The sequence below is a fragment of the Bidens hawaiensis genome, unplaced genomic scaffold (assembly GCF_021521415.1).
Source record: "Bidens hawaiensis isolate Kalapana, Puna unplaced genomic scaffold, B.hawaiensis_p1.1 tig00056244_1, whole genome shotgun sequence".
NCBI classification, from domain to species: Eukaryota; Viridiplantae; Streptophyta; class Magnoliopsida; order Asterales; family Asteraceae; genus Bidens; species Bidens hawaiensis.
Window position 1 is genome coordinate 3,818 of NW_027500146.1, and position 72,089 is coordinate 75,906.

General features: G+C 37.5%; 4 protein-coding genes, 1 non-coding gene and 2 pseudogenes across 6 annotated transcripts; 6 read left to right on the forward strand and 1 right to left on the reverse strand.

The window, feature by feature from the left end:
* Positions 1-664: 664 nt before the first annotated feature.
* LOC143601428 (short-chain dehydrogenase reductase 3b-like) lies at positions 665-1,531 on the forward strand. Its single transcript, XM_077078839.1, has one exon. The coding sequence runs from the start codon at positions 701-703 to the stop codon at positions 1,481-1,483; it is 783 nt and encodes a 260-aa protein (XP_076934954.1). The 5' UTR covers positions 665-700; the 3' UTR covers positions 1,484-1,531.
* Positions 1,532-18,628: 17,097 nt separating this feature from the next.
* On the forward strand, positions 18,629-19,762 carry LOC143601429 (uncharacterized). 2 transcript variants are annotated; one of them, XM_077078841.1, is made up of 7 exons: positions 18,629-18,768; positions 18,852-18,941; positions 19,032-19,097; positions 19,192-19,283; positions 19,358-19,405; positions 19,493-19,588; positions 19,717-19,762. In XM_077078841.1, exons 1-7 carry the CDS (start codon positions 18,676-18,678, stop codon positions 19,742-19,744), a joined length of 513 nt encoding a protein of 170 aa, XP_076934956.1. In that variant the 5' UTR covers positions 18,629-18,675; the 3' UTR covers positions 19,745-19,762. The 2 variants fall into 2 exon arrangements, with proteins under 2 accessions (XP_076934956.1, XP_076934955.1); XM_077078840.1 differs by lacking the exon at positions 19,717-19,762 and having other exon boundaries at positions 19,493-19,641.
* A 504-nt stretch (positions 19,763-20,266) lies between these two features.
* Positions 20,267-22,272, reverse strand: LOC143601432 (pectinesterase pseudogene; annotated as a pseudogene).
* Positions 22,273-44,905: 22,633 nt separating this feature from the next.
* LOC143601433 (cyclin-dependent kinase F-4 pseudogene) lies at positions 44,906-45,932 on the forward strand (annotated as a pseudogene).
* Positions 45,933-50,343: 4,411 nt separating this feature from the next.
* On the forward strand, positions 50,344-62,298 carry LOC143601430 (tRNA:m(4)X modification enzyme TRM13-like). The gene is made up of 10 exons (XM_077078842.1): positions 50,344-50,414; positions 50,509-50,574; positions 50,682-50,862; positions 59,920-60,041; positions 60,940-61,180; positions 61,268-61,325; positions 61,400-61,486; positions 61,585-61,692; positions 61,776-61,890; positions 61,982-62,298. The coding sequence occupies exons 1-10, from the start codon at positions 50,344-50,346 to the stop codon at positions 62,175-62,177; spliced, it is 1,245 nt and encodes a 414-aa protein (XP_076934957.1). The 3' UTR covers positions 62,178-62,298.
* Positions 62,299-62,415: 117 nt separating this feature from the next.
* Positions 62,416-62,488, forward strand: TRNAF-GAA (transfer RNA phenylalanine (anticodon GAA)). The gene has a single exon. It is a non-coding gene; the product is annotated as a tRNA-Phe (tRNA).
* Positions 62,489-68,576: 6,088 nt separating this feature from the next.
* Positions 68,577-69,991, forward strand: LOC143601431 (protein CAJ1-like). The gene is made up of 5 exons (XM_077078843.1): positions 68,577-68,712; positions 68,774-68,866; positions 68,951-68,981; positions 69,537-69,687; positions 69,791-69,991. The coding sequence occupies exons 1-5, from the start codon at positions 68,647-68,649 to the stop codon at positions 69,843-69,845; spliced, it is 396 nt and encodes a 131-aa protein (XP_076934958.1). The 5' UTR covers positions 68,577-68,646; the 3' UTR covers positions 69,846-69,991.
* The last annotated feature ends 2,098 nt before the right edge of the window (positions 69,992-72,089 follow it).

The window sequence follows — 72,089 nt, forward strand, 5'->3', positions numbered from 1 at the left end:
ATGTTTTTTTTATATTTTTAGTTATGTATATTTTTTGTATTTCTTTTTAATTGTAATGCATTTTTATTTCATTATTTCAATAAATTGGTTTTTATTTGATTAGTTTAATTATAAAAAGAAAATAATAAAAAAAGACATTGTGGGCCCAACTTGTAGCCCCTATACCATTACACCCCAAAAACAAATTTTCACTCCATGCTGACTGGGCGCCACGTGTCACAATTCGCCCCCAATTGTAGCCCCTCCACTACACATGGCCTTATGGTCAAAACTGTGATCATGATATTGTTTCGATCAATGATTTTCAAAGTTTGACTTTTTGGTGAAAACTGTTTTGTGTGAGTGTTTTGTAAATGACGGTTTGATGATGTGAAATCAGACAGATCGTGGTGGTGTAGCTAAGCATCATAGGCTTCATATGGTACATGCAATGGCGAAGGTTAGTTGGAGCTGGGGCCTTTTTTTTTTCAGCTGTGTAAAATTACTTGTTTTCATCTGAAACTTTTTATAGTAAATTTAGCCGGTTTCGGCCGAAAATTAAAGTCTGGCCACCTTCGTTTATGAAATTTTGTATACACTATGAGTCCGGACCCCGGTATCTGAGTCCAAGCTTCGCCAATGGATACATATACATGCATTAACATTTACATATCTTTTGTAATGATTGCTAATCATCTTATGGTACATATATGATATATGCATGTATAGATTGGAGGGTAAAGTGGCCCTCATCACGGGCGGCGCGAGCGGCATCGGCGAAGCCGCCGCGAGGCTATTCCTGGAGCACGGGGCCCGCGTCGTCATCGCCGACGTCCAAGACGACTTAGCTCACCAACTCATCACCTCCATAGACTCCAACAACATCTCCTACTGCCGGTGTGACGTAAGAGACGAGAAACAAGTAGAAGCCGCCGTGAGCCACGCCGTCACCAAATACGGCTCACTCGACATCCTCTTCAGCAACGCCGGAGTCATGGGCCCCATGTCCACATTACTAGACATGGACCTAGACGCATTTGACAACACCATGTCGATCAACGCGCGTGGGGTGGCTGCAACAATCAAACACTCGGCTCGTGTTATGGTAGCCAAAGGTATCCGCGGCTCCATAATATGTACTGCCAGCGTGGCGGCTTCGATTGGAGGAGCCGGTCCTCACGCCTACACGGCTTCTAAACACGCTATGATCGGTTTGATGAGATCGGCTTGCAATGAGCTGGGGGTTTATGGGATTAGAGTGAACTGCATTTCGCCGTTTGGTGTGGCGACGCCGCTTAGCTGCGCCGCGTATAATTTGGAGCCGAGCCAGGTGGAGGCAAATTGTTGTGAGACTGGGAATTTAAAGGGGGTGGTGTTGAAGGCGAAACATGTGGCCGAGGTGGCGTTGTTTTTGGCTTCGGATGAATCAGTTTACGTGAGTGGACAGAACTTGGGTGTTGACGGAGGGTTTACGGTAGTCAGCCATAGCTACTCCGTTAAATAAAGTCTTCGTAATTTAATTTACTTTGAGACACGTGATCTACCTCTGTCAGGTAGGCTATAACCGGATGCCTATGATGACGTACACCAAGTTTTATTTTATTTTATTTTATTTTATTTTATTTTTATTCCGTGGATTAGGGGATATTTTGATTTTTGGAAGATTGCAATTTTCAAGTTGTGGGATTTTAATGTTATATTAAATTGTTAATTTATAAAATTTTGAACGTGTGATGAAGTAGTGGGGAGCAGCATGTGGGGTGATGCTTGATTTAAGGTTTTTGCCGGCTTACAAGTACAAAAAAATGCAAGTGCTAATGAGTAGTGAGTTACTATTATCTTTGTGCAAAGTTTAAACTAGCTAAACCTCAAAGCTAACTAAAGTAAAGTAGAATAAAACATTAAAACCCATACAAGTGTACGAGATCAATTCAAAACTAAGTACTTATCTAGACACGTAATCAAAAATCGATCGATCCATTGCTAACAAAAACAAATTCCCCGTCTTGTTAGATATATGTAACTTCTTGTAGAAGCTAACGGGTCTTGATATTGTTAAACCTAAACAAACAACCGGTGTAGCTAGACCTAGAATAACAAGATGTTCTGTATTGGTCTTGAGGAACGCGTAAAACAAACAACCTTGTGTTTTAACAACAACCAACAAAAACCGAGGTAAGAAAACATTTCTAATTAAATGGAATGACTACATGTTAAGTTAATTAGAACATATAATAATAAAAGCATAATTGTCAACTGACTTAGAAATTATTTCTTAGCTACATATGCAAGTTCAAAAATATGTAAATCCAAATTAAATGTAAGTAACAAATTGTGAATTATTATTTTAAGTTGTAAGAACAATTTGTCTGATTTTCCATGTTGAACATGTGAAACTGTGAATAGTCGTAAACATTGGCATCTGATTGCGTGTGACTCTAATTATATGTGTTTAATTAGCTTCAAGTTAATTTGTCATACAAATATCACAATGCACCCCTAACAGTGGCGGACCCAGGATTTTTTCCTAACGGGGTCCTCTATTTTCGTTGTACGGATTTTTCACAACCAAACATAAGAATTTTCAGGCCGGTTTCCGCCCACGTCGGATCGAAGAACATAATAAAAAGTATTATAATTACTCATTGGAAAACAGTCAATGGACCTCTACTCACTCACAAGTCCTTAAACCACTAAGGACTAAATTATCATAATCTACCGCCAATATCTCGTTTTGAAAAAACATGACCTTGTGGTAGACACGAACCTCTTTCGTTCCGGAATCGTTCTTCGTTTATGAATATAGAACCTAGAAGCGTAGCTCTGTTTTTTTTCTCTAGAGTCGATCTAACTCAACGACCTTTGTTTTTGTTTTTTTATAAAAAAATCTGTGTACTTTTTTCACAACTTGTGATCTTGAACACATAATAGATGTTCGTTATTTTCAAAAATATCCGTAGCTAAACCCAGAAACTGGCCTTCAAAACAATCATTGGGAACACAATGTAAGCTTTGAAATCGTTCTAAAAGACTTTGAAGTAATCGATTGGAATAGAACTTGAATAAACAGATTCAAAAAATCTACCATGAAGCAAATAAGTAGAAAAGAAAATAATTAGAAAGACTTCGGTGATGTAATTGATTGGGTAATTTCTTTTAACCAGAGAAAATCACAAAGCAAGTCAATTATTATTTATTAGGATAGGTTCTTGGGTCAATGAACACTACTAAATGCTAATGTAGAAAAACAATAGGTAAATGGGAGTGATCGAAGCACATAAGCAGGAAAGAATCTTTAAGGGCAACTGTGGCCTTTAACAGATGTAAATTTCATTTGCCAAAATTTAAGGTCAGAAAGTGTTGAACCTGGGACCTTTCGTATAAAAACCAATGGTTTTACCACTCCAACAAACTTTATTTTAACACTATGGGTTCCATCTTTTTGTTCTTATGGGATCCTTAAAAAATTTAATACACCGTCTCTTAAAAATTTTTAAAAAACGTTGGTGTCCCGGGACCCGACCCGTACAATGTGGGTCCGCCCCTGACCCCTAATTAGCTTAATTTTGGTTAGGGAGCATCCAATGATCTCTAATATATTAGATATGGAAAAGGCCAAAAACAACACCGTGAATTGGCACTTTTAATTGGTTCCACACATTTGTTACTAGTATAGTAGTATATCAACACCCAAATAAACTGGTGTTATGAGCCTCGTTACGAATAAATCTAACACGCTAGAACACTCTTGATGATCCTTTACCCAAACACCATCTAAGGTCCCTTGAGCCATAAGACGTGAGTGTAGCCCAACCTTTTGGTCTCATGTAGCCTAGCTAACTTTAGCTAACTTGATATAGCACATCATATATTCATATGTCAATGATGTAAAATACCTCCCACCTATAAAATTCTCGGTTGTATATCTATTGACACATCATAAGAACTTACTTATGGAAAAGTCAACGGGGTTAGTGAGGCCTGATTTAATTGCAAGTGAGGCGTTGGTGTGTATTTGGGGGGGGGGAGGACAAAATTATCCTTCACGTGAGAGGCACACTGATGAGCTTAACAACCAAACTTAACGTGGTTAGTGGGGCCTGGTTTAAATGCAAGTAAAATGAAACCATATGAACGAAAATCGCAAATTTGAAACTATTGAACTAAAACCGTAGATTTGGACAAACTATAAGGACGAAAACCGCAGTTAACTCTATTAAAAATTAATCTTACCACATATTTGATATGAAAATCATATAAAATAAGGATATACAAAAAAATAATATTTATTTTTTAAAAAATATATTATTTATAATTAAGAAATAATTTTATAGTAAAAATAAGCAGGTCATAGTATTCAACAAACCCAGATAGCTTTTAAACGTGTTATAAAAAAACATCTCATTTATATGTGAAATTATTTTATCATCAAACTTTAAATATATTATTAATTTTATTACAATAAATAAAATTAAAATAAATATTAAAAACAATATGGTTGAAGATTGGGAGATGCAGGTGGATCACGTGGAGGTGGAGAAAACCATAAATGTGGTCGATGGTAATTCCAGTATAGTTAGATTGGATGAGGAGGTGGAGAAAACCATAAAAGTGGGGGTTAAATTAGAATGTGGTGAAAGAAACTATAAGAGATGACGGAGTTGACAAGGTAAATCAATGAATTTCTTATCGTTTAACATTAAAGGTTTAGGGGCGTTGGCGAAGGCAGGTTGGATCAGAGATATAAAAAATTAAAGAAGGTATTTCCTTTCTAGCTATTCAGGAAACCCTTGCGAATGAGCTGAAAAGCAATCAGGTGGCTAGTTTGTGGGATAGTTCGAGATGGATTATGTGGGGGCGTTAGGCAGATCAGGGGGTCTCCTTTGCTTAGGCTGAGGGGTGTGGGGCTTCAACGGGGGCGCGAAAGCCCCTCCGCTCGCGCCCCCAGGCGCGAGCACCACACCACCGGGGCGCGAGAGGGGCGCGAGCACGAAAAACAAAGCAGGCGCAAGCCTGTTAGCGGGACCAAGTTGGCGTAAAGGGACATTGGGAAGGGAGAAAGAGCCGTTGGACATGATAAATGAGCCGTTGGGCTCTTATTTAATAAAAAAAAAGTTTTTTCTTCCTATATATAACCCATTTCACATAAAACAATTACCACAACTTCAAAAAAAACCCAAAATCAACCCATCTTCCAAACTTTTTTTTAAAAACATGGCTGGAAATTGATACCCAAACCTAGATTCAGATTATATTGACGACGATTTATGGTCGTCACCGCACCAACCGATGTTTTATTCGGAGCCGCAACAATCATCCGGCTTTCAACCATCCAACATACAACCGTCTCCTAACTTTGTTGGACTTCCTTACTAGAGACTTCAGTAACCTAAATCCGGTCGATCAAATGCTAATGGAAAAGCAAAAGGAACGTATCCGAAAGAGGTTGATCGAAGAAGACCAAGCCGAAGAATAAGAATAATGTTTTTTTTAGTACTTTTATTTTTATTTTATTTTTAGATATTAATGTGTTTTTTCATTAATGTGTGTTTTTTTTAATAATTTATGAGTTTTTTTAATAATACGTTTTTTGAATATATTTATAAAAAAATATAAAAAAAAAATCCGCTGGAGCCCCTGCTGGAGCCCCTCCACACCAGGGCCAGGGGCTCCAACGGGGGCTCCAACACTCCTCTTATCCAGTTTCTCTCTCTGCCACACGTCATAATATTATTGGCTGGAGCACCCACTGGAGCCCCCATTAGAGCCCCCCACACCCCTTAGCCTTATGGGACCCTTCTGTGTTCAAGGTGCAGGAGTCCATAAAAGACAGGAATTTTCTACTTCTCAAAGGAAGTGTAGCTGGAAGTACGGAGCCTCTCTACATTATGAACGTGTACGCCCCTCAGGGGACGAGAGAGAAAAGGATCTTGTGGAACCGAATTGCAGTCCTAAAAGACAAGTACGCAGGAATGTGGTTATTATTAGGAGACTTTAATGTGGTCAGATTCCAAGAGGAAAGGAGAAATTCCAATTTTAATCCGGTTCGTGCTAGAGACTTTAATTCTTTTATTTTTTAAAATGATTTGGAGAATATGCTATGAAAGGGGGGAAGTTCACTTTTTCGGTGGGTAACAAGATGAGTAAGATTGATAGATTCTTGGTCAGTCCGGGCGTGGTAAATCTTTGGCCAGATGCGTGTCTGAGAGTGCTGCCCAAATTTTTATCGGATCACAGACCGCTCATGCTTATTACTAAGGAAGTTAACTTTGGGTATCGACCTTTTTGATTTTTTAATTCTTGGTTGGATCGTTATGATTTTGAGGGTGTCATTCGGGCGTCTTGTGTTAAATGTCAGAGTACTGGTCCAGCGGATTTGGCGTTGATGAAAAAATTCAAGTTGATCAGGGATGATATCAAAAAGTGGTGGGAAAAAACAAAAGCTAAAGAAGGTGAAAAGAAAAAAATTGTGAAAGCGGAGCTTGATAAGTTGGAGATGGAGTTGGAAACGAGGGATTTATCAGAAGAAGAAGATTGGGTCAGACTGGAAATCTTGAACGAGCTAACAAAGATTGCAAACTTCAGAGTTAAAGACATTAAACAAAAGTCGAGAGCGCGGTGGGCTTTATTTGGAGATGAGAACTCGGCTTTTTTTCACAACTTTGTTAATAATAGAAAAAGAAAAAATTCAATCCCAGGTATGGAGATTAATGGCGAGTGGTGCGTTAAACCAAAAGTCTTAAAAAAAGAGGTTTATGGCTTCTTTAAAGATAGATTCAAAGAGGATTTGGAGTTTAGACCTAAACTGAATTGCCACAATCTCAAAAAGCTTTCGATTGAGGATACCGAGATGCTTATAGAAAGATTCACTAAAGAGGAAATAAAAGATGCGGTGTTCAGCTGTAACAGTGACAGAGCTCCTGGCCCGGATAGGTTCAATTTCAAATTCATTAAAAAATTTTGGGACTTGTTTGAGGAAGACTTTTACAAATTAATGGAGGAGTTTTTTGTTACTGGGAAACTCAACAGAGGTGTTGGCACTTCCTTCATCACCCTTATTCCTAAATGTAGAGACCCGGTGAATCTCAATGAGTATCGTCCTATCAATTTAGTCGGGATGATTAGTAAAGTGGTTTCAAAGGTGTTAGCTAATCGAATTAAAAAGGTTTTGGGCTCGGTTATTTCTGAATCTCAGTCGGCCTTTCTAAAAGGGAAGGCAATTCTAGATGGGCCGCTTATTGTTAACGAGCTCATATGTTGGGCTAATAAGTCGAAACATAAAGCCTTTTTCTTGAAGATAGATTTTGAGAAAGCCTACGATAATGTTAACTGGAAGTTTTTACTTTCGGTGATGGAGCAAATGGGCTTTCCGGAAAGGTGGTGTAGATGGATCTTGGGCATTCTCAATTCGGCGTGGTCGTCGGTTATAGTTAACGGATCCCCTACTTTTGAGTTTCAATGTTTTAAAGGAATGAGACAAGGAGACCCAATCTCCCCGTTTTTATTCTTGATCGTGATGGAGGCGCTGTCAAGTATGATAAATAAAGCGGTGGAGGATGGGATCATTGTTGGTTTCAGGACTCCAAATCGCGGTCCTCTTGTGTCCCATTTGCTTTATGCCGATGATGCAATGATAGTTGGGGAATGGTCAAAGGTTAATGTGGAAAATGTTGCGAGACTTCTGAGGTGTTTTAATATATGTTATGGTTTAAAAATAAACATGAAGAAATCTGTTATGTTTTGTTGCAATGTATCAGATGGGGATGTTAGCATGATGTCAGGGGTTATAGGATGTATGAGTGGAAAAATGCCATTTTTACACCTTGGTATTTTAGTGGGAGCGAACATGAACAAAATAAACAATTGGAATGGGATTGTTGAAGTTTTTGAAAAAAGATTGGCTACTTGGAAAGCTAATTCCTTGTCTATAGGTGGTAGGGTGGTGTTGATTAAATCGGTTCTCGAAAGTTTACCGGTTTACTATTTTTCCTTATTTAAAGTTCCGGGTAAAGTGGTGGAGAATTTAGAAAGGATTATGAAAAGGTTCTTATGGGGTGGTTCGAACAATACAAACAAGATAAATTGGGTGGCTTGGGAGCGGGTGACAACTACGAAAGAAGAAGGTGGGCTCGGTATCTCGCGTCTAAGGGACATAAATAATTCCTTATTGGCAAAATGGTGTTAGAGGTTTAAAACTGAAGGTGACATCCTTTGTAAACAAATCATATTGGCAGTCCATTCACATGATTCAGGATGGGAAACGATACCATTTAGAAGCAGCTATGCAAGTGTTTGGAAGAATATAGCAAAAGTGGTGAACAATCTAAGGTTTGAAGGAAGTAAAATGGGAGATTTAATAAAAGGAACTTTAGGAGATGGAAAAAGGCTTTGTTTTTGGACAGATATATGGGTTGGAAATTCTAGCTTAAAGGATGTTTTCCCCAACCTTTATAAACTGGAGAAGAACAAATTCTGCAAGGTGAGTGATCGGTTTTGGCGGAACGGGTGGACCTTCAGCTGGGCTTGGGAGTGGTCAAGAAATCCTAACTCAGAGCAAGAAAGAAAGGAATGGAAGAAATGCTTTCAACTATTGTGTGCTGCAAATTGGAAGGGGGGTGTAGATGGTTGGCGATGGATGGGAAATAAGAGGAGGTTTTTTCAGTGAGTTCGGTCAAGAAGTTGTTAAACAAAAATAAAGTTTATAGCCTCAATTACATCATGAGATGGAGTAAGTGGGTTCCGGCTAAGTGCAATATACATGCTTGGAGAGCAGAGATGGATAGAATTTCGACGAAGACGGCGCTCAAAAGAAGAAACATTTCAGTGGTAGATGACTGATGCCCTCTATGCGATTCGGGACGCGAGTCGGCTGATCATATCACTACGGGCTGTATTGTGGCAGCGGTGGTGTGGGATCATATAAGTCGTTGGTGCAAAGTTCCTCTTATATTCGGGTTCACGGTTAGAGATTTGTTAGACCTTCATAAGTCTATTGATTTGGGCAAATTTGAGAAGGAAGTTTTTCAAGGGATCGTTATTATTACTTGTTGGAATATTTGGAAGGCGAGAAATGAAAAGGTCTTTGAAGGCAAACATGTAAAAATCGAAGAGATTGTAGGGGAAACAAAGTCGAAGGGTTTTCTTTGGTATAAGCATAGAACAAAAAATAGACATATAGATTGGACGAATTGGTGTAAGTTCTCGTTAATGTAATTTTCCTTGTTGTTGGTAACTTCCTCCGAGTGTGGAGGAAGTGGTTTTCGGTGTTTTTTTGGTTGTTTATAAAAGTTTACCATTCGAAAAAAAAAACAAAAAATGAAAACAACTATCGGAATAAATGAGATAAAAACCTATTGTTTCATAAATATTAACCACTTTTTTCAGCCTATTAATAAAGCACACTAATTTCTCGAAATCTTTAAATACTATTAAATCAATACAATGTGGACACATGACCTTCATCTAGGCTGTCCACACGTGCATCCAGTCATCAAGTTACCATTCTCAGAAGGTCTAATATTGTGACACGTGTCCTGGTCTCCAAACACCCAAAATAACAAAACTCGGTTTATTTTTCACAAAAAATATTGTTTACCACCACTGATTCTCTCTCTAATATCCTGATGATTATACGAACCCTAATTCCACCGGTGAGATCTAAAATCAATTCCACCATTGATTTTCGGTGTAACTTCCCGATGAATATACGAATCCTACATCCGTCGTTCAGATCCACCATCGAACCTCTACAGTGTTTACCAACAATACGAGCCCTAATTCCGCAGTTCGGATTCGAACCGATTGGAGACATCAGAATCATTGTAATTGATTCTCCGATGATTATATTCAAGGTAACTATCAATCCTTCAATTTTTTATTGTTTTTTTTCTCCAATTCATAACTACTTCCGGCTAACTTTTTTTCTAGTTTTGTTCTGTAAGTATTTTTTTTCTGTCCATTTTTTTATTGTTTTGTATATTGAATTTTAAGTACTTTATATCCGACCGATTTATGGATATATTTAAGTTAAATTTATAATTGTTTTCTTTGTCCAAGTATTAAAATTTTCCGGCTAACCTGTTCTTATTGTTTTGTTCCTCAAATCTTTATATTTTAATTTCCAGCTAATTTCCGTTCAATTTATTTTTCCGGCCATTTTTTTATTGTTTTTTTATTGAATTTTAATTATTTTACATCCGATCAATTTCAGTATATATTTCTGTTAAATTTATAATGTTTTCTTTGTCCAATTATTGATTTTTTCCAGCTAACCTGTTATTATAGTTTTGTTCGGAAATCTTTATATTTTGATCTTCGGCTATTTCCGTTCAATTTATTTTTCCAGCCAATTTAATTTTAGTTTAAACTAAAAACTGAAACTTTTAATTTTGTTAAGATTATAAATTTATTAAGCTTTCTAAATCATAATTGTGATTTTTTAAAACAAACAAATAATTTTAAAATTGACAATAAAAACAGTAATTAAGTAAAGAATTTATGATTTTTTTTATTATTGTTATTATCTTTAATTCCTAAATTAAGCAATATATTTTTGAATATATTAACTGATTTCATTAACCCTAAATAATGAAATCAAATATTTATTGTATAATAAACATTCTAAATTTACATTTTGAATATATTCAATCGTTTATTTTTGAAAAAAAAAACATATACAATAAACCAGTTTAATTATATTAATAACTGTTTTCAGTTACCTTAAATATTTAAATAATTTTTATTGTATAATATACATTCTAAATATAAATTCTGACTATAATTAATCGGTTATTTTTGGAATAATGAATTACAATAAACCGCTTAAATTATATTCAAACTTTATTTAGAAAGTTTCTAAACATAATACGATTACCAAAATTTATATTCTTTACATCATACTATATAATATCTAACTAATCACATAAGCTTTTATCATACTTTTCATAATTATAATTTCTGCAACAATGTAAGCTTCTACCCTTTTAATAATTGTTTTTATGTTTCAAATAATTTAGTCTAATCTTTTATATTTTAATTTTATTCACAGGACAATGGAAGCTCAAAAATTTACCATGCTAAATGAAATCGATGTTCTCAAAACATCACCATCAACTCTAAAGGTTAGAGTTCTAAGACTTTTGAGCATCAAAGACAACAAAAATGTGAACGAGGATTTTTTGATCGAGATGGTGTTAATGGATGAAGATGTAAGTATATTATTATGAATCTGTATATATGTTACAGATTCTACATTTTTTATATCTTAATTATTGATTGACTTGTAATTGTAATTCTCATATATATTATGTTCTTTGATGACTGGAGAATCGGATCCAAGCCACCGTTTACAAACAGGATATCTTTCGTTTCAAAAGATTCTTGAAGGAAAGCTCTACTCTGACTATTGTTAATCCTAGCGTTGGTCTAAATGGATCGAACTATCGTGTGATTGACTGTTCCAACAAATTGGTGTTCGGACTAAACACACATGTCAATCCATGTCAAGATTTTGGTGGTCGCATGTTTGGTTTCATGATGATTTCATTTGAATCACTAATCAATAAAGATGTTTCTTTGAAATCCACTGTTGGTATAAAAAAATTTTAATTCAAATAAATTGATTTATAATTTTAGCGGTAGATTTCCATTAAATCTGTTAATTAGTTATTTAATTTATTTTTCTTTGTCTTAGATATTATTGGTCACGTGGTTCATGTGTTCAAGAGCAATGCTTCAAACGTCAAGGACAAAAACAAGCGTACAATGGAGATATGTGATTTAAGGTATTACTATTAAACCTAATATTTGGTGACATAATTTTATTAATATACTTTATATTTTACACTGTATTTAAAATTTCTCCCATTTCAGTGGAAATTGTGTATATCTCACATTATGGGATCATTATGCGTCTGAGCTCTCTAAATATGCAATTGAACATTTTGATGAAGACCAGGCCATTATTGTACTGCAGTTTGGTAGGGTTAAGTACTATACCGGTTCTGATGGTAAAGGTAACTATGTCTACTGTTTTGAAGTTTCTTGAGTTTTAGAATGTCACTAACTTAAACTAATGTGTCGTGGAATAATTTTCATTTTTGTTAGAGAAAGTGTATGTGTCGAATTCTTTTGGGTCTAATGTTAGCCGGTTCTTTCTAAATGACTTTTTATTTGAAATAGAAGAATACAAAAACAGGTATTTAGTTATTTAAATTTCATATTATTTTAATGATTCCTAAATTCATTAAATTTAAAATTTTGTAGTTTGTTGGCTTTGCTAAATGGCAATGATATTTCTGTTCTTAAACCGATTCCGGTGAAGATGTTGTCGTTTGTTGATGATGAGTTTTTGAGAGAAACAGATTTTTTTTAACATCGGTGATATTTGTGTCATTATATTTGTAAGTTAATTATTACACTCTTTATGTTATCCTAATTATCTTTCAATCCTAATTGAATATTTAGTAACTGATTTTGTACTTTAATGTAGCTTAAAAGTATCATTATCCTTGGTACAATTAAGGCCATCTGTCCAGATACGGAATGGTATTACATTGGTTGTAATACCTGTAAGTTTATGGAAAATAATGGTGAAGGTGTAAAGGAGTATGAATGCAAAACAGTAAGATGCAATGTTTTTGGTGTTATCCCTACAGCTAGGTATTTATTTAATTCAAATTCAAATGTGTAATTTGTGCATTGTAAAAGTATATGTTTTTCTTGATATTTACCTATTTATAAACTTTTTTAGGTTCAAGATCAAGATAAGGGTGCAGGATTCCACTGGAGTAGTGTCTTTGACTCTGTTTGATAGAGATGCTAAAATGATGACTAACAAAACAGCAAAAGAATTGATTGATTCTCAAAATGAGGTTTGTTTTCGATTCAAATAATTTATTATTTATAAATTGTCATCTATATAAGAGATGGTAAGTTTAACAATCATTAATATTATATTTGTTTCGTTGTCATCTAATTTTATTACAGAATAAGGTTGAAAATGGTGGATTCCCTGCTGAATTGGATTGTCTTTTGGAAAAGATATTCGTTTTTAAGGTCGATGTGGCAGATTTCAACTTCAGAAACAATGTCGAGGACTATGGTATAAACAAGCTTACTGATGACAATAATATTATCACGGAATTACAGAAAAGGCAGAATGGTCGTTTGGTAATAATATAATCTGAATATTATTTTATTACTAAATTTAATTTTATAATTATTTCAACTAACATATGTCGATTTTCCATTTTTGTCTTATCAGCAATCAGATTCTAATTCTGTTACATTGGGAGCATCTATTTCTGAATTCCAGTCATCAGGTTCTGTTTCTATTAAGGTATGGATATTTTGTTTAATATAATAATTCAAACTTATAAATATAGTTAACAGAAAGATGTGTAACATGATTGTGTATTGGCTTTTAATTTTTAATAACAGCTTTCTGATATTGGAGATAATCAAACTCCAAGTTTAAATGTTGATGCTCAGGATGTGGCAACCGATACAAAAGGAATGTCAACGTCTTCTGACGATAAACTTACGAGAAAACTTGTGGAAGTTTTTGAAGTAGACGACGATGCTAGCATGTCGGCCACTAAGTTGAAATCTAAGACTATCGAAGAGATGGGGACCACCAGTGAATCATGCGAAGGTGCAACACTTTTAACTCCTAAAGTGGAGAAGGATTCTAAGTGAACAATTTCATTTTTTTCGGTTTTACAGTTATTTTAAGCCTTTTTGAGAGATTTGGATATTTTATGTTTGGTTTTTCTCTTTTGTTTTTTAACGACTATTCTTGAATGTTGGTTGTTTTGAACAATTTATTCTTCTTTGGTTGTTTGGTTATATTTATGTATTTATTTAATTTTATTAAATTAATGTTTAGTTGTTTTAGGTCTGAGTGTGAAAACAAGTTAAGTGCATATTAGTTTAATTTTATTTTCTTGTATACATTTAATCTAAAACAAATTTATATTTCAAACCTTTTAGTTATATCCTAATATATTATAGTTGATTTTATCTACTCATATGTTTCCTATGCATTATATAACTTATCAATTGACTATATTAAAAAGTAAAAACAAAAATAGGTTTAATGTTCATAAATAGTTTAAAACTTATAGGGTAAATGATGAGTTTCATTGATTGTTGTAAACCGCCATTCTCCATTATCATTAACAAAATTCAGTTTTCAATATCAACATACACAACATAACTTCTTCCATCAATACCTATCTTGTATTCAATCTCCTCAACCATGGGTACAATTGTTAACTGGAAATTTTCATCCGATTTTAATAACTATCACTTTCTTCTTAGCGATCTCTCAATAATCCACAAGGATTCTGTTGAGTCTGTTATGTCTTTTAGCACTCTGTTAAGTACCAAATACATAACATCGGTACTCAAAAACAAGTTCTAACCGATGAATAGAAAGCTCTAATGAATGTTATTCATCAAAATATTCAACAACATGAACTACAACTACTTCCGATGGTTAATTTCAGTGAGTGGTTTTATTATCCCTTGCAAAATAATGTTGTCATAAAGTATGTGAATGGGCAACAAAGTACTCTTCAACCTAAATCAATATTGCAATCCACTGATCTTTATCTTTTAAGAGATTTGGATGAGTTGAAGCTTTCTAATGTGAGGAAACAAAAGGCACATTTGAATTTGGAGATTGAGGTCGGTGAGAAGGTTAAATGGTTGTTAGAGTGTCAAACCTATGAATCAGAATTTGATGATATTGAAAGCTATTTGGATTCTGATTCGTAAGTTTAAGGTAACACACATGAAATATGTTATTTATTTATTTGATTAGTCCAAAGATTCACTTTATTTTTGACTTTGTTTTGTTTGTTTATGTTTATTTGAAATAGGTTTTTTTGGCTCATATTGTGTTCAAGACTCAACTTGGTAAACAAAACTTGCATATGTTTATATATTATTTTTGAATATTCTTTATATGTTTATATTTAGGTTGTGCTACATTAACAAGTGGTCTTATATACTTTAACAAACTTAGGTTGATATTATTAATTATCATACATTCATTGTGATATAAGTTTACATTTATAAGAATGTTTTATAAATAAAGACTTTCCACTGTTTGTTTTCTATTTTTAGGTGGTATGGGCGGATGATTTACATGGAGGAAAATTTTCAAGATAATCGTTCTGAATTCATGTTAATATATAATGTTTTAATGTTTTTGATAAGACATTCAAGTTTGTGTCTCTATTAACTTATTATCTAGACAATGTTATTTACTGCTCCTACTTTTTTATTTGGGCCACCTTAATGTTCATATGGTTATATATTTATGATATTGTATGGTTGTTGATATAGATTTCTTGCTTATCTAATGTCAACCACTGTGTAAACTGGTACTTTATTTACCTATATTTAATGTTACATTTGATTTTTGAAATCTGTATTTATGTATAAACTTAATTTGAGTTAATATATGGTTATTTTGGAAATGTTGTTAATGTAATCCGTTTGTTTGTTTGGTCTATATATAATCTATTAATTTTTAATATGCCATGCAAGTAATCTTTTAAGGTGAAACAAATATGTTTTATAATCGAAACATACTTTAATTTACAATAACCTTTTTATATTTACTTTTTAATTTAAATATTTAAGATATATATCATACTATCTAATTAAATATTATGAACTACAGGCTAACTATACATTATAATTACTAGATAGATTTCATTATTAAGTTTCTTGGAAAAATCAAGCTGTCACTTCTTATATCTATTTTATAATTTTCCATTTTAATCATCTTCTTCTTCTTCTTCTTTAAAAATCCTAACTTTGTCAAGATAACTAAACTCCGATAATGGCTACGATTATGAACTGGAGGTTTTGTAAAGTTTTGGAAAGTATTCAGTAAGTATCAATTTGTATTTAGCGATTTAGTAACGATAGAAAAAGATAATATTGAATTAGTCATGTTGTTCGATAACCAATTGAAACATCAAATACATCAGATTGGTCTTAGGAAGAATTTGCCATGTCAACAAGAAAGAAATCTAATAAATGTTTTATATGATTTCCTTCATGATCTTTATCAAGAGGATTTACCTTATGAACATGTAAGTGAGTGGTTCTTTTACCATTATCAAAACAAGGTTGTTATCTGGTTTGAGAATAGAGAGTATAAGAATTTTAAGTCGAAACAACTACTGTCGTGTGATGATTTGGTGATGTTGAGAGAGCTTGACCTGTTAAAGTTAGCGAATGCAAGAAAAGAACTTGCGCATCTTGAGTTGGAAGCTGAGGTTAGTTCGAAGGTCAAATGGTTAAAAGAATGTTCTAACTATGAGAGTGATTATGAAGATTTTCCAGACAATTTTGAGTCTGATGACGAACATTAAGGTAAAATATAACTCTTTTCATATTGTTCTTAGATTTAATACAAGTAGTAGATGTTAAACACCTCTTTACACTTTCTAATAACTATACTGTATTTTGGAAGTTAAGATTTATCGGTTACATATAACAGCTTTATTAATGTTTATATGTTAGTAATTCTTATACAGGTTGTTTTGTTTGGTTTATAGTGTATATAATCTGCTATTGTTTTTTAACAATTTTCAGGTGTGTTAGGAAAAGTGATTTTGTGTTGGTTGAAGTTATCAAGATGTTGATGATGGTTTAGTAGAAAAGAACATTATTAGTTAATTGTTGTTTTGTTTTGGAAGTTACGGAGTATAATATTAAGACAATGTATATATATTAACCTTTTGTTTATATGGTTATGTGTTTGGTGACAATTTAAATCTATCAACTTTTAATAGCTAAAGATATTATTTTTCTCTGAATTTATGTTTAAGTGTAATCTGTTTAGTGACATGTTATTCCATCTGCGTGTCATGCTAGATATGTTGAAGATATCTAATCATAGAAAATAAATTGCACATCTTGAGTTGGAAAGCGAGGTTTGTTTTAAGGTTAAATGATTAGCCCAATGTGGCAACTATGAAAGTGATTATGATTGTTATCCCGAAAGTTTGTTGTCCGATGATAAAGTAGATGGTAATATATTAATACTTTAGATTATATATTGTTGATAGATTTAATAAAAGAAGTATATTGACAACATCTTTTTAGACTTACTAACAATGATATTTATGAACTTTAGCTTTGTATTTTGTACATAACAACTTTGTAATGCTTAGATGTTATTAATTATTAAACATTTTGTTATGTTAAGTTTATTTTAATGGAATATTGTTTTGTTTTTAAAAATTTTCAGGTGTTTAGGAAATTGGAGGTTGTGTTGGTATAAATTTTGAAGACTTTGACGATGTTTTAATATCAAAGAACATGTTTAGTGTTTTTGTTAATGTCTTTTGGTGGTACGGTTTAATTTAAGTTATTGTAATTTTGAAGTTTGAATCTATAGACAATGTAATTTTGTAATAGTTTTGTAACAAACTATGAACAAATATTATGAAAATTTAACCGTATGTTTAAATTTATTATTTGTAATGACATGTACCCTAGTTAAACTTCACTAAATTTAACCAACCAAACACTAACTTCCAACAATAGTTGACTCTAGAACAAGCCATAACTTAATTTCAGTTTTGTAATTAGTTGTGTACTGATTTTTATAATTGAATTTGCAGGTGGACTTTCTTACTGGTCACGATCTACTTTGCAGTAAGTCAATCTGATCACTGAATTTGAGTTTGTAATGTTTATAATTGGAGTTCTAGATATTAGGTTACTTTTTCGGGTGCAAACGAGCTTGCCAGCTACTTGAGATCAGATGCCAGAGCCTCAATTGAAAATCGTTCAGTTATTGAGCACGAGCTAGAGCTATGTATGGAAAGCTCATTTAGGCTCGTTGAGTGCTAACGAGCCTTGTTTATTATTAAGTTTTACCCTTTTCTTGTGTATTAATTTCACACTGCACAGCTTTGGCTTGTTGCTTTTCTCAAAATTATAAAAATAATTAAAAATGTATGTAAGTTAGTTAATAGATAATTCACAATCCGGGCCCAAGCATGAAAAACTGACTCACGAGTCGAGCTCGAAATCAAACTAGCTTGAGCTCTTGTAAGTCTAAACAAGCCGAGCTCGTTTAAGGTTTTTCTCAAATGTTACAAAATAATAAAATAGGTATATAAATTAATTAATAAATGATAAATGAGCCGAGCCCAAGCTTGAAAAACCGACTCATGAGCCGAGCCTGGGCTTTGGTGAAAAAGAGCTCAAAATGAACTCGTAAGTCAAAACAAGCCGAGCTTGCGCTCAGCTCGGCTCGCTTACACCCCTAGTAAGGTTAGGGATATTGAATTCAAATTTAAGCAGTTAAGAAGATACCTCAATTACAATGCCTGCCTTTAGGAATCAGAAAAAACTTGATTAGCTGATTGGCTTACCAAACAAGATGCCAATTATATAAAAACTTGTTCAAATCAATCTGTTTCAAATTGAAATATTTAGAGTTATATTTTTTATACTGCATCTTTGTGCAAATTATGAATGGGCATGCTGTTTATTTAGCTAATCTATACCAGTTTTTTTGTTATTGCTTATTTTATGTAGCTCGGGACTGTCATATCTGCTCATGGCTGCTGGATGCTCTATAATGATCATTCTCTTTCAATTCCAAATGAAGAGAAAGATAAGTTTTTGAAAAAAGATTCTATCCCGGTTGAAGATTCCATGGCGAAAGATAACGAGGCTTCCATCAAGCTGCAAATGCAATTTAACCAAGAAGCTGGATTTTGGGGAAATCTTATGCCGAATATTTATCAGGTATTCTTCACATCACATTCATTTAACTGAGCGCGGTTCTTATTTGTTAACTGTTGAAGCTGATACTTAGTGTATGACATCAGACTTGTGCAGGTGCGGTTCTGCTTACTGACATTGTATTTTGGTGCTTGTTACTCCCGTTTCAAACTGGTGATAATTTCAAGCTTACCTTGGTCAGTTTTCACTTTTCAATGATGGCTAATTATTGATGTATGTTTCGTTTTATGTTAATATCTGAGATTAATTTCTAATGGTTATGGCAGTTGATTGGTTGCATGCATTTCTTTAATTCTGTTTTTCTCATCATAGATTCTGCTCTCAACAGTTTAGTAAGTAATCGGTTTCGTGAACTTTTTATTTTCATTTCATTCCAATATTATTGTTTTTTCGTTCTGTTATTGCCCATTTCCGTTTCATGTGCAGCATTTTTCTTGGCACGGGTTAACATACTTTGTCTTATGGAGCTCAGTCTATATAGTCTTCCAGTGGATTATGCATGTGTGTTGCTTTTCATGGTGAGTTTCACTTCCCGTGCTAACAAGAGCCCGTTTATGTTTTCGTTTATAAAATAATAATATGGCTATTTCAGGTGGCCTTATCCTTTCCTTGATCTTGCCACTCCATGGGCTCCCGCGTGGTATGCTGCATACTTGCATCTAATGATTTTTATTCTGGATATTGTTTGCTATATTTCATAGCTTAATAGACTTTATACAACCTTTAGGTATTTGGGCATTGCTTTGTTTCACCTTCCGTGTTACGGGCTATATCTTTTGCTTTTCAAAGCTAAGGTGTCGATGTTTCCTCGCGCATTTATAAGGTGGTTGCCCCCTATCCTTTCTTTTAAAGCATAAAGATTATATTTCTGAAACACAAAGAAAAGTTAACTAATTTTCGTATGCCACGTGCGTCATTTGGTTCTTGGATTGATTGATACTTTCATGATAGGGTGGTCGCCAATGAGAAGCGGTTGTAAGCCTTTGGCCTCGAGTCAGCATGGCCGGCCTAAGGGTGTGGCCGGGTAGTCGATGGCCACAGGCCCGACATACCGCTAGGCCCGAAAAAAAAATTAGAATTTTTTTTTATGTATTTTCATAAAAAAAAATATGTATAATCAATGTTTCAACATAATTTCATAACCACTAGCTTGGTCTAGTGACAAAAAGGTATGACATCTAACTAAGATGTTGTGAGTTCTATCTAGTCTTAGTTGAGATATATTTATGTTTATTTTTATACACAACTCAAATCATAACTAAGTAGCAAGTAAACTCACTTAAAATGAAATTGTTTAAACAAAAAAAAAATGTTTCTTTTACTTTAGGCCTAAAAAATTTTCAACTTTGGCCCAAAAATTTTTTCGTCTTTTCAGAGCCGGCCCTGCGAGTCAGTGTAAGCCTTTGGCCTCGAGTCATTTCTATCTATGCATATTATGTTGGTTCCTCTTGTAATTGAAGCATCTTTTTACTTATAAGGAAAGTTAAACTTAAACTAGCTTGTGTATAGGTATAGTGACATTGATTATGTTTATCAGGACGCGATCAATACAGAACGTCTCTTAAAAATTAAACCCCGGAAAATGGTCTTCTTTAAGTAAATAACTTAGGGGTACACCAAACTATTACAAATTACAACACTAACCTTTGACACATATGGATTTGGTTACATTTGTACTTTTTACACTGATGTTACATGCATGGAAGAAGACTAATGAATCATAACCCGAGTCTAGCCGGTACACCGGATTGAGGTAACCAAGTTCCTCCCAATAAGAACGTGCCGGCTGTAAAACCAAGTGCGTCTTTCTCATTTGTGATCGGCTTAAAACCCGACCATTTGACCCTACCTGCCATGTTGGCACCCGGACCCCTGTTTCCATACTCTCTAAACATACTCGACAAGTGATTGTTCTTCCCTTCCGGCGATTCCCATGTAGTCCACCCTTCTGGCTTGATCAAATCTCCGATATCACACATCATTATCACTGACGTCGTTGCTGGTTTCCACGGGCGTCCTAGGTAGGTCGGGAATTGCGCCTTCACCAGAGCCAACTCTGGTGCCGCCATGATCTTGCAATTATGAAGCACCACCCCTCCGGTTTCTTCCATTTTCATCCTTCCGTCGGCTGTCACCATGTTCGCTTGATTCTGTTCGGGTTTTCTAACAAGGATATCCGAGTCCTGGATAAAAGCCCGGCCCGAATATAAAGTCCACAGTTCCTGAGATGAGGCAATTCTTGTAAAACTGTTCGTGTGTGTGGTAGTATAATGTGTCCTGGTAACCCTCGAAACTGCAATCCATCATAACCGTGTGCGGAGACTGTGACCGGAACGCAACTGCTTGATGTCCCGCCGGCCCGATCGTGTTTCTGAACCCTATTCCCTTAGCCATAAATCGTTCTCCGAGAGCAATGACGGTTGCGGTTTGTGACGTTCCTATTTTCGCGATTGCAAAGTTTAACGACCCGGTTATAATAGTCTTATCTCGGCCATCACCATACATATACACATTGTTTTGTTTTTTGTCGATGATGATTTGTCCTTCGTTGTATGTTCCGGCTTTTATATGAATTATGTATCGTCCTTGATGATTTGCAGGGTACGCCGCTAAAGCTTGTTTGATGCTTTTAAACTTTTCGCTACCGTCTTGAGCCGTGATGGCGTTGGGTACGGGGTTTGGCGGGAGAGGTGGCGGTGGTGGAGTTGTAAACAATCCTTGGCCTTTCGCTTTTCCTCCTCCTTTCTTGCCACCACCACCCTTTTTGGCTCCTAGAAGCTTACGGTCAACGCTCGGTACCCACGACGGGAAACCGTAGTTGTTCATCTCATCGAGCTCATACAATAGCCTGCGTTGTCCGGTAGGTGGGAGCGAGATATTTAAATCACCCATATCGACTCCGATATCCTTAAGGATATCAAGCACATTATACACAATCTTTTGTGCATTGAATGTTAGCTCATTAGAAGTTTCCAACCCTTGTTGCATGTCTTTTTTCAGTTTCTCGTCTTGAATCTCTTCCACACATGTCGTCTGGTACGACCGGATGGCGGTCAACCAGACCAAAATAGGGTCAATCTGTTCGGCTAACGAGACCGCGGTCTCGGAGACAACTTTAAGAACCTGTTGGAGCTCATCTGATGCGTACCCAATCATTTTCTCACAAGTCTCCATATCACCATGGGATTCCCTTTTATCATCACCCAAATCTTTCTTATGGGCCTTGGCCTTTTCAAGGGACTTTTGCAACTCATCCGCGGTGGCACGAATGGTGGCCAAGATGTAGTCCTCATGGGTGGCGGAGGAGTTTTTGGCCACCTCTGCCACCGTCTTGTTGCAAGCCTCTTTGTACTCGGTTGGTTTGCATATGCTTTCGGCTGTTTTCGTGCTCGTGCTGATGCTTTCATCAGACTTCTCGCTATTGACGATTAACAGAACGACACCAAGGACGCAACCGACCACCAAGAGTAAGGATATAATGGATATGACGATCTTACTTGCAGCCATGGCGTGTTTGTTTGTTACTTCTCCCTATATCCTTGATTAGAGGGAGAAATGGAAATGTTTGGAGGGTGGATGTATGTATGTATCATGAGTTAACGTTAATCCTATAATTTAGGATTTAAGATACATCGCATGTTTTTTAAGGATTTGTTTTAGCCCATCATGATTTGCTAGTTTTAAGCTAATTATTTTCGGGATAACTAACTATATATATCTATGTCAACTATGATCAAATTTTAAAAATTACTTTTCAAGCCTAAAGTAATTAATGTTGGTGCATAAATGTCAGTAGTTCATAGTCTAGTGTCTGTAATCGAGTCTGTAATGTTATTTATGTTTTTGTACAAGCGAAGTTGTCAACAAGTTCGCCTAGGCGAACTTGTTGGACAAGCGAAGTTATGGACAACTTCGCCTGAACATATCAGGCGAAGTTGTCGTGTATTTATATTGATAGGTTACGGCTGGTTTAGGTTAATCAATCAGTTAGTGAGTTGTTCAGAGAATCGAGTTTGTTCGGTAACGTGTGTTTTGTAACAGTGATATTTACATCACGTGAGTTCGGTTATAACATATAACGTGTTTCGTGTATTCGTGTGTTTGTGTTCTATACTCGTAACGATCTACGCAGGGATTCCGCACCTGAGTAGATCGCGATATCTCGTGCGATCCGTCCAGGGAACCTACAATTGGTATCAGAGCATTTGCTCGATTGTGAGGTTCGGGATATTCACGCGGGTATAGATTTCGTCCCGTTTCGACTATTCGCTGGACGTGTTTTCGTGTTTCTAAGTCAATCTTACCTACTACCACAGTATTCAAGCCTTTGCACCATCAAAAACCTTGTTAAATCCAGATTCCAGATCTTCAAAAACGTCCGTGTTCATCAGGCGAAGTTGCCGTCACTGTACGTAGGGTTTCGGCGAAGATATAAGGTTAAGCGAAGTTATCCACAACTTCGCCTACCTTCTCAAGTTCGCCTGTATCAGCGAAGTTATCTACAACTTCGCCTCATTCCTAAGTTCGCTTACCTTAAGCGAAGTTAAAAATCAGCGAAGTTAATCAGCATAGTTTTCAGCGAAGTTCTTCAGCGAAGTTCTCTACAACTTCGCCTACTTCAAAGCGAAGTTATCCGTAACTTCGCCTACAGTACTTAAAAAAAAAAAAAATGTCGTCGATCAACATCTCTGAGTTAGTGAAGATGGAAGTTGAAGCAGGGTCGGCTACCAAGGCCCCAAGATTGCTGAAGGGAACCGATTTCGTTGCATGGAAGGATCGGTTCATACAGTACGTCAAATACCAGGATGCGAAGATGTAGGTATGCATCCAGGATGTGTATATTCCACCAATTATGGAGTATGAAGGTCGGGACCAAATCAAGAAGTATAGTAAAATGGAAGAAGAAGAGAAGAAGATGTATGAGGCTGAGAGCAAGGCTCATGCTGCTATTACCATGGCTCTTCCACAGGAGATCCTTCATACTTTTAGGAAGTACACTTCAGCAAGGGAGCTTTGGGAAGCCCTTGAGAGCAGATTTGAAGGAAATGTAGGAATCTGGGCTTCAAAAATAAAACTGCTCAAGACCCAGTTCTCAGTCTTCAAGTATTTGAAGAATGAATCATTAGATGATATCATCACTCGATATTATCATCTGATGACTGAACTGAGCAACTATTCCATTTCTTACAGAGAAGAAGAGATAGTTGAGAAGCTTCTGGATGCTCTCCCACCAAAATGGGAGATGTACACTGTGCTGATGAGGGAAGACAAGGACTTTCCCACTTATGATCTCGAAACGACAGTCAACAAGCTCAGGACCTTTGAGCTTAACATGGTAAGAAAGGAGACATCTATGGATCAGGTTCAAGATCCAAGTATGTATGGAGCTAAAGTCAACACTAGCTCAGGCTCAAAGACTGAATCGGCTGCTTACTACTCGAAGGGAGAGTCGGGCCCCAACTCATCACATGAGGGGCATGTGTCAGTTAACACAAATGGGGATGTTTGCTATGTAGCAGCTGGATCTAGTGGTTCTCAACCCCAGGCAAGCAAGAGTAGTTGCTCTTCAAATGCTCCCAGCAACAACTACTCCAAGATGCCTATGAGTGTCAAGTCTGCTGAAGAGCAGTTTGGCCTCTATGCTTCTTTCATTGCTTCCTATGAGAACTATATTCAAGGGAAGATTGTTGATCCAGCTATGTTGGATGAAGATTACGATCAGATCGATGCTGACGATATGGAAGAAATGGATCTACAATGGCAGATGGCCATGATTGTAAGGAGGGTGAAGAGGTTTATGAATAAGACCGGTAGAAAGTTTGTCGGAGGAGGACCAGGGTTCGACAAGTCAAAAGTGAGATGCTACAATTGTCAACAAAACGGTCACTTTGCAAAAGAATGTAGGAATGAGCGTGTAGAACGAAGTCAAGGAAAGTCTACACAGCATAATGAGGGGAGAAAAGATTATAGTGCCATGATTTCCAGAGGAGATGGTGAATATAACTGGAACCTGCTTTCTAAAGAATCTTTCGAGCAGGCAAATTTGGCAAAGGTTGAAACTGAAGAAAGTGAGAGGGCTACCAAAGAAGAAAAAGCTCTTATGGCAGATGACAATGACCAGCTATCCGAGGTATGTTCTAAACCTATATGTTCAAAATGTGAGAACTTGTCTGAGCAACTAGCAACCATAACTGATTAGTATGTTAGGTTGGATGCTGAATTTAAAACCTTAAAGAAGATCATCACTTTATTAAATCAAGAGAAAATAACTATAAAATTAAAATAAAAGCTTGTGAAAAAGATGTTAAAAGTTTAAAAACTAAACTTGCTGAAAAAATTGAAGTGATTGATTTAAGTTATGAGGTTTTGGAAGAAAAGACCAAACTAATTACTGAGAGAGAAAAACAGATTGCTGACCACCAGGTGAAAGTGGTGGAACTGAATCGAAAACTGGAGCAGTTCAGAAATTCTTCTGCTATTCTTGATCACCTTGTTAGTGATCAAGGTTCCTCTACCAAGAGAGGAGGAATAGGTTATCATGAGGTTCCACCACCGTACAATCACAATTACACTTTTAACCCTAGTGTTCAGAAATCTGTTGATTTTGAGGTTGCTCAGACAGTGCCAATTAAAGTAACCATTAAAGAACCAAATGTTAGTAGAGGCGAAACAAGTTCGCCTGTTTCAAGTGTTGAAATTTCTGATCAGAGTCCTGTCTCGTCAGATTCGGATAAGTCATCCGAGTCTGGTAAGGTAAAAGAGGAAGTTGTGTTACCCAAGAGTGGAGAAAAAGATAAAATGAATAAAAAGAGTACTCCACTAAACCCGTACGTCCCACCATATGTGAGACGAACGGCCGGTAATATAGCCTCGACATCTAAAACACCGGTTGATAAAAAAGTTGAGCATAGGTGTTGTTTTAGATGTAATCAATTAGGACATCTTGTTGCAAATTGCCCTCTGAAGCAGCGATTCAGAGGTGTAAGGCCTACTAAAGCTGAGAATAGACCTAATAGTAATTATTATGCTCCTAAAAATGAAAACCACTTAAAATTCAAAAATGTGAATAATTCAGGTTTTCATAGAAACAAATCTCAGTTTTACACTTCTAATAACCAAACCACAAGCTATAATTCTTTCAATTCTCAAAGGTTTGGAAGGCCTTACAATCAATCTTCAATGAGATATCCTAATGGGACTTACAGGAGTTACCGAGATACTAACTTTGGAAAGCCAAAGTTTGGGATGTATAGATCCAAGACCAATTGGTCTTGGGTCCCTAAATTCTAATCTTTTGCTTTGTTGTGCAGGAACAGTTGAACAGGGCTGCCAACAATCTTTGGGTTGTAGATAGCGGCTGTTCCCGGCACATGACGGGTAACAAATATTTGTTACACGATTTGAAACCTGTTCAAGGAGGGAGAGTAAGTTTTGCCGGAGAAAGTGGAGGCAATATTACTGGAAAGGGAACGGTGTCGAACGGAAAGATGACGTTGGAGAATGTCAACTTTGTAGAAGAATTGAAGTACAATCTGCTAAGTGTGTCGCAGATTTGTGATAAGGAGTACACCGTTCATTTTACAAAGAACGAAGCGATTGTGTTGAAACCAGGTTTTCAGATACCTGAGGAGTGGATTTTGATGAAGGCTCCACGTGAAAGAAATACGTACACTATGGATATGAGATCAACTGAAATGGCCACGGCAGATTCATGCCTTATGACAAAAGCGAGTGAAACAGAGTCCGAATTGTGGCATAGGAGAATGGGGCACATTCATCTTCGGAAGATGAACCACATTGTCAAGAATGGGCTTGTGCTGGGCGTTCCCTTGAAAAATTTCAATTTTGAAGATAAATGTATAGCATGCAAGAAGGGAAAGCAGCACAAGAAATCCCATCTCACCAAGAAAGTCAATTCAATTGCCAGTACTCTGGAGTTGCTTCACATGGATCTCTTCGGTCCCGTGTATGCAAAAAGTCTAGGAGGTACTTCATACTGCTTGGTGATCACTGATGACTACTCACAAAACTCGTGGGTATATTTCCTGAAATCAAAAGATGAAACGGCTCAGATGGTGAAGAATTTGATTACCAAAGTTGAGAACGTTATGGATAAAAGGGTTAAGTTCATCAGAAGTGACAATGGAACAGAGTTCAAGAATTTTGAGATGGAGATCTTCTGTCTTCAGAGAGGGATTGAACACCAATACAGCGCTCCTTATACACCGCAACAGAATGGAGTGGCTGAAAGGAAGAACCGAACGTTAATTGAAGGAGCCAGAACTATGCTGGCTGATTCAAAGCTTCCTGTGGTGTTTTGGGCTGTAGCTGTTGCTACAGCCTGTTATGTTCTGAATAGAGTCTTAACTGTTAAAAGACTGGGTAAGACATGTTATGAGCTTATGCATGGAAGAAAGCCCAACTTGAGTGGTCTAGAACCATTCGGGTCCCCTTGTTCGATTTTGAAGACAAATTCTAAATTTGGTGAAGTAGCCGATGAAGGAATCTTAGTCGGTTATGTTGTTGGGACTCCCAACAGACGTGTCTTCAATACATCGACAAGCAAGATTGAGGTGGTGTGTAACACAGATATCACAAGTTACCAACCGCCAAAACCAAGCAACGGACCTGCGGAGTTTTTCGACTATGTTAAACTTTTTAAGTCTTTTAACATACCGGATTTAGATATCTCTGAAGAAGAAGAAAGAGTTGCTACGAAGATGATCCTTGATGAAGAAGAAAATCTATTGCAAAGACAGCTGATTGATAAATGTCAACCTTCCTCATCAAATACTATCGATACCCCTGCTGCCTCAACTGAAGAAGAATTTATCAATCCTTTTCACTCTCAGCATGAAACAACCATTGACGAGCTCTCTTCTAACTTGGAAGACAATTTGCATGTCGGTTCTGTTCCGACCACGAGAATTCATAAAGATCACCCTTTGGAGAATGTGATTGGTGATGTGTCCTCCGGTGTACAAACAAGACGTAGCTTGGATGAGCACACCTTTGTTTACACAAGCATTAAGGAGACATGAATAATCAACGAATGCTTGTACACCTGCTTTATCAGCCAGATTGAACCGAAAAATTATCAAATGGCTTTAAAGGACAGCTCGTGGGTCGAAGCCATGCAAGAAGAGTTGGCTCAGTTCAAGAAAATGGAAGTTTGGGATTTGGTTGAAAAACCAAAGCATGTGCATGTGATTGGCACAAAATGGGTGTTAAGTGCAAGAGAGATGATAAAGAGATTATCATAAGAAACAAGGCGATGTTAGTTGTGAAAGGATTCAATCAACAAGAGGGGATTGATTATAATGAAGTGTTTGCTCCTGTCGCAAGGTTGGAAGCCATTAGATTGTTTTTGGCGTTTGCTGCATATAAAAAGATGAAGGTATTTCAGTTGGACGTGAAGAGTGCTTTTTTGAATGGGAAAGTTGATGAGGTTGTGTATGTTGAGCAACCTCCGGGTTTTCCTGACCCAGATTTTCCAAACCATGTGTACAAGTTAAGCAAGGCATTGTATGGATTACATCAGGCACCTCGTGCCTGGTACTCCACTCTGTCAGACTACTTGCTTGAAAATGGGTTTGAAAGAGGTCAGATAGATAGCACGCTGTTTGTGAAGAGACAAGGAAGCGACTTCCTGCTAGTGCAAGTCTATGTGGATGACATTATTTTTGCTGCATCAAAAGTCTCCATGTGTCAAGATTTTGAGGCCGTCATGAAGAAAATGTTTGAAATGAGTGCTATGGGTGAACTAACTTTCTTTTTAGGATTGCAGGTTGATCAGAAGAAGGATGGGATGTTCATTCATCAGACCAAGTATGTCCATGATGTGCTCAAATGATTCAAGATGGAGGACAGCACTCCATTCGACACTCCTATCTGCGTCAATCACAAATTGGGTGCTGAGTCAGACGGTGATGCAGATGTGGACCCAACTCAGTATCGGGCTATTATAGGTTCTTTAATGTACTTAACTGCTTCTAGGCCTGATATAATGTTTGCTGTTTGTCTTTGTGCTCGTTTTCAGGCAAACCCAAAGGAATCTCACATGAAAGGTGTGAAGAGGATCTTGCGGTATCTCAAGGGCAAACCGAAGCTGGGGTTGTGGTACCCGAAAGGAGGAGACTTGGAGCTAGTCGCCTACACAGACTCTGATTATGGTGGGTGCAATCAGAGACGGAAGTCAACAACAGGAGGATGTCAGTTTCTTGGTGGCAGATTGGTGTCGTGGCAATGCAAGAAACAGACTTCGGTCGCAATTTCAACCTGTGAGGCAGAATACATGGCAGCATCCAACTGCTGCTCCCAGGTTCTTTGGATTCAACAACAGTTGCGCGACTATGGTTTGAATTTCTTACTTACACCTATTTGCATTGATAACACAGCTGCTATCTCAGTAACTAACAATCCCGTGAAACATAGTAAAACTAAACATATTGACATACGTCATCATTTCATACGGGATTGTGCTGAGAAGAAACTGATTGTGCTTGAAAAGGTGGATACGCTTGATAATTTCGCTGATCTTTATACTAAAGCGTTTGATAAAACAAGATTTCAAAACCTTATCGAGCTAAATGGGATGATCAATCCCGAGTAACCATGCTTTTCTTGTAATATTTAAATAAAAAAAAGGGGGTTACTATCGCTTAAAAATATGTCGGTTACATCAGTTTGAAGGACTTGTCTTCGGATATGTTTTGGTCCTCATTTTCTACTTGTAAATTTTGAGGATAGCCATTAACCAGATTACTGATTGTGACCGGGGCGGTTTCTGATGAGTTTTCATTCTTTCGCTTAAAATTAGTCGATCATACTTAGTTATAAGGACACATACTAGTATGTGGTCGGTCCAGCTGATCCATTGGATCTTCGGGAGAGTCGTTTACCTGAAGACTTTGTTTTGGTCGGGGCGTTTAATGTTAAATTTTTGAAAAAAAGGGGAAATGAAATTATTTTTCAAGTCTACTACTTCGTAAGAAGTTCGTTAGCTATGTTTAACAGAAAATTGATCCAACCTTGGAAAATGATAGATATACTAACTTTGTGTGCTTAACTAGTGAAGTTATTAGGCTTAAAAGGCTTTAGGACAGTCATTGTATGTCATGGTAACTTTTTATGGTGCGTAAAAGTAGACGTGATACAAACTAAATCTACTTGATTTTACGTGGAAACTCCTTAAGAGTTTTGCATGTCTTCATGTATATCTTTCCGAATGATAGGCAGAAAAGCGATTACCCGGTCATACACGAGCCCATGGGTGGTCTGATTCCCGTGAAGATAGCGTTTCAAGAAACTGCAGTGATCCAGATTCGGGACTTGCAGTTATTTACTACTCTGAAGTCTATGTAAATTTGTGAGTTAAAAAAAAAAAAAAAAAAATTGTGAGTATTGAAACATTCTAGAGATGAAAGTGTCAAGACTTCTCAATCTTAGAGTAAGAAGAAGAACGGGAACCAGATGAAGAGTACTTACAACTTAATCAGACACTATGGGTCGAGGTCAATTCGGAGTGACTTGGGGAAAGCCAAATACGCTTTGAGGAGAGATAGGAGGCATCAATATTTCTGAGTTGTTGCCCACTTAAATTTTGAGGCATAATTGAATCTAACTCGTATCACAGAAACGATGAAAACCATCTTAAGTATATTACCTGCTTACACCCTGTTTCCTTATGTCATAATACAGCTAAACACGGATCTATGTGACAGTCACATACTTAGTATGATTCCTGTTCGGATCTTTTCTAAAACGTAGCAGTCCCTATCGAGACTGAAATTTGATCCCTTATACTTAAATTGTTTAAAGTTTTCTTTTTCTGTAGTTGTATTTGTTTATAACGGGTTACTTGGACTTGAACGTGTCATTTAGTTCCTAAAGGAAAGTTTTATAACTTAATTGGAAAACTGTTAAACTTATAAGGTTAAATTTTGTAAATATATAGGCGATGTTGTTGAACAGGCGAAGTTGTGGATAACTTCGCCTAGGCGAAGTTATCCGTAACTTCGCCTGTATAACTTCGCCCCTATATAAGGATTTTCAAGAGTCAAACTGTTCATTATTCTCAAACTCAGCGAACTTATATCATCCGTTTACACAGCGAACTTATACTGATCCTACTTGTTATCTTGTTCTTCGATTTCAAACCGATCTAAAGGTTGTTTGGGTTCTTTTATCAAATGTTATATGTTCATTGATGTTAATCTAAGGTTGTTTCGACAACCGGTTAATAACCTCGAACAACCGATCTTTAAACCCGAGTTCAAAACTTGTTTTACGTGTTCATGTACCAACTGGTCGTTTAGTTATCCTGAATATCATGTGTCTTAGCCTCCTCAATCGTCAAAGTTAATCGAAACACCGGTTTCCCGGATTTCGATTAACCTTACTGTCGCCGTTTCAGATTCAGGCGAAGTTAAGGTTTAGGCGAAGTTATCCGTAACTTCGCCTGGAGCTTAAATTCGCCTGAGGCGAAGTTATCCGTAACTTCGCCTGATGCTCAACTTCGCCTGAAACTTAAATTCGCCTGAGGCGATGTTGTGGTGAGGCGAACTTAAAGATGAAGCGAAGTTGTTCCCAACTTCGCCCCAACTTTAACTTCGCCTGGAACCTTTTTAACTTAATAATTTTTAGTCGAACTTAAAGCTGAAGCGAAGTTGTTCCCAACTTCGCCCAAACTTTAACTTCGCCTATACAGTCTTTATCACAACTTCGCTCATGGTAATAAGCGAACTTGTGTTATGCTTTAATGTTTATCTAACTTGGTTCGTTTGTTGCAGAGATGGCTGCTGTTGCCGGTGCTGGAGGTGCTGGAGGAGATGATGGTGATAACCAGAGGCAATTCTTTCCGGGTCACAACATGTTCATCACCTTAGACCCGGAAATGAGCGGTGTTGAAGACTACCGTGAGATCATTTCTTTCCTCATACGCTCGAGGATATTTCACGCAATCACGACGACTCTGCCGATATCCTTACCCAATATCGAGGATTTCTGGCAGACGGTGGAGTATGATTGTCGTGTTGAGCCCCCGGTCATGAGAGCAACAGTCAACAACCAAGAAGTTCAGTTCTCGTCTGAACAGATACGGGTGGCGTTACGCTTTGGAGAGGAGACTCGGAATGACCCTACGGAGTTTGTGGCTCCGTTTCGTGATGGAGCATTTCTAAGAATGGACTATTCTGGTCCATTGGGCGATACCCAGAGACGGAAGGGGTTCCTACTTGATCAGTGGCGCTTCCTCATGCACGTTATGATAGTATGCATGTCTGAGAGGAAGGCGGGCACTGACGGTATGGGTGCGACCATGCAGTCCGCAATGACTGCACTGACCTATAACAAACGTTATAGCTTCAGTCAGATGGTTTTCTACGAGATTGACAGACACTGGAGGGCGATGGCTCGTGAGTGGTTCATAATGTATCCAAGATTCATCCAGATGATCTTGAACCATGTGGCTCCAAATTTGCCACAACGACGCCCGATAAGATACGTGGAGAATGTGAGCAAACGTATCTTTGCTCAATGCCGTACTTCGAGTGCGAGGAGCAAGCCTGAACGTCGTCCAAGGTATACTCCACTCTTTGGGTTCTTAATAAACCCGGGGTATGTTCCTGCTGCTGGGGACGAGTTCAGAGATCCTCAACCACGACAGGCGGGAGCACCTCAAGCTGTACCTGCTGCGCCTGTTGTGCCGGCTGAAGAGGATGTAGACCTTGATGCTGCATTTGGCGGCCAAGGTTTCTTTGACATGGATCGTTTTGATCCACATGAAGAGGTGCAGGTCTCTGCTGCACAGGTGAGTGAAGTGATTGTGACTAGAGCAGCTACGACGGTGGCTGACTCAGATCTTGACGAGGTTATGGATGAGGCGAGAAGGATGATGGTGAGTCGAGAGAGAACGTTGGGGAAGAGAAAGAGGACGGTGGATGATAGTGAGTCAGAGGAAGAAGAGGAGGACATACACAAGTTGTTCAGACGTTCGAGACGTGAAAGGACAGGTGCTGGTATGGGAGCTGGAGAGACTTCACGTGTTATACGTTTTGCTCCATCCGCACTGTCAGGTATGTCAATCGTTCCTACTTCTGTACAGGTTACAAGCGCCGCAGATGTTCCTGTGGTGGCTACATCAGCCGTCGGCATCCCATCCACTACACTACAGACGACGACTCCGGAGATTGTGTCGTTACCACCTCCAACGCTTACTCCTTCAGAGGTGGTGGCACGGTTTGTAGAGTCGACGGTCGTCGCAACTGCAGGGTTGTCGGTCACGATACCACATGCGGTTACGTCCACAACTGCTTCTGAAGTCCCGGTTGCATTCGAAATCCCTGCTGAGTATACTTCAGATACATCTAATATGAGATTTGATTTCGATGCAACCATCTCAGACTCGGAGAGAATAGCTGCACTTGAGCGGGTCGTGGCAGAGCAATCAAGGATCAACTTTATCCAGACCCAGGCTATTCAACGCCTTGTAGCAGAAAATCAACTATAGTCGTCCCTCCTGGTTGAGCATGGGAGGATTATAGATGCTATGAAGGCGTTCTTAGCATCTCAAGGGGAGACAGGCTGTAGAGGCGACGAGTTAAGGACTAAGAAGAGAAACGACAGAGACGATGATCCCAATGCACCGAAAGGTGCAGGTGGTGAGTTGCCAAGAACTACTCAAGCTCTTGGGACTTCCACAGCTCAGGGGGAGTCTTCAGGTGCAGTTGGTGGTGATGAGGTGGTGATGGTTGATGATGAAGATGATGTGATTGATGCGTTGAGAGAGTTAGATGATGACATGCTAGATGATGATGTGTTTGATGATGATGTGCTGCCGTGTGAGGAGATTGAGAAAGATTGGCGCACAGATTGTGATTGAAGATGGGATAGAAGAGGGGGAGATAGTAGAAGAAGACGTTGAACACGAGATCCCAGATGTTGAGAAAGCCGACATGGGTACTGAGATGGATGAGACTGAGTGGGAGGAGCAGCCTAGGTGGAAGGAAGGCTGTGCTCATTGGTTTATTAAGACCAAGAAGCCTGCTGTTCCAGCCATGTTCAAGAAGAGTTATAACATCAAAGGCTATGCTGAGTCGAAGAAGGGAATTATCTGTTGGATATATGATGAACAGATAAAGTTGTTTGTGGTGAAGCGTTATGATGGTATTCAATACTTCAAAAGAACCCTGAGATCTCTCAATACGTTGCCGGAATGTGAGGTGAAGGATTTGGCCAGGTTGGGCCTGATAAATAGAAGTGACGACAACATGGCAAGAGTGATTGGGAAGATTGTGTGGAAAAAAAGCATAAAAGAGAAGAAGTTTGAATTATTAAAGCCACAGAAGGGAAAGCTCGTGGAGGATACAGAAAGGGGAATGAGAGCAGATGGCAAGCCATGGATGGTAATGAAGTACAAACCGATCCGATGCATCAAGGAGGTTCCAATGAAGACTATGCCTCAAGATGTGTTGAAGAATCTCAAATGGTGGTATGTTGATTGCCAGACTGCTGAAGCCGTGATGGAAGACGAAGACGAACAAGAAGTGCTGAGGGTGTATGATCCGATGCATCTTGTTAACTTATCGAAAGCTGATCTGCAAGTGTTGAATGAAATGAAGATATTCTATATTCCTGCTTGGAAGGATGAAGCAAGGAAATATCAGCGAGTAGTCACGGTATGTGTTAGAGAAGGAGTGCATGCGTGAAGATACAGGAATACAAGACAAGAGCTTAAAGATCAAGATATGAAGCTACTGCCAAGGGGGAGTCTGTTGGTGCATAAATGTCAGTAGTTCATAGTCTAGTGTCTGTAATCGAATCTGTAATGTTATTTATGTTTTTGTACAAGCGAAGTTGTCAACAAGTTCGCCTAGGCGAACTTGTTGAACAAGCGAAGTTATGGACAACTTCGCCTGAACATATCAGGCGAAGTTGTCGTGTATTTATATTGATAGGTTACGGCTGGTTTAGGTTAATGAATCAGTTAGTGAGTTGTTCGTGAGTTCAGTTGTTCAAGTTAGTCGTTTTGTAACAGTGATATTTACATCACGTGAGTTCGGTTATAATATATAACGTGTTTCGTGTATTCGTGTGTTTGTGTTCTATACTCGTAACGATCTACGCAGGGATTCCGCACCTGAGTAGACCGCGATATCTCGTGCGATCCGTACAGGGAACCTACAATTAATATTTACATAGGGTCTTTGTGGTGTTATGAAGTAGGTACTCGATTTTGTCCTACCATTTTCGATGTAAACATTTATAAGGTTACTAGGTTATTAACCCGTGTACGACACGGGTGGAAATAAAAAAAATCGTATAACAAACACATGTAATTTAAAACCACAACATATGCTATACACAATATTTCTGAAATATATATTTCTTTATAAACTATATATAAGTTAACTATTTTTAAATCAAAAAGTCTTTTGAAACGACCTTGCCCGTATTAAATTTAGTTATTAGTTTATAAAACTAAACTCCCTAAAAATAGAAAAGTAATTTGTAACAAAACTATTGTAAGTGAGAAATATATGGTATCACCATTAAATGAAAAGTTTCATATTGTAAGAGCATATATATTAGGCATTTTTTTTTGTTTAAATTTTTAAAGTAACAAAATATGACTTTAACATCAATGTTTGACTTATCAATTGGATAGATAATACTTACCTTGGAACTAAATTTATCAACAATTATCTTCAAGTCTCCAACGCATTTGTACTTTCCAACCACTACATTGAATCCACATAGCTCGCGTAAATATGTTCGTCTGCGCCAACAGTCGATTATAATAAGAATATAATAAAAATCAGAGGGTCGCGTATACACTGGTGATGAGTCAAAAATAAATTATGACCCGTATATTTGACTTTCAAAACAAAGAAAAAGAATGTTTGTGAAAAGAATTCGCATTGAGAAAATTAATGTTTGGAAAAACATGTCATTAAACATATAACTCAAATTTAGGAGTTAACAAATTTCAAACTTCCGAGATTTGAATTACTAAGTCAACGTAATAAATTGTGATTAAAAAAAATTAAGAAAGTCAACTCAAAATTAAAAAACAACAATTAAAATTAAAACGCTAATAAAATGTGATTGTGCTTAATTAATTATCTAATATTTATGATCATAATGAGCTACCTTGTTACTCATATAATAATATGATAATTTAATTTTCTAAATTTTAATTATTAAGTCAACATAATATATTTTGAGCAAGAAAAATAGGGAAACTTATTTCAAAATTTAGAAAAAACAAATCAAATCAAATTAAATTAGAAAATTAATACAACGGAAATTTATTAAATCAAATTATATTAAATAGTTAATTAAATTAAAGTATACGCAAAAGAAAAAAAAAGAAACATATATAATTATTGGTTTAATTTCATAAACAAAAGCACGCCAAAACTCAACCTGCCAAAAATGGCTGGTTGCAATAGTTTTAATTGAACCAATGGCTGTTTCTAATGATCGTTTGAGAAACTTAGTCAAATGATCTTTTGAGAAACTCATATGACTCCTGCAAAAAATGATACAATATTTAGATATATGAAATCAAACAAATACGTACATTCTGATGAACAATTCTTTATAACTTTTTCCATTGTTAGCCTCAAAGTGCACTAAAAATAATTTCATGGTTAGGTTCATCATGTATTACCTAGACAATCCTTCCTGGCTATTTACAAATCCCTTGACGTCACCCTTATAATGAATATATATTATTAAAGGGAAAAGGTCAGACACTAATAATATAATTTAAGTTTAAATAATAATATCAAGAGAGAAATAAACAAACGTTTCACCATCAAACCAAGCAACTAAGAAACACGAAACCATAATCCATTTAAACAAACGTATTCAAATGCTGAATCGAATTCAATTTTTTTTCTAGAATGTGAAAAAACCAAAACCACCACTGAACCCTAGAATCAGTTGACCCAAACTCATCTTAACCCATCGTCCACCCTCAACTGACCCTCCCGTTTTGTCAGCCTTACTTTAGACCCATTTGATGTAATGTAACTTTGTCATTTCATTATAATCCACCAAAACTAAATAGAAACCTAAGGACTTACAACTTGATTTCGATACCTTATCTTAAAAAAAATATGCATTGTACCTGGTGAAATCTTTGTTGCTTCCGCTTAACTACTTGCACCAGTTACCGTGGCCTGCAAAATTGGCTTTTACTAATACAAACAAGTATTAAGATAATAAAAATGATATGTTACAAACTTGTTGAATAAATTATAAGAGATCAAGACATTAGGTAAATTGACACCCATAATGCATAAAAAATATCTTCAATGATGTGAAATTGAATATGCGATGTGAACTTGCAAGTTACATTGTTAGCAAAAAAAAATCCTATATGCCTTCACATATAAACCAACTCAAGTTACAGATTCTGTTATCCTGCAAAAAATAAAAAATAAAAACTACCTAAGTGGTATGAAGTGTTGAAACCACAGACGTTAGAAAAAAAATACAATTTATATATATATTAAAAGAAATCAAATTCAATTAATCCAGTAATGTTAGATTCCAAGTTGCAATTTCTTTATATAGATTAAAAATATTCATTTTATATGGAAAAATATCTAACTTGTAACAATTTCATAGGGAAGACGCCAATCACAATTAGTCGATTAAACCCTAGACCCTAAATCATTTAAAACCGGCAATCCATTTTAGAGCACTAAATCAAACTTGTAGAAATATCCAACTTCTCCATATTATAACTCTAAATTATATTAAACCCACTGTGGATTAAACACAAATCGATGAAGATATTGATTATCCAACAATAGAATAAATGTATATCGTTTAGATATGATAATACCTGAAATATGGGTGAGATTTCACATCCAATCAAAACAGAAAAAGAATGAATAGATATAACATTAATTGTAGAAACTCTATGATGATTGAATGGTGGAAGACGACGGAGTGTATTAGACGAAATAGAGAAGAAGTAGTTAAGGTTTTGTGTAAATTAATTTTGAAATTGCTCTTCCAATTGAAACGGGTGAAGAGAGTTTGTATCACTTTCAACATTGTAATTTTTTTTGGATTTATTATAATAGATAGAAATTCTATGGATGAATGATAATTTTGGAAAATAGTCAATTGAACCAATAGAAATGTGTTAATAGTCTAAGTAGATGAGTTCCTAATTAATTGAATTTGTTTTTGAATTATACAATTGGAAATAAATTTTAAAAAGTGGTTGTTATATATGGAAGTAATATGGTTGAACCAATAAGAAGATGTCATGTGTCAATAAACTCTATTGGTTTAATAGCATATAGGTTATTAATCTGTGTACTACACGGGCGAAAGTATAAATATCGTTAATTAAACACAAACACACACATATTTATATTTGAAGAAATGTAACGGATTGTTTTACATAAATCGGTCAGAATAATTTTTTTACCATAGTAGAAAAGTTATGTCATGAATTGTGCGATGCATCCTAACCATAAACATGATCAGTTCAAGTGTTCGTAAAATTAGTTCAAGTGTTCGTAAAATTATTAACGTTTCAAACATAGACCAAGCTAAACTAAAGTAAACATTGAACCAATGTCTCTGACGAAATAAAAGAATTGACAAGCCATCATTTTTATGTTTTTGTTATGATCACTCAATAAACTAAAAGAGTAAGAATTCAAATTTGTTTACATGTACGATTTACCAATCATTACTAAAATTCACCGTTATATATTAGAATACAATACTGAATTGAATATAAAAACGATGTCTATACGTAACAACCCATACCGTAACCTGCAAGAATAAACAAAGCAAACAAACATTATTTACTTGACAAAATTTTCAAAGTAATTATTTAAAGAGGAAAATTAAAAATGAATAAATGTTACTCCCTAACTACTTATCTTAAAATAAATATGAATTAAGAATAACAACTTGAATACCTATTTTATGGAAACGTCAAAACCTAATTAAATATAATTAATACAAAATAAATATTTGATTTTGATAAATAAGGAAATCGCATTAATTGTTTAGAAAATTGTTTGAATAAAAAATGGTAACAAGTTTGTGTTAAGAATTATAGAAAGGTAAAGAGTCTAATTTTTAAAAAAATAACTTTTTCTAAAATCATTTTAAGAAAGATCAAACATGCATCTTGAATATAAGCATTTTGAATATAACAATGTAGAGTATGTTTTGCAATTGTTTTAGTAAACAATAGAAAATGTAAAACTTGAATATTAACCATTAATTTTAGGTTTTGTATCATGAGGTGATGGTTTCTTTTTGAAATTTAAGAATATGAATAAATGATAATCCAAAACAAAACAATATGAAAATGAAGTTGACTAATATGTATGAAAAAACATATTAACAGGAAAATTAACGATGTCTATACGTAACAACCCATGCCGTAACCTGCAAGAATAAACAAAGCAAACAAACATTATTTACATGACAAAATTTTCAAAGTAATTATTTAAAGAGGAAAAATAAAAGTGAATAAATGTTACTCCCTAACTACTTATCTTAAAATAAATATGAATTAAGAATAACAACTTGAATACCTATTTTACGGAAACGTCAAAACCTAATTAAATATAATTAATACAAAATAAATATTTGATTTTGATAAATAAGGAAATCGCATTAATTGTTTAGAAAATTGTTTGAATAAAAAATGGTAACAAGTTTGTGTTAAGAATTATAGAAAGGTAAAGAGTCTAATTTTCAAAAAAATAACTATTTCTAAAATCATTTTAAGGAAGGTCAAACATGCATCCTGAAAGTAAGCATTTTGAATATAACAATGTAGAGTATGTCATGCAATTGTTTTAGTAAACAATAGAGAATGTAAAACTTGAATATTAACCATTAATTTTAGGTTTTGTATCATGAGGTGATGGTTTCTTTTTGACATTTAAGAATATGAATAAATGATAATCCAAAACAAAACAATATGAAAATGAAGTTGACTAATATGTATGAAAAAACATATTAACAGCTTCAAAATGATTCGAAAAGACTTAAATTTAAACAAATTTACATATTCACGTATATAGAAAGTCTATTTTTTTTATAAAAGAAAATATTATATAATTAAAGTTTCATTTAAAATATAATTATTGGTCAAAATTAAATGCAAAAACTTAAATTCAAAGAGTTTCGCATAAATAGAAAGTATAACTATTGTTAAATCAATAATTATTGGTCAACATAATATAATTTATTATTGAAATTAAATTTTAGATATATGAGAATGTTGTAAACCTATTACCTTTATATATGGGCTAGAACTTCCCACTGCAGCCATAATTACAAGTCCTAAATTATATACGATTGCAAAAATAACTAAAATAAATAACAATGATTAAATGAACTAATAAAATGGTTTTGTTCATAATAATAAAACTTACACTGATAAAACTTTATCAACGTTTCATATTATTTTAGTTCTCAGCAAACTATTTAGCTTACTCTGTGTGTATACATTTTCATATTTATAAAATAACTAAATTCCATTTTATTGCACATTGAATTTTTACTTTTAAAATTTAATAATAAATAAATTGAATTGTTTTATGAATGTTTGATTTCTCAAGGTCAAACTATGTAAATACATCAAAATAGAGCATTTTGTCTAAACATGTTCATTTTGGTCAATACTATCAAAGTATTTTGGTAGAGATTTTGATACTTTTAGCATGGTTGAGTAAACTTGCACTCAATCATTAATTTTACAAACAATAAACGTGCACTCAGTCATTAATTTCACAAACAATACCAAATAGGAATAAAATTGTACCTTGCGGGAACGATAGGCTTGCAAAAAACAAATATAATCAACACAAAGAACAGTTTTAACACCCTTGTAAATAAATTCTAAAACCTTAAAATAAAATATTTAGACAGAGAACATCAATAAACGAATAAAAATCGAACCTTACCATGATTATCAAACAGTGAATAGAAAGATCGGAATCAAAATCCTGCATGAAACATAATCAACTGATTAAAGCCGTAAATAAATAAAAAGTTAGATTAACAAACAAAAGAGACAATATTCACAAACCTAATACCCTAGGGGGAACGACTATAGAATCAATTGGATTTTGAGCGACCATACTGAAATTAGGGTTAACTTTACTTGAGAGAGATGATTGGTGAGTTATATATATATGCCCTTGAATAATTGAAACTAAATGATCCCAATTGATGTGACCATTAAATCATTTGACTACCAAGTAAAATAGTTAGAAAAATAAATAGTGGTCAAACTTCTTTAAATGATATTCTCATAACTATTTCCTTAAATCAAGATATTTTTAATGATCATAATTTATATATTTAAAACTTTCTGTTTTGGCAATTTAATATTTATTTATTATGGTAATCATAAATTGTATAAATTGGTTGTGATTAATTAAAATTTGTTTTTGAATTATTTTATTGGGAAGAAAATCAAAGAGGTAGTTATATATATGGAAGTAATAGGGTTGGAACAATAAGAAGATAACATGTGTTTATAAAGTCTACTGTTATAAAAGTATAGGTAGATATAATTCATATAAGGTGTGAAAATAAAAGTTACTAATTTTGTTATATATATACAACTCAATTGTTAATTAGCAAATCGTAATTATAAGTCAATGTTTACAATACTAAGTCAATGGGTCAATTGGTCAACAATAGATTTGTAACTCAATTGTTATTGTTAAACAATAATAAGTCAATGGATTTGTATTATAATTGTTAAAACTTAATTAATGACCGTAATTAAGTCAGTGGGTCAATGGGTCAATGAGTCAAATGAATTAATTATAGTAAAACTTATTGATTGTTAATTAATTCAAATTTGCATTCAAATTTACACCATAATTTGTACAATAATTAATTCAAATTTACAAATTAATTACATTCAAAGAATATATAATAATTAATTCAATTAATTCAAATTTACAAATTCCGTAATTAAACCATTTCCTTAATCAAATAGGTCATCATTTCCTAAATTTAACATGAATGATACAAACCTTTACAACTTTATGAATTTGATAAATTTAATTAAATATAATATTTTAAATCGGTAATCTCTCTATATTATATATATTATCTGTAATCTCTATATTAAATCCGTAATCTCTTGATGAAATATCAAATAATTATCTAAATTATATATTATATATTATCTAAAAAATTAACAAAGGTGGTGAATGAAATCAACCAAAAATAATAAAATATTCAAAATAAAATTTTGAATATTTGGGTTTCGAAACTATAGCTACGATTTTAAAATATTACATTAATTAGAATATTCAAAATGAAAAATTAGACATTAAATGAAAGAGGAAAGATAATACTTTAATAGCATTGATGAATCTTATTTTAATATATTATTGATTTATTTTATTAAGTTAAAAATTAGAGAAAGCAATGATATACATGGAAAGTATGAGAATCAACCAATAGGAAGGGGGGATATGGACTTAAAGTCTATTGCTTTAATAGTATAGTTAGATGTTCACCTACATACTTAGCTAAACCTAAAACATAATTGTTACCACTTAATCAAAATCTAAGTCAGTCCAGGGGGGGTCGGTTTATTTACCCTATACTCGTTTTTATCACTTTTTTCAAATGAGGAAAAAATGAAAAATGCTTGTTTTCACCTTATTCTCTTCTAGATTTTACTAATAGGTTGCGGTTGCTATTAGTAGGATTCTACTATATATGTATGTTTGTTTTACGTGTGTTTGATATTTAAATATCGCTGGCCTTTAAATCCTAAGTTGACTTCTTAAGGATGCGTGTTTGTTCAGTTCGTTGAAATTCAATGAAAATGAATTAAATTACGTTTTTATCCGTTTTATTCGCATAATTTATTGGTTTTAATATGTAAATTAAAAGGATAATATGATTGATTGAATAATATAGAGATTCAAATGATTTTACTCGAACTAAAACTAACCATATTTATCGTTCATTCATGTTAGTGAAGAAAGCGAATCAAATGAATTGAAATCCCCTTCTACTTGCATTATGAATAACAATAACAAACTTGACCCATTCTTTAAATAATAACGGGTTTATTTGGACAAACATTTGTAAATGAGTTCATTTTAAGCACTTCAAATTAATTAACAGAATAACATGTTAAAAACGGATATATACATTAAACTTGTTAACTTGAAAAGAGTAAAAGGCAAATAAATAAAATTCAATACCCCCCATACATCGCCATTTTTTGTATCCGAAGCATATAGGCCGAATAAAATGTATACAAACATTTTTAGCTTTTAATACCGTCAACTTATCTCAACTAGGGTTGTTTGAGACAGGACTGTTCACGAACTGAGCCGAACCAAATGCATGCATGCTCATACTCGGTTCGGCTTGATTGAATTTAAAGAAACGAACGATATTTTTATGCTTGAACTTCGTTTGATTTGAAACAAGCTTTTTCCGAGCTAAGGGGATATTTAGGATTCCTTATTTTACCTCCTTATAACTTATTTAAGGCATAAGTTATAAGTTACAGAGTTGTAACTTATACCTTATACACTTATAAAGCCTAACATTCTCAAACATCTTATTTATATCATATATAATACATGAGACATATGCAAATTAAGACACCATATTTTTAAGTAATTTACAACTTTTAATGCTTAAGGTACACCTTATCTACCATGTAAGATAAAATTGGATGTGGCACATTGGTATAGCATTCACTTTACTAGTGAGAGATATGAGGTTTAAATCTTACTATCACCAATTTATATGAAAGATATAAGGGATGACCCTGGCTTGCCAAGGTCAAGTCCTGATCTCTCCCGGTTTTACCGGCTCCTCGTTGTCGTGCCGTTTGGGGGGGCGTGGGGGTCGGGTTTTATCCGGGGAATCCCTCAATAGGTGGACCGCTAGGGGCTCCGTCCGTCCAGACTCGTGGCCGGCTCGAGCTACCTTTAGCCAATGGGGGTCGCGTACGGAGTACCCGGTGTTACTTAGTTGGTCGTTTCAAAAAATATATAGAATGTAAGATAGGGACAAACTAGTCCATTAGAAAATATGTCTTGAAATAGTTACAACATTGTCCCCTCAACTATACTCAACTTTTGTAAATTTTGAAAATAATTACTACTTTGTACTTTTATATTTACTCATATGTTCCTTTTTAATTTTAATTGTAAATAACTTCCCATCAACGATTTTCCAATGGCCATAACTTTTTCATGCGTTGATATTTTTTTATTAAAAATTGCATCATAAAAAAGAGAATTTTATTGTCTTTAATTTAGGTATGGTATTGCTATAATTTTTCAAATAAAAAAATCAACATATTACGTATGGGTGTTCAGAATTCGGTTTTAACGGGTCCTATTTTATGCCGTGAGCGGTCAGCCAAATCGTTGGTTCGATTTGTTGTTATTGAGAACCGAAATTGTACTGTTGAAACTTTAAACTGTGAACTTCAATAATAAGTTTACCGCCTGGTCTAGTTTTATATGACTAATTTTCGTATAAACCATAAACCAAACCGTTTGCTATGGTTTGAACATTCGAAAACCGGCTGACCAAAAGTAATGATTGATTCAAACGTTTTCAAGGTTTCAAACAAACCTTAAACATCCACAATTATTACATAATCACTGTGATATTTGTTTCCCGTCGCATCATGCGGACACCCGTCTAGTTTTTAAATACTTAAGGGTATAACTATCAATATTAAATGGGGGTGTGTCAGTTGCATACCTTGATAAACGTATATTATTATAACTATAATATATAATTTATAAATTTCAAATAATTTAAATATCTAGGGTAATATCATTGCTTAAAATAAAAATAATCACTAACATAAAATATTACGATATTTGAATAAGATACTTTTAAAGAGCAATTAATTAATTTTATACGGAAATATATGGGCAAGTGAGAAAAATCCTCAAGGAGTTGTATAAATAAGCAAGCACTACTTCACAAATATAACAATAATCAATTTCAGTTCTCTTCAATCCCTTTGTTGATTCCTTGTTCCGTAAGTAATAATCATTTATTTGCAGCGTTTCTTTCTTTCTTTATTATAATCTTTAAAACTTTTGTACGTATAGGCAGTAGTACTATGGACAAGTATCAAATAATCTCAAAACTTGGTAGTGGTTCATTCGGTGTTGTTTGGAAGGCCTTCAATAAGCAGACTTATTAAACCATGGCGATCAAGAAACTGTTAACAAAGTACGAATCATCGAACAATATCATGATGCAAAGAGAAGTGAAAGCACTCATATTCAACAACCATGAAAACATCGTCAAACTCAAGGATTTAATCAATGATGATAACACCATCTTCCTCGTATTTGAATGCATGCAAGGCAGTCTCTACGATCTTATGGTTTATCGATCAACGCCGTTCTCAGAAGCCGAGGTTAGACACGTCTGCTTTCAAATCTTTAGAGGTCTTGCATGCTTGCACCGCAATGGCTACATGCACCGTGACCTAAAGCCGGAAAATGTTCTAGTTTCCAATGATGTAGTTAAGATAAGTGATTTTGGTGCTGCATGCGAGATAGATGATGGGCCGTACACAGATATCGTTACAACAAGTTGGTATCGTGCCCCTGAGGTGTTTCTGCATTCAGAGAGAGACTTACAATTCGGCTGTTGATATGTGGGCGATGGGCGCGATAATGTTTGAGCTATTCACCTTTCGACCATTGTTTCAAGGTTCTTCCGATCCACACGTATTCCATAGAATCTGCTATGTGTTAGGCGCCCCGACGAAAAGTTCCTGGTTCGAGGGACTTGAACCGGAAAGAAACATGAAGTATGAGTTTCCAGACTTTCCTGGAGTGTGGTTTTCTGAATTGTTACCGATGGCAAGCTCTGAAGCGGTTGATCTGATCGGTTCACTTATTTCATGGTCTCCACATGCGCGGCCCACGGCTATGGAGGCACTTCAACATCCTTTCTTTGGTGGTTGTTACCTTCAGGACACCGAGCCTTGCTCACCACCTGTGTTTGAAAAGTTGATGGAGAAGAGATCAAGTTTGAGAAGTTTTGAAGACGTTGCGGATGCGTGTGATGATGATCTGATTTGTATGCTTCCCGAAAATCCCTTCGAATTTATGATGGAGAAGAAGTGTGAATAATTAGTTGCAATTTGAACGCCACTTTTGTATTGTTTTAGTTTAGGGTTTAACTCGGATCAAACTGTGAATTTTGTGAATTTGCTTGTACGTACTTAATTTGTTTTGGTTAATCAGTATTTTTCAGGTTAGAGATTTCTAGAAATTACAGATTAGAGCCGATATGCGGAGGAGAGGACACGGCTGATCATTTATTTCTCTTGTGGTTTGGCCAAATTACATGGCAAGTAATCTCGCAATGGTATAAAATCCCGAGCATTTCTGCTTTTAGTATCAAGGATATCTTGGACCTACACATATACAGTGGTTTGGAGAAGAAGGCGGCTAAGGGCTCTACATGCTATTAGTTTAATATAATATGGTGTTTATGGAAGGCTCGGAAGGCTTTGGTCTTTGATGGGAAGCCGGATGTCTTGACAAATTTGGTTGATAAGATAAAGGTGATAGGATTCCATTGGATCCGGAAAAGGTCGAGATCTTTGTCTTTGTCTTGGGATGATCGGAGGGGGTTCAATATGTAATTGAGTGGTTTGTTGTGTTTTGTTGCTGGTGTATTTTGTCCGGTCACTTGTTGTGTTGCTTTCTTTTTCTAATAAATTTCTTTTGTAATTCAAAAAAAAAAAATTTGAATCCAAAATGTTTCTTATATGTGGTATGGACCGTATGGTAATCAACTCTTAACAATTAATGAACTATAAAATTTGTGATGAAGGAGTTGAAAATGCAAACAATTTACTAACCTCTTGTCAGTTCGCTAATCGGATTTGGTATCTTGTTAATTAGTTCCATGGTGCAAAATTCCTACAACATTTGCATTCGGTGTTGGTGACTAATTCACGATTCACAAATCAGCCTCGCTATGCTATAAAAGAAGAAGATTATAAGGAATTATATTGATAACATGTTAGTGCATTTGAAAATTGGAAGTCAAGAAACGGGGCAAATTTTTTTAACAAAGAGTCATAATGGAATCTAAGGTGGTTGAGGACATTAAATATTTGGCATTCTTTTGGATAAAAGAATAAGTTTTTCATTTAAAATGTTAAAGTGGATTGATTGGTGTAATTTCTCATTTTATGTTGTTTTTGTAATTTTTTAGCCCTGGCGTTTGACTAGTTTGGTCGTTTTATATTGAAAGTTGCCGTTCGAACAAAAAATTATTAATAGAAGGCAACATCTTGGTTGGTTTTATTGGTTCTAATTTTGTAAAAAGGCAAAACAAACTATAGTAGTGTTTAATGAATTGAAGTCGTTATTCAAATAAAGAGTTTTTTTACTAACGCAAATCACTTATATTTTGATGATTTGTAATTGAAAAAACTCTTACGCCCAAAACCCTAATATACCGTGTAAGAAAATTTGCAATAAGTAGTGTAAAAAAACAATCGACGTACTACTTGATAAACTATTAGTCATGATCATGTGTTCAGTTGCATACTTTAACAAACTAATATTACTAAATACAATTTATAAACTTCAAATAATTTAAACTAGTATTTTGACCCCCTGCGTCGTGGGGGGTTACGAAACCATAAACAAAGTTCGGATTTTGGTGATCGAGAGACAATAAAATCTTCTCGATTTTGATATGACTTTATAAAATGATAAAAGTAATACAAAGTTTTCAATCTTGTACAAAAGTAACATAAAATGTACAATTAAGACATAGAAAGTATCACAGTTTTCAAATCAAACATTTAAAATAAATCAAAAAATATTAACTCATTCTTACAATGACTACTCTTTCAGTAAATAATAACTTTCCAATTTGTGGTTAAATAGTGTACATTTTGGAAACATTGTGTAAGATTAAAATATATATACCTCTTTCTAATGGGCTGTATATTGACTCCAATCGCCAATACCTTGCAGGTCGCTCAACCGCTCAATCTCAACCATGTAATCTTAGACATGCCCACCCTTATTATAGATTTAATCATTTTGCATATCTATTATAAAAATTAATGACGTAGGAGCTAAGTAGCACGGAAACGGGTACGAGACCAGGATACGGGACGTTACGGGTACGAGAAACGACAAAAATCAAAAATCCAAGATACGGGTACAGGAAGAGCACTACAAAAAAAATATTAAAAAAATACAAATATATTAAATAAAGTCCAAAATAGATTTATATTGATATAAAGTTCAAACTCCAAAAAAACACTATATCAACCATAGGTTTATATTAATTATCATTTATCAATAATCAAATCGTTTTCAAACTCTGGTTCATGTAGCGAGGGATCGGCAACCTCCAAAAACCCAACATCTTCCATTGAATCGAAAGCATCTCTACCCATATCCCACATCTTTACATCATCATTCAGGTTCCTTGACAAAAGACAAAGATTATTGTGGACATACACCAAGTCTTCAGCACGAATTGTAGTTGATCAATTTGTTCCTCCTAAGCGAGTGAATGAATGCATAAGTACTCCAATTACGCTCGGCACAAGAAGAAGAACTAGGTTGTCCAAGTAATTTAAAAGCCATAGTCTGGAGAAAAGGAGTTTGAGCACCAAAGTTAGCCCACCAGTTATTGGGTTCCATAATACCCATATGTGTAATGCATGTTAAATCCTTAAAAAGACCACTCTTCATTGAAAACTTTGCATACTCATCAAGAACTTTGTTATACTCATCATCATTAGGAAATAATCTTCGAAAACATTTCATCCTTTCTTGTGAAATTTCTTCGTCCCTATGTGGAGTAAGTCTTTTAGAATCCTCAATTAGCCATGTATCACTATAATATCTACAACATTCAAAAGTCAAAACGTAAGTAAAGAATAGAAATCAAGCATATAGTTTAAAATCATATACATGGGATTTAAAGAGTAAGCTAAACAATGTAGGGGGTGTTATTCTTCACCCATCGACCCTGTAAAATATCATGCACAACATCATAAAAGGGACTTAATTCAGACATCCAACGTTTTTCTTTCTTGTAGATTTCAATCTTCACTTTCTCAATCATCGAATCCCACATCTCATACACAAAATGTATACTTGGTTGTTGGTGTCAAAAACTCTAATCATCTCATATATAGGTCAAATGAAACTAAGAACATAAATACTTTTTCCCACCATTCATCGTCCACAATCTTTTCTTTAACAAAGTTTGCTTTCACATTGTCATCTTCTCAATAAGAAGACCATTCGCTTATAACCATAGCTTGAAAACCTCTTTTGATAAGTTTCAATCTCTTTAGCATCACAATGATGGAGACAAAGCGAGTATCGACAACCGAAAATAGTCTAATAGGAGAAAACTTGTTGAAAATCGAGTCTCATGTTATGGTTCATGATAAAAATTTATATTGCAAGCGCCTGTGTGAACTTCTTTTATCCATTTGCACTCGTCATATGGTGTTGTATTTGTTTCCACACACCTTGGTGAACAAATGTCTTCAAAACAAAATTAAGCGTATGAACAACACATGGTGTCTAATAGATGTGAGGAAACTGACTCTCTATAATCTCTCCAGCCGCCTTACAATTTGTTGCATTGTTATTAATGATATGCAACATTTTGGTGACCAATTTCATTGATGACTTCTTTCATCAAATCAGCAATAAAAAACTATCTTTTACATCCCAAAACAATTCACTGTCTTTAAAAACATAGGACCACTGCGTGAGGTAGCCATGAAATTGATTAGAGGCTTTCTTGTAGCCTGTAGGATCACTCCAACCATCACTCACAATAGTCACACATTTTTCTTTCCATGAAAACCCAACTGGTTCCAATAGCCGGTGAACATTCTATTTTTCTTTTTGTAGTAATGTTGTTCTGAGCTTATTATAACTAACAATTTTATTATCAGCAACAAACCAAAAAGCCCTAACATAATGTGAATTTATTGCAAGATTAAAAGGTAAACCTTATGTATAAAACATTCATTAAATAATTATTTAAATAATAACGGGTTCATTTGGACAAACATTTGTAAATGAGTTCATTTTGAACACCACAAATTAATTAACAGACTTAGCATGTTAAAAACGGATAAATACATTAAACTTATTAACTTGAAAGAAGTATAAAAAACAAAAAATAAAATTCAATGCCACCCATGGGTCATCACCATTTTTTGTATCCAAAGCATATAACCGAACATTTTTACTTTTTAATGAGATCAAATTAGTTTTTAATACCATCAACCTATTTTAATTAGGGTTGTTTGAGACAGGACTGTTCACGAATCAAGTTGAATCAAACGCATGCATGCTCATACTCGATTTGATTTGATTAAACTTAAAGAAACGAACGATATTTTTATGCTTGAACTTCGCTTGATTTGGAACCGAGCGGTTTGATTTTGCTCGAGGCTTGAGCCATATCGAACAAGCTTTTTCCTAGTCTCCAGCTTGGTATATCCCACCGGCGACAGTTTTAGGGTTCAGGCGAATGTCGAGCCGCTGCAAGTTCTGGCTACCGAAGAAGAGATTCTGTGCAATTCCTCCTATCGCTAATTCCGAGTAATCTAAACATTAACAATTATTATTAATTATTAATTAACCATTAACTAACCGCAACTTTACCTCCTTAATCATCTCTGTTATCTAATTTCAGGTTTTGCGGTAATCATTCCAAACGGTCCGATGACGTATGGATTCTATGCTCAATTGATCCCTCACAGTAACTCTCACTTCTTATTAATTATTATCAATAACCTAATTCCCTATTTTACTATTATTATTATTATTATTATTATTATTATTATGTGTATATGAATTATGGATCAGCTCTGTACTGGAATCGAACCTTGAGTCTCACCTTAAACGTTGCCCGTTGCTTAAGCATAAGAACTCGCTGTCTCTCCAACCTTTTTATCGAAAAGGTATTAATGGAGGCGGTGAAGAAGACGATCATGAAGGTGTTACTTCCGAGTCAAAGAGGATGGCTGTGCAGTCCATGACTGAAGAGGTAGGTCCCAGCAGAGCCCAGTTGGACCCGCAAGACTCACCTTAAACAGGGACGTCTGCGCAGAGACCAACTGGATCCGCAGGACCAACCATGCTCAGAGACGTGACGTCCTTACGCGCAGTATGCAAGCTGGTCCCGCAGGAAATGCCTCCCATGGTGAAGGACTCCGCCTGTTCCCGCAGCCTCGGATACAAGCCATGAGGGAAGGCCACCCGCGCAGCATGGCTACACGCACTAGGTACTTAGCTCTCGATCATTCAGTGTCACCTGAAGGAATGAGCAAAGCCGGGAGCAATCCCGCACAGAGGCGGGAGGGGGAATACTCCCGCCCAAATAAGCCAGTCTGTATACTGAAGGACCTTTTACTGTACCTGACGAGGTATGGGCGAAAGATCTGATCAGGGATACGACAGCTCACTGATACAGTATGGCGAGCAGCATGCTCCTGTACTGTATCACTATTAAGCCGCTGCCTACTCACCAACTACTGTCATACCACGTGCGTAGCCGGCAGTTGGTGGAAAGGGAATAGTATACAGCAGGCCTGGTCGCTATCAGCCGCTGCATACCCACCAACTACCAGCAGGGCACGTGCGTAGGCTACTGTTGATGAACAGGAACACTGTTGCAGCCGGCCATACCTCCTTGGAAACCTACATCCGGCTATAAATACCCCAAATGGTATGATCATCTAAACACAACATATCTTACTACATTATCATCATATTATACCTGATATCTGCTCTAGCAATCTCTTAATATACTTTTATATTTAAAGAGCAATCTAGTCTGATTCTCACGCCGGAGGGTGGTCACAAGGAGGAACCCCCCCCTTCTCAGTGACGAGCTCACGGTGTCTGTTTTGCAGGTTATCAGAAGAACCATCTTCCAAGGGTCTAACCCCTCGTGGGAAACATCTCTCCAACCCCAAGGTTACCAGTAATCTGCCCGGGGTCCGGTTAGTGTTTCTTCATTGGCGCCATCCGTGCATAAATCTAGAACTTTATTTTTCTCCAGTTTTTTCAAACATCTACAAAGATGGTTAGAGAAATTCCGGTAACCATAACCCCTGCTACTAGGGGGAATACCGGCAACACAGTTTTTACGAACACTACCCCGGCTACCGAAGCCGGGGCAAGTGAAGTAAATTTTACGAACACTACCCCACTTACCAAAGCTGGGGCAAGTGCAGTAAATGATCGCCTACTGGGATCCACTGATACCCAGGTTGAGAAACGAAGACTCCCCCGCCAAACTCTCGATGAAGTTAAGGCATGGGCGGAGGCACGACAAAAGGAATTCCAGGCTGAGTTGGACGAACGCTTGCGTTCCGTGCAACAGGCCGACGAATTCGAATACTGGGAGGATGACTCGGAGGAATCCGACTCCGACGCGAACCCTCGCCATAGGGCAAAAGGGAAGCATAAGGAAACGGAATCCCAACCGAAAAGGCATTTTGGACAAGCCTTCAAACCAAAAAGCACAGGTGGAAGTCCACGAGACTTCTCTAAAACGTTCAGACCAAACGTTGCAAATGCAGGAACGTCCAAATTTGCAAGGGACATTGCTGAAGCAATCGCCCCAAAGAGTGCCAAACAAATGCCCAACATAGGCACATATGACGGTATATCTGATCCAGACGATCATTTGAACAGGTTCACAGCAGGGGCAACCGTCAGCAATTGGACGGAACCCACGTGGTGTTACATGTTCCAAATGACGCTGGTTGGGGCTGCTAGAGCATGGTTCGATCGTCTACCGGTCAACCACATCTACGACTGGGCAGACTTCCAACAAAAGTTTAGCCAACACTTCAGCCAGCAACGGAAGTATACCGAGGAGCAATGGACAATCCTCAAATGCATACGAGAGGAAGACGAATCTCTGCCAAACTTCATCACTCGCTTCAACTCAAAGAAGCTAAGTTTGGGCAATATCAGTGAAGATTTTGTTCGCGCTGCCTTCATCCAGGGCGCACATGACCCAGAGCTCATCCGCACCCTAACAGGTAAAGATGGCATGCCATCCACATGGGATGGCATCATGACAGCAGCAAAACGCTATGCGGAAACAGAGAAACAACTGGGTAGAGATCTCCCACAGAGCACAAACCTCTACACCCAGAGGACGAGAGAAGACAACGTCCTCACCGCCCGATTAAATAAAAAACGAAAGCTAGGCATCTGGCAGTCAAGGGTAAACTTTGACACCTCATCCGGCTTGCAAAATCGGTTGGGCGGAAGGGATAATGTACAGTCGCACCGGAACTCCAGATGGACGCCACTCACCAAAAGCGTCACTGAGATATTCGCCACTGAAGGGCTCCCATGGCCAAAACCGCCAATAATCCGACATCGTCACGATGCAGATCGGAGCAAATACTGTGACTTTCACAAGACAAAGGGCCACAACACTGAAGAATGCATAGATGTAAAAGATATGGTCGAAGCATTTGTCAGAGATGGGACGCTCGCGCACCTCGTGGCGTAATAAAGGCTGAGCAGGCGGGTGCGTATAGAACCCCAGCTGGGGAAAACACGAATCAATTCCAGCTTCAAAATCGAGACTACATGCTGCGTAAAGAACGAGATCCCGAACCAGGTGCGTATCGGCTCGATGGCACTCCCATCCCAACAAGGAAGGGAGCTCATTTACACAGTTTGCATGTAAATCAATTCCAATTTGTAAAGAAAAGGCCAAGAGCCACTTCTAATGGAAATGATTCTCTTAAGAATATCGAAGCTGATGATTTTACATTTAATACTTTTCTGGACACTAATATGCCGGTTTTCACCGCATAATTACGTGAAGTCATTGCATGGGAAGGCGGTCCTACCCGCACGAACCCAATAACGTGACAAACCTTCACGCAGGTCAGTTGAAGGGGAAAAAGTTCAGCACCCAAAAATGAAAGTGCCGGTCTATCCGCATGAATCATTAACGAAACTGAATAATAACCTAACAACCGCGCGTCGAACGGTTAAAACTATCCAACACTGGTGACGGCATTCACATTACGTGAAGTCGTTGCGTGGGAAGGCGGTCTTACCCGCACGAACCCAATAACGTGGCAAACCTTCACGCAGGTCAGTTGAAGGAGAAGAGTTCAATTATTCCATTAAATGAAAGTGCCGGTCTATCCGCATGAATCATGAAAGGAAAATGAACACTAACCTATCGACAACCGCGCGTCGAACGGTTCAAAACAAAATTCTTAAAAAGGTAAGAAAAACCTACACGCAGGTCAGGTATGGGTAAAGTTTTGCCATCCTACTAAGTGCAAGTGAGGTTCTACCCGCACAATCACGAAAGAGGAAGCAAAACTTCACACCTATTATCAACCACGTTCAAAGGTTAACTTATCCTCAAAAGGCAAGAAAAACCTACACGCAGGTTAGATAAAAGTTAAAGTTTAGCCATCCTACCAAGTGCAAGTGACGGTTCTACCCGCACAATCACGAAGGAGGAAGCGAAACTTTAACCCACTATCAACCACGTTCAAAGGTTCTTATTCTAAACACTTGGAAAATTGCTAATTTAAACTAAGTATGCAAGTCATAAGTTTATAAAGCAAGGAACCCAAAGAAGGAAATAACAATCTTATACGCAAAAAGATTAATATTTCAAGAATATATTACAAGAATGGCCGGGTAACTACCCGCCTAAAAGAAAAAATAAAAAACTATACAAGTCTTAGCAATGGGAAGGGATCTTCAGGATCAAGCCTCAGGGCCGCTTCCACTTGGACCCGCTCCGTCAGAAGAACGGGGTGGTTCGAGGAACGCTTTGAGGACAGCTAACCCATCATCAGCAGCAGCTACTTCGTCCACCTTCTCCACCACTGGATGCGGGAAGGCGGCGTATTGGTTCAATGCTTGCTCATAAATGGCTTCAGTATCCACATTGAACAAAGGGAAGTTGGAAGGCGGGACGCCTTTCTCAACAAACCCTAGACCAAGCATGAAGCCGGCCTTTTCCCCATCATCATGAGAAGCGTTGAGGGCTGCGGTCATAGCATCATCGTAAGAGGTCTCTGAAAAGACCCGACGCACAACCTACAAAGAAAACACAAGTATTAGAACCTTTTCTTACAAAAGAAATGCGTGAAGATAAATCTAAACATACCTGAGGCAACGCTTCTCGAAGAAGCCATCGGAGGGCAGCTTGAGCTTCGGTATGGGCGCGTTCGGCTTCGCTCTTGTTAAGGTTGGCAAGTAAAACTTCCTTAGCGGCAGCCTCTTCGACGCCCTTAAGCTTCCGCTGGGTCTGGTCAAGCACCCCCCTTTGGTCCAAGATTTCCTGGAGTTTCTTGGCATCTTCCATTGCCAAGGCATCATGAGCGCGTTGGAGAGCCTCTAATTTGGCCTTGAGCTCCTCATTCTCCACACGCAAAGGCTCAGCAACGGCTTCAGCCTTGGCAGCCCTCTCGGTTGCGTTTCGCGCAGTCTCCCTGGCCAGCCGAAGCTGTTCATTCACAGCTTGGGCAGCCTTGGAGCGGGCCTCGAGTCGCGCCTGAACTTCAACCTCGAGGGCCTTGAAGGCCTTCTCCTTGTCGGCGGCAGCTGCCGCCAGCTGTTGGTTCTCCTCCCGAAGAGCACGCGCCTCAGATATGTCCTTGGCGTGAGCTGCTTTCAACTTGTCGTTTTCACGACAAAGCAGCTCGACGCGCGGCTGCATCCGGGCCTGGAGAACCCGAAGCTCATTAGTTAGCCTACCCTCCTGGTAGCTAACCATGGCTTCCCCCAACGCGCCCGGAGGAGCAGCGTGGCGAGCCCAGTCCACGCACTCCACGGGTGTGCGAAGGGTTGTTCCTCGGCGTATGTTCCATCGAGGAACATACACTTCATTGGAATCCGACACTGCAAAAGAAACAAAAGCAGTAAGGAAAAGATGATGAAAAACATAAGGGAAAAAGAAAGGAACCCTACGCACCTGTAGGGTCAATGACAGGCCGATAGCCGCCAAACCCATCACCTGAACCTAAAGGAAATCCATCCAACAGGTCAGGCAGACGGGAAGGTGGCAAAGATCGGCGTGAAGCCCTGCGCGTACCTGATGGTCCGGCCATCGGTGCCGGTGGCGCGGGCATGGTGGCAGCCGCCGTGGTCGCCGTCGTTGTCTCCGCCGCGGTCGCCGCCTCCTTAAAAGCAGCAGTAACCGCCGGTTCCGTGAAGGATGCTGTAAAAATCGCACTCACGGCCGGCGGTGACGTCATCACTACCGGAACAGCTGGCTCAAAGGAATGAGCAACTGGACCAGCGGATGCAGACGCAGGCGCCTGGGTCGACGCCTCAGGAAGGCTGACCGAGCCTACCGTCATTGGCGGGGAGGTATTCCCCTGCGGTTCACCCCGGAATGCGTCAACACCCACGCCTGCACAAAGAAGAAAGTGTTAAATTTATAGTGATAAATCTGCAGACATTATGATTATACTTACGGGTTTTCTTGACCCTGAACGTACGGACGGGCGGGGAGGAACCCGATGGAGCCGGCCTCTTGGTACCGGTCACCGTCGTCTTCATTGGTTCTCCGGAGGTAACGGTCGTAGCCTCCGGAGCAGTGCTCTTCTCACCACCGGGCTTCCCCGCCACCTCTTCACTATCTGACTCCGAGTCAGAGAGAACCACTGGATCAGCTGTGGAGGCCTTCTCCTTCCCCTTCACGCCGGCAGCAGCCTTCTTCTTCCGCACAAGGGGAGGACCATCTGCGGATTCCTCAGAAGAAGACAGGATGTAAGGATTTCCAGCAACGGGTACAGCATTGAGGGGTTCAGGATAGAATATCTCCTTACCTGGCCGCCGGTGGCTCAGGATCTCTTGGCCCGGCGGATAGACCTCCACAAACCTATCCGCCGTTTGCTCCAGGATGGGCAACTCATTGTCGTCCAGAGCACGAGTGCCCACCCGCACGGGACTGTCAGCCTCCCGCGGGAACAGGAGCGACTCCAAATTATTCCCCTCTGAAAGAAAAGAAACAGTTAGAAAATAAACTAATATCAGCAAGAAAGACAAGACATACCATAAGGAATAGAGTTCAAACCGTATTCGAGAAGGATAGGAAACCGGGACGCATCCTTCCATACCCGGCTCATCCCCAGCAGCACCATCCCGGACTCCGCAAACCGGTAAACCGGAGATTGGACCCGGGATATCTTCGCGAACCATTCCGCCTCCTGGTAACTGGAAGCATGAAGGCTCGGAAGCGCTTGACCCTTCTTGAACTTCATAGCAATGGGGATGGCGCGGGCAGAGATGTAGAAGAACTCCCGCTTCCACGATCGGAGACTGCGCTCGGTCACGCAGATCTTCAAACCCTTAATACGGGTTGTCAGGGTGTACCACCCCTGGACGCACCTCCAAGTATAGAAGGTCATCAGGCGGTCCACATAGGGCTCAATACCCAGAATCCGGCACACCCACTCGAAGTGCCGGACCTTGGCAATCGCCATCGAATGCACCTCGGTCAGGTGCACACCGTGCCTCTCCAGGACACGATACATAAACTTTGTCAATGGAAACCTAAGGTTCCCATAAACAAAGAATGCAGCATATACCCCAATCTTGCCACTGGGGGCATCGTACACAGTCTGGTGGGATTCAGGAAACTCAGGCTCGAGAGACTCGAGCATGAACTTCCTGACTATGTACTGGTACTGATCGAGAGGTAGAGCACACTGGCACTCGCCAGCAGTACTCCTATCGTCGGCTACAGCTTCAGCATCATGAGAAGACATTTTTGCAGAAAGAAGAGTGATTTCGGGAAAATGCTTGCCTGAAAAAGGGGAGTATTTGCCGGAAATCACTAAGAAGAAGAAGAAGAGAGGTGAAAGTGTGGATTACAAAGGGGCCTCTCCCCCTTTATATACTAATCGCAATTAATGCGGTGAATTTAATGCGGAGGAGAGAGAAATCGAAGGTGCAATGAAACTATGACACGTGGCAAAAAGCAGGCTGGCAACAGCTGTTGACAGGACGCGTGCCAGTAATTTGCGGCCACGCGCCCGAAAAATCGTGCCCACGCGCCAGGAAAAGCGTCTGGAATGACCATGTTCTGTCACGTCACCATAACTTCCTGCACGTCCTGACACAGTCAGAAGAAACCGTCGCACGACGTTTCAGAGGTTTGGACTGTTCTTATCTTTCCACCAACTCTTCGAATTTCAAAATTCAAAATTTAAAAATATTAAAAAGTAAGCGGGAAAATACCCCTTACCCCTTGGCAAACAAGTAACCGTTAGACGGATGCGGGTACAGTGTAAAGGCAAAACCCTTCACATACCTAGCACCCGCAGGAAATTGAAGCCAAGTAAACCTTGGCGAACAAGTAACCGTTAGACGGATGCGGATACAATGTAAAGGCAAAATCCTTCACATACCTAGCACCCGCAGGGAATTGAAGCCAAGTAAACCTTGGCGAACAAGTAACCGTTAGACGGATGCGGGTACAGTGTAAAGGCAAAACCCTTCACATACCTAGCACCCGCAGGGAATTGAAGCCAAATATTCCTCGGCAACCAAGTAACTATAAGACAGGTGCGGGTACAGTGTAAAGGCAAAACCCTTCACATACCTAGCACCTGCAGGGAATTGACGCTAGGAATACCTTGGAAGTAAAGTAACCGTAAGACGAGCGCTGGTACAGTGTTAAGGCAAAACCCTTTACATACCTAGCGCTCCGCTGGGAATTGAAACCAGGAAGGATCTTCTGGGCAATGCTTGCGGAAACGGAAATAACATCCCCGCATAGCGGGAACGTTGAGAACTACGTTGTTTGAAGCTCCAGGATGGAATTGGTGGTTTTAACATAATTGATCACTATGTTCAAAACTACCAAAACCTCATGGAGAATCCACACAACTAGGACTCAATGCTCCTGACTTGCGAGGAGGTTACAGACCTACCCGCATCATACCCAAAGACCAAGCAGGAAACTCGGGCATTTCTGCAAGTGACAAGGACTTCCCATGGAAAACCTTACAAAACCCTTTTCAAAACCCTTTGCTTAAGTCCAAAAGTTCACCTCACTTTATTAAACACGCATGAGAAGAACATTGGACTGGGGGGACTTGAAGAGGTAGGTCCCAGCAGAGCCCAGTTGGACCCGCAAGACTCACCTTAAACAGGGACGTCTGCGCAGAGACCAACTGGATCCGCAGGACCAACCATGCTCAGAGACGTGACGTCCTTACGCGCAGTATGCAAGCTGGTCCCGCAGGAAATGCCTCCCATGGTGAAGGACTCCGCCTGTTCCCGCAGCCTCGGATACAAGCCATGAGGGAAGGCCACCCGCGCAGCATGGCTACACGCACTAGGTACTTAGCTCTCAATCATTCAGTGTCACCTGAAGGAATGAGCAAAGCCGGGAGCAATCCCGCACAGAGGCGGGAGGGGGAATACTCCCGCCCAAATAAGCCAGTCTGTATACTGAAGGACCTTTTACTGTACCTGACGAGGTATGGGCGAAAGATCTGATCAGGGATACGACAGCTCACTGATACAGTATGGCGAGCAGCATGCTCCTGTACTGTATCACTATTAAGCCGCTGCCTACTCACCAACTACTGTCATACCACGTGCGTAGCCGGCAGTTGGTGGAAAGGGAATAGTATACAGCAGGCCTGGTCGCTATCAGCCGCTGCCTACCCACCAACTACCAGCAGGGCACGTGCGTAGGCTACTGTTGATGAACAGGAACACTGTTGCAGCCGGCCATACCTCCTTGGAAACCTACATCCGGCTATAAATACCCCAAATGGTATGATCATCTAAACACAACATATCTTACTACATTATCATCATATTATACCTGATATCTGCTCTAGCAATCTCTTAATATACTTTTATATTTAAAGAGCAATCTAGTCTGATTCTCACGCCGGAGGGTGGTCACAAGGAGGAACCCCCCCCCCTTCTCAGTGACGAGCTCACGGTGTCTGTTTTGCAGGTTATCAGAAGAACCATCTTCCAAGGGTCTAACCCCTCGTGGGAAACATCTCTCCAACCCCCAGGTTACCAGTATTCTGCCCGGGGTCCGGTTAGTGTTTCTTCAATGACTGAGCCTCAACTTATTAAGTTGATTGAAAAGATAAAATCTGTTCATGATTCGGTGTGTAAGGACATTCTGGATTCGTACATTGTCCCGGATGCTTGTAGGAGTTGGATTGACCGCGCCATTGACTGGTATGGCACGTGAAATGCAGCTTTTCTTTTATTTGTAGTGTATGCATTGCTATTGGAATTGTGCTTTACGTTAGAAATCTTGAATACTGTCTGTTGATCTCGAGCCAAATTAACCTGTAGAAGACATATTAAATGACTACTGTAGTTTTATATTAGCTTACACATTTGATTGATTAATAATGTATGTTGTCAAAAGTCCTTTGGGTGTGTGCTTAGGCCCTCTAGGCAAGGTGCAGGGAAAGCGCCTCGCTGCCATCCAGGTGATCGGGCGAGATTCCATCATTCCAGCCAAAATCCTGGCTAGATTATGCAAATTCCAGCAAACTCTTCTTATACATCCAAATATGACCTAGAACTAACCAAAACTAGCGCTAGGCAAGCCTAAAATATGTATAAAACCCCCAAACATGTTAATTTTATGCTATGCACTTTGCTTATCTCGGGCCCTCTCTTTTAAGTGTCTTGTGGGTAGGCCCAAGGGTCACCATTTGCGCCTTTGGTGCGCCTATTTCAGGGTCAATTTCATGAAAGTATGCTGCAAAGTATGTGCACTTTGACAACTATGTTAATTACTTATACATTTGTAATGACGCATACTAGTGCCTGTATATCAATACTTTGAGGGACGCTTACCTATTTCAGGGTCAATTTCATGACAGAATGCTAAAAAATATGTTCCCTTTCATGAAACTCTGTAACCATGTTATTCTTTTAACTGCTTTCACAGAATTTATATACCTGATTTATGTGTCTACATGGCATTCCTTGTCATGATTTATCCGATGAAACATAGAAGTGCTGTTTTGCTATGGTTTTTCTGTGTAGGAAATAGGAATCCATTTGTGTGTATGCGTGTTTTTTTTTTGTTGTTGTTGTTTCTTAATTAATGGAGTTACAGGAAAATACCATTTCAAGAAAAACATGTTATCCAGCAGGCATCAATTCTTGGAAACTTGGAGAAGCTTGGAGCATTGAATTCTTCTAGTATCGGGGAACAACTTCATTGTAACAGTCCATCTGCAGATTCTCCTGCAGTTGTTGAGTTTGGAGCCGGAAGAGGTTACTTGACACAAATGCTGGCAGACTGTTATGGGGTCTCAAAAGTCTTTTTAATTGAACGCAAATCATATAAACTTAAGGTCAGTGAAGTTGCTATTCAGACATCATTTTCTTTGTTTTCATTATTACATGTTAAAATCAGACAACTCATAAAGATCAATTTTTAGGCTGATCGAAGCTTGCGACAGAACGAGAGCTTGATATTAGAGCGGTTGAGAATTGATAGTAAGGATTTAATCCAAACTTGTATTGTTGATCTTATAGACCATTGTTTTATCTTTTCTTATTGTGTGTTGTAGTTGAGGACTTAAATTTGAATGCAATCGAGGCATTAAAAGGACTTCCTTATTTGGCGATTGGAAAACATCTGTGTGGACCTGCGACCGGTAATGGCTGTTTTTGCTTACTTTTGGGCGGTCCTAAAATTGTATCAAATGTTTTATTAGTTAATATAGTTATCACTTTGTGTTCTTTTAATTGGCAGATATGACGATAAGATGTTGTGTTGGGGAAGGTGTAGCCAAATCTAGTTTGAGAGGACTTTCTATAGCAACTTGTTGCCACCATCTCTGCCAATGGAAACATTATATCAGTAAAATCCGAATCCCAACGTTTTTTAAATTACGTTTGTTGCAAGTCTCATGAAAGTAACAATAATTGTTTCTCGGGTTGCAGATAAGGAGTTTTTCTTAAATTTGGAACTTACAAAAGATGATTTCCATGCAATTACATGGTTTACCAGCTGGGCAGTAGATGCAGACCACAGTTCAGACGTTGCTGATACAAACATGTAGGCGTCAGTCATTTTTCTAATTATGAAATTGTGAAATGACTCGTTACTTTATTTGAAGTGATGAATGCGTTTTGTTTGTGTTTGGCAGGGATACTGTTAAGGATATTGGTGGAGGTATTAATATGTTGGCTAGAGAGCGGGCTGATCTGGGGTTTATGTGCAAAGATATTATTGACGCAGGGAGGTTAACGTGGATGAGGGAATGTGGACTGGAATCCAAGCTTGTCAAATATGTTCCATCTAACATCTCTCCCGAAAACCATTTGCTCATCGCAAAGCGTTGAGGATCTTGATTTGGTTTCTGTTTTTCACCAAACAAAATTTTGTATTTTAGTTACTATGATTTGAGAAATAGAGATACAAACACACCATTTATGATTTAAAGTTAATTTAGAATTTGAACCATTTTGATACTATTTTAAGATGAAATTAGATTTTTTTTTAATTTTCTTGTTTTGTAATTTGATACATAAATCTAACTGAAAATAATACCTTTTATTTGCAGAAAGCTATATCACAGTTGCGGGGATAGCTCAGTTGGGAGAGCGTCAGACTGAAGATCTGAAGGTCACGTGTTCGATCCACGTTCACCGCATTATACATTTTTATGTGACGGTTTTTTATGTGGGTCAGTCTACACTCTACTCGTCTAGTTAATATATAGATAGTCGCTTTGTATTTATGTTTGTGATGCTGTTGCTATTTTAATTTCATGGCATATATTTAAAATTGTTGCTTTCATTCATTCAGATTAAAATAAGTGTGTTTATAACTATGAACAGGCGATTACCTACGTTTGATTTACCTGAGGTTAACGTGCATGAGCCTACATTACCTGAGTCGGTCAAGGTAAAAGTAGTGTTGCCTAAGCATGGTAAAGTATAGGCGTATTTCAAACTAAGCTTATCCAGATTTATCTAGTTATTTACATGTAACGTGCCTATCTCACCGAAGATGCCGGACAATGTGTTACACATAAATTACTTAAATCTAGAATTCATTTTTAAAACCCTCTTAATCTTAATTTTTAAAATTTATTTTTACAGTTATTCCTGTAAGATTGTAATAGCGTAATATAACAAAAATTCATTTATACCTTACGTCTCATTAATAAAAAAAAATGTTCAAACGATTACAAAAAATTATTTATACCTTTAAAAATTCTTCGTCCTTTAAAAACTCTCCAAAATTCATTCTTCAGTTATATATCTATTCAATCAATTTATATTTGTCTTATCTTTTTTTGTATTGAACTTTTCTTTTTCTTTCATATACAAAGTTAATTCATGTATATTTGAACGAGACATGAGTATTAGTCCGTAGTGCTAGTCCATACTTTACGAATTAGATCAGTGTTAAATTTGTTGTAAACCTTAAATTGAAAGGAGACGATGCTTGAAGTGACAAATATTTTATTTTGTAAGTGTTATGATGAACACATTTTCGATTGTATGTAGTGTAACTAGTGTTGTTGTTTGTAAATACCATCGGGTGGTTATACGATCCCGGATGATTAGTTTCTTGCAATACCGTTTGGTAGTTAATAAAATTTTTTACTTGTGGCTGAAAAAAAAAACACAAAGAAAGTTAAATTATATCGATTTGAATATAAAAAATCCAATATAAATTAAATACCGACTCACATTTATGGGTGTGTTTGGGATTCCTTATTTAAGGTGAAAAGAACTTTTGTGATAAGTTGAAAAGGTCTTGTGACTATTTGATAAGGAGTTTTAAAAAAAATGTTTAGATTAACATAAGTCAATAAGTTTTAAAAAAGGTGTTTGGATGTGTTAAGGAGATGGTGGAATAAGGGTGGAAATAATATTTTAAAACTATAAGAAGATAAGTTATGATATCCTAACTTATTCAAAACATATTTTTTTAGTCTTATTAATAAGGAGAAACTTATAAGAACTTATTAGTTCTCAAACACTAAAATGGAGAAAAAATGACTTATTCGTCTTCATAAGTTATATGGAGAGGAAAATAATGCCTTGTTCTTGAGTTTTTTAACCAAGGAAAGAAAAGGAAATGAGACGGAAGGATAAGAAAGGGAAGGGAAGGAAATGCAATTTCTTTTAATTAGGTGTGTTTTTAAGTTGAAAGGAAATTAGAGGAAAGAAAATGATAACTATGTTCTTAAGTGAGTAATATTGTAATTTGGCTTTTTATTCTTAGTAATTAGCCCATTTTTAAAAAGATAATTTATTAAGAAAAAACATTATTTTAATCACTTCATAAACTATAATCAGGTTTATTTCCTTTCAATCAATCAATCAATCAATCATACCCAGTAAAATCCCACCGACAGCAGAGCTATAGGTAGGGTCTGGGGAGGGTGGGATGTAGGCACACCGTACCTCTATCCAAAGGAATAAAGAGGTGGCTTCCAGAGAGACCCTCGGCTCTAAGAACATGTGTATGAAAAAAAAAAAAAAAAAAAAAGTTTAACAGTTATATAAAAAAAAAACTACTACTAATTATAATAATATTAATAATAAGGTCGCAGTTTAACCGCAATATAAAAGCTAATAATAATAATAATAAAATATGTAAGGGAAATACCATTATGGTAAGTGACCTAAATAAGTTAAGTCTAAGCCCTAAGGTATTCAATTCTCTCTAGGAATCCTTAGCTTTAATCCTACTTCTCCACGAATTCCTATCCTCAACCATGTCCTCGGAGAGATTTAGGTCTATCAAATCATGCCTAATCCTCTCATCCCAAGTCAATTTCGGTCGTCCTCTACCCCTCCTCCCCTCTATAGTAATGCTTTCTACGGATCTAACAGGATTCGTCGTCTGTCTTCTCTTTACATGTCCAAACCATCTCAATCTCCACTCTCTTATCTTGTCTGCTATGTTCGCCACCCCTACTCTCTCGCGAAGCACAACGTTTCTTATTCTGTCTAGCCTTGTGTGCCCACACATCCAACGTAGCATTCTCATTTCTGCCACCTCCATCTTCCGCACTTGTGCCTTCTTGATGGCCCAACAATCTGTTCCATATAGCATTGCAGGTCTAACTGCCACCCTATAGAATTTTCCCTTCAGATTAGTCGGGAAACTCTTGTCGCACAATATACCTGTGGCTGCTTTCCATCTACACCATCCTACCTGAACTCGGTGGGTCACATCACTGTCTAATTCCCCATCGCTCTGTACAAATGATCCTAAATACTTGAACTTCGTTACCTGCGGGACCACCTGCCCTTCAATTGTGATGTGTGCGTCTTCACTGTCGTTTATCTCACCAAAATCACAGTGTAGGTACTCCGTCTTAGATCGGCTAATCTTTAAACCTTTTGTCTCTAAGGTTGTTCGCCACTCCTCAAGCCTCATGTTTAGATCTTGTTTTTTCTCAGCAATTAACACAATATCGTCTGCGAACATCATGCACCACGGGAGAGTCCCCTGAATCGACTTTGACAACTCATCCAAGACTACTGCAAAAAGAAACGGGCTCAACGCTGACCCCTGGTGAAGACCTACCTCTACAGGAAAGAAATCAGTATCCCCCACTGGCGCACGGACACTTGTTTCACTCCTGGTATACATATCCATAATTATCTCTATGTATTTCCTGGGCACTCTTCTACCCTCCAAACACTCCCAGAGCACCTGTCGTGGCACACTGTCGTAGGCCTTTTCTAGGTCAATAAACACCATATGTAGATCACGCTTCTTCTCCCTATACTTTTCCATTAATCTTCTTATAAGGTGTATTGCCTCTGTGGTGGAACGCCCCGGCATGAAGCCAAATTGGTTGACCGTAACCTGAGTTTCTCGTCTAAGTCTAACCTCAATCAATCTTTCCCATAGCTTCATAGTATGACTTAGTAGTTTGATTCCTCGGTAGTTACCACAGCATTGGGCGTCTCCTTTGTTCTTATAGATAGGAACTACAACGCTGCTCCTCCACTGGTCTGGCATCTTACCTGATTTGAGAATACTATTGAACAAAGTAGTTAACCACATGACTCCTTCCTCCCCCAGACACTTCCACACCTCGATGGGTATGTTGTCTGGGCCAACCGCCTTAGACCTTCCCATCCTCCTAAGTGCGTCCTTTACCTCTTCTCGTGTGATCCGTCGGCAGTAGCAGTTATTCGATTGTTGTCGTTGAAAGTTTGTGTTGTCATGTTCTTCTTGGTAAGCTCTCCCATTGTTAAAGAGATTGTGGAAGTAGGTTTGCCATCTTAGCTTGATGTCCTGCTCCTTGAACAGTACATGCCCATCTATATCCTTTATGAACTTCACCGGTCCTAGATCTTGCCTTCTACGCTCCCTGGCTTTGGCAATCTTAAACATAGCATGTTCCCCCTCTTTTGTTTCCAGGCTTTCATACATCCGTTTAAAGGCCGCCTTCTTTGCTTCCGCCACTGCCTTCTTTGCCTCTATCTTGGCCGTTTTGTAGTTGTCCCTCAATTCCACTCGCTCCTCCTCATTCGTACACCTCATTAGCTCCCTAAAACATCCTTGTTTGTCCCTTATCTTGTCTTGCACTGCGTCATTCCACCACCAAGACTCCTTATGCCCACTTGACTTTCCTGTTGTGACCCCGAGAGTCTCCTTTGCTACTTGGATGATCTTTGTCTCCATAGCTTCCCATATATGAGTTGAGTCCCCATTTAGTCGAGCCCGCGTATGCAGTATGAGTTTATCCTTAAACAGTAGGAGATTTTCGTCCTTCAAATTTCCCCATCGAATTCTCGGTGTACCTTTCTTCTCTCGAACAGTCAGCTTATTTCTGAAGGCTATATCAGTCACTAGTAGTCGATGTTGAGTCACAACTGCCTCCCCAGGTATGACTTTGCAGTCCTTCCACCAACGTCGGTCTCCTCGCCTCATCAAAAGGTAGTCAATTTGTGTGTCGCGTCCGCCACTGCTAAAAGTGATTAAATGAGAATCTCGTTTCCTAAAAAAAGAATTTATAATACCTAGGTCATGTGCCACCGCAAACTCTAGAAGATCTGTTCCGGTCTCATTCCTATCACCAAAACCGAAACCCCCATGTACGGCTTGAAAACCATCGTTAGCCTTACCAGTGTGTCCATTAAAATCACATCCTATGCAAATCCTCTCCCCCCTAGGTATGCCCCCTACCACTGCGTCTAGGCAATCCCAAAATTCTCTCTTTTCTTGATCCCCTAGGCCTACATGAGGCGCGTAGGCGGAGACTACTGCCACTACTTCCTCTCCTAGTACTAGTTTCAACACCATAATCCTGTCATTATGTCTTATCACCTCCACCACACTAGTGTGTATTTCCTTAGCCACTAGAAACCCCACTCCATTCCTAGCTCCATCAGACCCCGAGTACCACAACTTATACCCATTACACTCAGCCCCTCTATGTCCTTTCCACTTAGTCTCCTGGAGGCATGCTATCTGGACCCTACGTCTTTTAAGCACATCTACCAATTCTAACAACTTACCATTTAATGTTCCTACATTCCAAGAAGCCAAACGCAATATACGCTCCCTATCTTTACTCTTTCCTACACCCCTCGATTCAGGACATGGTCTCAGGTAATAGTCATGGTTCCTACGCTCTATGGTTGCAACTAATCACACAAACACAAGCAATAGAACACCAAATCAATAATAATAATAATAGTAGTAGTAACAAAAACTAATAATAATATATTAACTAGTATATTAACTAGTTTTATCAACTGGTATATTAACTCAAGCGTAATGAAGCACACAAGTGCACACACACAGATCAGTCAGAAGACTGATGCAATCACACACCAATTAAACTAAGCACTTAGATGGTGCAAAGGAAACCCTAGGATGCCTAGTGCAATAAAAACCTACAACAAATTCAGCAATACTGGTCCCCCCTAACCCAGCCAATTCATACCTAATGCAATACAAATAAGCAATAACAGAATGTAAAATAAAGAAAGGAACAATCTCACAATGATAATCTCCACAGATGACCCGTAACCTTTACTTAGGGTTATGAAGCCACTCTTCAACACAAAACCAATCCCTGATTTGTATCTTCAGGTTATTTCATTAATTTTGCTCCTTGTATGCTTCTCTGCAACCGAATGTTTCGACCTGGTTCTTGTATCCAGAAACAGAGCAACCCCACCCACCCAATTAAAACTGTTCTTTCCGTTCTTATTGTTTTTGTCGGAGAACGAGTCCACCTAAACGACAACTCCCCAGTGGCTTGAGACAAGCTATACCCAGAATTTGTCCGCCGCCGTCGCTAAAATGTCTCCGCCGTGATTTGTCTTGCTGGAGATAGAGTTGAAAGGTCGTGGAGTTGATTTGCAAATCGGCGGAAACCGAGCTCCTGGTATCTTGAAGCTTGCTTGACCAGAAGACGACTAGCTTCCAGTCGGTCGTGCCTTCGTTTCTCAAACGGTGACGTGCTGGTGGTTTGTGAAGAGCCTGCGAGAAAGACAAGAGAATATGGGGGAAGATTTACCTGGTTGCCGGAGAACTGGTTGCCGGAGAATTTCCTGTCGGGAAGGGTGGTTTGCAGGTGGACGTTGGAATTGTTGTACGGAGAGAAAGAAAGAATTTCCTGTATGGTGGACGTTGGACTAACAAAATGGACTTAAGTTATTATATCTTGACCACCTTACAACATCTTTCTACCCTTGAAAAAAACAACATGGCGTTAGAATCCCAAACACCCCCTATGTTTGAAAATTTGGTGGTTATGACGACACGACAGTTAAATTACAGAGCGCTAGAAACAACCAACCGTAACCGTAGAAGAAGAAGATGCTTGGAGACGAAGCCAGAGTATTATTAGGCTTTCCTCCCAATTCATCACCTTCATCATCACAGGTACAATCTTATTATTATTATTATTACACACACTAAACCCTAATTTCACTACCATATTCAGCTGAAAGCAGCTTACAAGCAAAAGGCATGGGAAACTCATCCGGATCGGGTCCCCGTTTCCCAAAAACCCATCGCTGAATCCAATTTCAAACTAGTACTTTTAATTTATTCATTCACTGCTTTCAATTTATTATTATATTTATGTTAATGTTAATGTTAATGTTATCATTTTGTACAGATTTCTGAAGCTTACGCATGCTTACAGTCCGGTAGGTTTACATCGATCATATTAAATTAAATTATTAATATGTTGATATGGAATTGTGGTCAAACATCAAGCAATTAGGAACTATAAGAGAAGTTATGGTCAAACTGATTATAATTAGTGGACTCATATCTTATGATTAGGGTGGAATAAGTTGTTTTAAGTGCACGGTTTAGTTTCGTTCGGTTATTAGGCTAAACTGAAACCGAAGTCATTGTTAATTTATTTTATTAACCAATCCGTTTCCGGTTAATTTGTTCGGTTTATTCGGTTAATCAGTTAGGTTTATTCGGTTATTCAGTTAGGTTTATTCGGTTAGTTTGTCAGTTTTCGATTCGGTTAATAGCCAAAACCAAACTTGGGGTATTAATATATTACCCAAAAATTAATTTTCTTTATATTTATCATGTCCAAGTACTCCCAGAGTACTCCCTCCAAGTGGGTCGGCCGCCTAGGGACCGCCTAGCAACTTTTGCAACATTGGTTTTTGGTTCGGTTTTGGTTATTGGTTTCTGATATTGCTCATTCCATAAATAATATTGATTATACGCGACAACAGGCAAATATTCAACAAGAGGTACATATTCAAGAGTGGTGAGAACCGGGGTCCCAAGGAGTCAAGGAGGAACTAAGAGCAAAGCATTGATTCGAATTCCATTCCTCTTCATTGTTTTAGGAACGGTTGCACTCGGCGGATCTAGTGCCACTAGGTGAATAGAATGATTCATTATCTATGCTAGTGTTTGATCCAATACTTGGCTTGCTAGAAGCAAATACTAATATTAATAATGATATGATAATATGTTTAATCAGGGCTTACAGGAAGCAGAGAGAGGCATGCCCGTCACATAATCCTTTTCTTCCTTGAGGTTACAAACATTTGCGCGCTATTGATCATGTAAGTCACATTCATTTTGTTGTATGTTCTTTGTTGCCATGGCTGCAACAGGCTGGTGCCCCTGTCTAGATTGGGTTCAGTGATCATCAGTGATTATTGGTGATATATGTGTTGGATCATATTCTGTTTATACTTTACAGTTGTAAATTTATCCCAACCCTACAGTGACAACTTTGTTGAATGGATAACACGAATGCTTATTATGGTAGAAAAGGTTAAAATCGACTGGTTAATATGCCAGGCGGTTAGTTAATCTTCCTATCCATTCATCACTAAATTGAACTTCAATGTGGGATTTGTCCGCTCATTAAGATCAAATGAAGTTCAACTTTTAGACATTATTTTATGTAAGCTATATTAGACTATGTGTTATGGTCACGTGAAAGGTGGTTCAAAAGTGCAGTTGAAGGGTCGGTCAACTAAAGCATGACTTTTAGGCCCCATTTTTTTAATATTAGTTTGGGCATGTTGGCGTCTCGAGTTGTCTTGTGAAGGGTGTGATCTATGTTATCTGGTTTCCATTGAGTGTTAGTTAGGGGCTTAGGGCTGAATGCAGAAATCAAATGGCCGGTTGGAGAATAGAGAATCGAAACGTCGATTGGAGAATCAAGTCTTGCAAAGAATCAGAAATCATGCCTACTTTTAAATGAAAATCGTTTCTGAACCTATATACCGTAAACGTTTCAACAAAACGAAAGCAGATTGTTTCTAAAAGCCCCCAAAGGTCAGCCGGTAGTGATTAAATAGTTTCAGAGTTTCAAACATATATCGTTTCTCAAGCATTTGCTTATTTGAGATCAAGAATTACGAAACTAGAGAAGAAAATTGTTCAATTGAGGAAGATATAAACCGAATGCTTTAGTCGGAAATTTAAAGTCTTATAAACAAGCAGAATAAAGGAAGATTTAAGCTAATTAAGTTTGGATAAAGGCTCCAAATTTTTATTTTGCTTTATGCCTCCAAAACAGCCGAGACGACAATATATTATCCGACTTTATTTGCATTTAGGTTCGCTACAAGATGTTTGTATCCCTTTGATATACATACTGGGCTGGCTTCCTCTTGTTTCAAGCTTGCCATAAGTATTGTTGAGATATTTTAACGGGATCCAAACTAAATTGAGATGGAGTCGTGTGAAAATGTTCACAACTATCTTATAATCATAACCCTTCTCTCTCTCCCTCTCTCACAAAACGCCTCATCTTCAAAGTTATGTATATAACTTCGACACCCAAAATGCCAGCAAATATTAGGAGGGGGGGGGGGGGGGCAGTGTGGTGGCATTTTGGCCCCAAAACGCCTACCAAAACTCTCCCACTATGCATAGTCTTATATCACTTCGTCTCGTCTGTTGTTCAAATATTTACTATGTATTGCATTAAATATTCCAACCTTATTGTCTTTCCATTTCCAAAATATTGAGCCTATTTGATTAGGCCCCATACCAAATAAACGTTAGTAGATAATAAGACCATGCGTATTCAAAACTAGGTATACCCCGGACATTTTACGCCATGTGACGCAAAGTCAGCTTTTGAGCATTTTGGGTGTAGTGGGAAAAACGACTCCAAAATGCCTATCTCACAAAACCCTCAAAATCCATGTCTTCTTATCGTTTTGTTGGAAACGCTTTCTTCAAAACGCCAAACCCAAAACGAAGGGGGGAGGGGGTGTGGCCCGGTGATTTGGCCTCAAAAATCTTCAAAACGCCATCGACTATGGATGGTTTAAAAAAAATAAAATAAAGGTTAATAGACCAACATCTCTACTATGTAAACAATAATGAAAATTGCAACAAAAAACAAACATTACGCAAAAATAATATAGCAATGATGAATAAAACATAAAAAACTAACAAAAACAAAAATTGTTATCAATCTTTGCAGTGGCGAAGCTTGCGATAAGACACCGGGGGGGCGGATGCAAAATGTATACAAAATTTCACAAACGAAGGTGGCCGGGCTCAAATTTTCGGCCAAAAAGGGCTAAATTACATTACGTATAAAAATTTTCGGCCGAAAACGGCTAAATTTTACATTACATATAAGACATTTTGGCCGAAAACGGCTAAATTTTACACCACGTATAAGAAATTTCTGCCAAAAATGTCTAAATTTTACACTACGTATACGAAATTTTGGTCGAAAAGGCTAAATTTTACACTACGGATAAAAATTTGGGCCGAAAATGGCTAAATTTACACTACGTATAAAA

What these genes read in the sequence shown, in the direction of transcription:
- LOC143601428 (XM_077078839.1), top strand. Translation starts at nt 701, where the DNA reads ATGTATAGATTGGAGGGTAAAGTGGCCCTCATCACGGGCGGCGCGAGC.
- LOC143601429 (XM_077078840.1), top strand. Translation starts at nt 18,676, where the DNA reads ATGGCGAAAGATAACGAGGCTTCCATCAAGCTGCAAATGCAATTTAAC. An exon ending in TTATGCCGAATATTTATCAG is followed by an intron (nt 18,769 to 18,851) that starts GTATTCTTCACA and finishes GTATGACATCAG; the next exon opens with ACTTGTGCAGGTGCGGTTCT. An exon ending in ATAATTTCAAGCTTACCTTG is followed by an intron (nt 18,942 to 19,031) that starts GTCAGTTTTCAC and finishes TGGTTATGGCAG; the next exon opens with TTGATTGGTTGCATGCATTT.
- LOC143601430 (XM_077078842.1), top strand. Translation starts at nt 50,344, where the DNA reads ATGTCGAGCCGCTGCAAGTTCTGGCTACCGAAGAAGAGATTCTGTGCA. An exon ending in CCTCCTATCGCTAATTCCGA is followed by an intron (nt 50,415 to 50,508) that starts GTAATCTAAACA and finishes ATCTAATTTCAG; the next exon opens with GTTTTGCGGTAATCATTCCA. An exon ending in ATTGACCGCGCCATTGACTG is followed by an intron (nt 60,042 to 60,939) that starts GTATGGCACGTG and finishes ATGGAGTTACAG; the next exon opens with GAAAATACCATTTCAAGAAA.
- LOC143601431 (XM_077078843.1), top strand. Translation starts at nt 68,647, where the DNA reads ATGCTTGGAGACGAAGCCAGAGTATTATTAGGCTTTCCTCCCAATTCA. An exon ending in TTACGCATGCTTACAGTCCG is followed by an intron (nt 68,982 to 69,536) that starts GTAGGTTTACAT and finishes ACGCGACAACAG; the next exon opens with GCAAATATTCAACAAGAGGT. An exon ending in GGCGGATCTAGTGCCACTAG is followed by an intron (nt 69,688 to 69,790) that starts GTGAATAGAATG and finishes ATGTTTAATCAG; the next exon opens with GGCTTACAGGAAGCAGAGAG.